Source organism: Lathyrus oleraceus, chromosome 4 (genome assembly GCF_024323335.1).
Source record: "Lathyrus oleraceus cultivar Zhongwan6 chromosome 4, CAAS_Psat_ZW6_1.0, whole genome shotgun sequence".
NCBI classification, from domain to species: domain Eukaryota; kingdom Viridiplantae; phylum Streptophyta; class Magnoliopsida; order Fabales; family Fabaceae; genus Lathyrus; species Lathyrus oleraceus.
Window position 1 is genome coordinate 452113058 of NC_066582.1, and position 72089 is coordinate 452185146.

At 36.1% G+C, this 72089-nt stretch overlaps 2 protein-coding genes and 1 long non-coding RNA gene across 3 annotated transcripts; all 3 read right to left on the reverse strand.

Moving 5' to 3' along the window:
• Positions 1–12485: 12485 nt before the first annotated feature.
• On the reverse strand, positions 12486–14304 carry LOC127135645 (uncharacterized). Its single transcript, XR_007808630.1, has 2 exons — positions 14147–14304; positions 12486–12888 (listed from the first exon to the last, which is right to left on the reverse strand). It is a non-coding gene; the product is annotated as an uncharacterized LOC127135645 (long non-coding RNA).
• Positions 14305–26502: 12198 nt separating this feature from the next.
• Positions 26503–30266, reverse strand: LOC127076064 (rhodanese-like domain-containing protein 4, chloroplastic). Its single transcript, XM_051017614.1, has 8 exons — positions 29393–30266; positions 28236–28338; positions 28046–28132; positions 27753–27824; positions 27580–27654; positions 27412–27492; positions 26913–27281; positions 26503–26809 (listed from the first exon to the last, which is right to left on the reverse strand). The coding sequence occupies exons 1-8, from the start codon at positions 30034–30036 to the stop codon at positions 26762–26764; spliced, it is 1479 nt and encodes a 492-aa protein (XP_050873571.1). The 5' UTR covers positions 30037–30266; the 3' UTR covers positions 26503–26761.
• A 40946-nt stretch (positions 30267–71212) lies between these two features.
• LOC127135646 (uncharacterized) lies at positions 71213–71725 on the reverse strand. The gene has a single exon (XM_051062304.1). It carries the CDS (start codon positions 71484–71486, stop codon positions 71277–71279), a length of 210 nt encoding a protein of 69 aa, XP_050918261.1. The 5' UTR covers positions 71487–71725; the 3' UTR covers positions 71213–71276.
• Positions 71726–72089: the final 364 nt, after the last annotated feature.

A 72089-nucleotide genomic window follows, 5' to 3' on the forward strand; every position in this document is an offset into this window, starting at 1 on the left:
TCTATTACTACCCAGTACATATCATCCCATAATACCCGTTAATCGATGATAAACCCCCCTTACCTGAGTTAATCCGGCAACCTCTGAGCTCCAAGCTTCTCCTTCCTTCAACCTTCGTTCTCTGGTTCTCTTTTCCCTTTTCACGTGAAAACCTTTTTCCAAAAATTGGGACTTTTTATTATTCCAACTTATATACTCCAATAATATTATTCCACTAAATAATTATCCCAATAATTATTATTCCAAAATAATAATAATAATTCAAATATTCTAATTAAATTAATAAACATATTATTAATTTAATTTAAATAAATACATATTATTATCGGGGTGTTACATGTTTGATTAGTGAGAAAAGTCTTTTATCAATTGTCTCATTCCAGACCGCATTAATATTGCTTACCCATGCTTGGAAATCAATTGTTCGTACGTATCTGTGTTTATTAATTTACAATAAATAGAAAGAATTTCAACAAATTTTTATTTATACAACTATATTGAGTTATTTTTTTAAAAAAACTTTCAAAAAAATGGATTGTTTGAGTTTTTGAATCTCTTGAATTTGACATTGGTTTGATTATTACAAAACATGACTCAAAGAAAAATTGTTTAAAAATTGATGATTTAAGGTTTACGGAGACTTATGAGAGTTTTTATAATTTTTATAGGAAAGCTATATCATACAACACAACACAATATCGAGGATAATAATACAAGAAATTACCGGCCCGAAAGTTATCAGGGGAAGAATTCCACCTTCTTTGTTCTGGCTCTTCCTTCTTTGACTCATCTCCTTGTTCTTCTTAGGTTGCAGGGATTGCCTCCCAGAATTTGGATTGCAGGGATGAATAAATCTTAGATTTAGGGTTGTATGAGAATTGCTCTCGGTGTGAAAACAATTCTCCCAGTGTTTGAGATTTTTTCGAATCTTCCGTCAAAGTTGTAGAACTTTGTGGAATTTGTTTTTATTGTCTTTTTCTTCCCCCTTTACTGCATAGCTTGTACCTCCTTTTATACTTTAGTTTTAAGGAAACATTATATTAAAGTCTTGATTTTTCTAGTTAATGAAACAATTCTTTTTCCATTTTTTGTGTGAAATAAATTCAATGAATTTGAAAGTTGGAAATATTGTATGAATGCTTATGAAAGTTTTGTCGGATTGTTGTCTGTTCTTTGTTTTGGAAAGAAATAATTTTTGTCATTGGCTTTGAATTACTGGTTGAAGAGAGATTTGAATCTTTTGGGACTTTGAAAATCTCTGATACTAGAGTGAGGAATAATACGTGAAAAATCTCTTAGATTCTTTTTTTTAAAATTTTTTTCCCTAAATAATAAGATTTTAATATTAAAGTGATTATAGTAAATTAATATTAATAAAAAGGAGCGATAAAAAATGATAAAAATAAACTCAAGAAAGTAATAACAAGAAAATATTTTGAATTTTTTTCTTTAATTTTATCTTGATTGAGTTTTTGAATCTCTTGAATTTGACATTGGTTTGATTATTACAAAACATGACTCAAAGAAAAATTGTTTAAAAGTTGATGATTTAAGGTTTACAGAGACTTATGAGAGTTTTTATAATTTTTATAGGAAAGCTATATCATACAACACAACACAATATCGAGGATAATAAGACAAAAAATTATCGGCCCGAAAGTTATCATGGGAAGAATTCTATCTTCTCTGTTCTGGCTCTTCCTTCTTTGACTCCTCTCCTTGTTCTTCTTAGGTCGCAGGGATTGCCTTCCAGAATTTGGATTGCAGGGATGAATAAATCTTAGATTTAGGGTTGTATGAGAATTGCCCTCGGTGTGAAAACAATTCTCCCCGTGTTTGAGATTTTTTCGAATCTTCCGTCAAAGTTGTAGAACTTTGTGGAATTTGTTTTTGTAGTCTTTTTCTCCCCCCTTTACTGCACAACTTGTACCTTCTTTTATACTGTAGTTTTAAGGAAACATTATATTAAAGTCTTGATTTTTCTAGTTAATGCATACAATTCTTTTTCCATTTTTGGTGTAAGACAAATTCAATGAATTTGAAAGTTGAAAATATTGTATGAATGCTTATGAAGATTTTGTCGATTGTTGTGTGTTCTTTGTTTTGGAAAGAAATAATTTTTGTCCTTTGGCTTTGAATCACCGGTTGAAGAGAGATTTGAATTTTTTGGGACTTTGAAAATCTCTGATACTGGAGTGAGGAATAATACGTGGAATATCTTTTGATTTTTTTTTAATTTTTCCCTAAATAATAAGATTTTAATATTAAAGTGATTACAGTAAATTAATATTAATAAAAAGGAGCGATAAAAAATAATAAAAATAAACTCAAGAAAGTAATAACAAGAAAAGAATTTGAATTTTTTTTCTTTAATTTTATTTTGATTGATTTTTATTTTTTAGATTAAAAATATATATTAAAATAAATAATATAATAATGATAAATTAAATAAAATTCGAAAAATTAAAATAACAAATAATAAAATTTTATTTTATTTAGAAAAAATATATTAAAAAGAAATAATTAAAAAAAAAAAAAGTTGATTTTAAGATGATAAGATTAAAGGTAAAACATTTCTTAAACATACTTCTCTACCAAATGGGACACTGTGTTCATTCAAAATATAATTGACTCCAAAGGATAATATGTTAATTAAACATGATTTTTATTTTTGACCCTACTTACAAATGATATTAATACCATATACCTTTTTACTTTCCCTTATTTTTTTCTCTTTTTATAAATGCATAAAATAGTATTTAATTTAATAATTTTAAAAAAATTAATTTTTTAAAAATGCAATTTATTTATTATTATTTTATAAAAAAAATGAGAATGTACTAAAACAAAACGAAACTTGGGACTCAAACTCGGAACCATATGATGGTTCTCCCTACCTATGCTCTCTTACCAATTGCGCCATTACAAAACGAAACAATCTTGGGATTTACACGTAATAAACAAAACAAAACGAAACTCGGGATTTGCAATGTGTAACGCCCCTACTTATAATTAGAGCATTTTATTTATTTATTCGTGTGATTATGGATTATATTGAATTTGGTTATTTTCGGAGCGTATGGGTAATTTGGTAATTTTTTAATTATCGGGGATCTGAGATTTGAGAGCAAATGAAATGATATTATTTGGATTATTATAGATAATTAGGCATATTGATTATTTGTAATAAAATAAAATAATAGAAAATAAAGAGTCACGATTAAATAATTATTGAAGTTGAATATTTATTTAATTTAAATATTTATTTAATTTAAATGATAAATTAATTGGAAAAAATAGGAGAATGGGTCATTTTGTGATTAGTGGAGAGTAACAGGTGAAAGGAGATAAATTTAGATTAAATTGGGCAAAAAGTGTGAATTTGAGAAGTTAGCCCATATAAATACTAAAAGGTAGTGGAAAACTAGGTTTTTGGAGAGTTTTCTAGCGTAAGTGAAAAGAGGGAGAGGGATCTGAGAGAATTCTGGAAAGAAGTGCAAGGTTTGAGAGCAAAAATCCAAGGAACTCCTTATGGCATCAACCTTACTGCAATTTAAGGTAAGAGGGGATTGTCTACTCTTGGGTGAATTTAGGCTTGCAGGATAGTGAATGTTTTTTACCCTCCTATCAGCTCCTTAGGGTTGATATGAGTTTTCTATTATTTTTCCCTATTTGTGATGAATGTTTTATGAGCTACATGATTTCTTTGCAGGATAGTGAAGGTTTTTTACCCTCCTATCAGCTCCAAGTTGATCGATTTTGCAATTTTCCCAAATTACTGAGAAACTTAATTTTCCGCTTATTTTACAAAAATCTTTTTTTAAAAAAAGGATTTTGGGAAAATTGGTAAAAATCGGTCGGGGGTTTCAGACGCACCACCGACGACTGAACCGTGTCGCGGTGGCGGGAGCGGTCGGGCCACACCGAAAAGGCGGTGGTCGGTGATCATCGCGATCGCAGACGCATGACGGTTGCCGCAACGGGGATATAGTAGGTCGCGCGACGTCGGGCCGTGCCAGACTGGTATCAGTGGGACGTTTTTGCGATGGTAATTTCGCGAGCGACGCATTTCCACGATTTCGAGTGGGCCACACAACACTCCAATGAGGGTGGCCGATTTCTGCATGATTCCCGATTTCGGGCAATTTCTACTTTTTAGACGATTTTGACTTTTTTTCGTCTTTTTGGACATTTTCGATATTTTTTGAGTTTTTGAGTATTTCCTAGGGTTTTTGGAGTTCAGGAGTCATTCGGTGGTATTTTTTAGCATCCTGTGACTTTAGAGTCTTTTTGGTAACCTTAGGGTCACTTTTGAGTAAATTGAGGAAATTGTTTGTCGTTTACCTTAGTATAGTTATCACTCGTGAACTTTTAAACATTTTTAAGGTTTTGAGAACTTTGAGAAAATATGAGTTTTTGAGAAATTATTAGTCTTTGAGACTTTTTGAGTTCTTTGAGCATTTTCATGAGTTGAGAATTTTTGGTTATAATATAATTTTACCTTTTGAGAAGAAATAATTAAAGTTGTTTTGAAAACGTATTTCTTAGTATAGTAATCTAGAGATGGATTACAATGATGACCTTGATTAGCGATTTGAGAATGTTTTGATACTTGTGTTTTGTTGTGATTTTGTAATGTTGATGATGTTACACGTTTGTGTTGTTTATAATCATGCATTCATTTATTTTAGAGATAGGTAGGACTTCGTCCAGTGATGGCCTGGTTCAGAGAGGCACTATGGCGGTCTCACGTCCAGAGAGGGACATAGTTAAGAGAGGAACCTGAGACATGGGAATATTAGTAACATACCTCTGATCCTAGTGATTTTGGTACCACATGCATTTGAGAAGAAGATGGTGGCATTACATTGCATTTGCATTATTATTTATGTGATTATGTTATGAGTGTGATTGAGAATACCTTATAATTGGTTATTACTATCCTATTTTTCTGAATTTCGCTGTTAACAATTGTTAGATATATTCTCACCTCCTATTTATTTTTGTGGCGTTTGTGCTCCTCGGGAGTACAAACAATCAGGTACAGGAGTAGTCGTGTGAGTAAGAGGATGACGTCAATGCCTCTTTAGCTTTTATCGTTAGGTCTTAGAGGAGTCACTCTGATATGTAGCATTGGGGATGTGATGTCATTATTTATCTGTGTTATGTTTTTTGCATGTAGGAGTTATTGGTTGTTGAGACCTATATGTTGAACTTTTGTTTTTCCGCTGCTTATTTTTGCATCACTACTTTGTGGTTGATATTTTATGTTATGATGAAGTATGAGTGACACTCTAATTATTGATTTTAATTTTAAATTATTTGATTAAATGTCGAGTCGGGGATTAGGGTGTTACATAGTGGTATTAGAGAAGATCGGACCGTCCGACCAGGTTTTATGACTTTATTTGTTTTCTAGTATGTGACATATGTGTGAAACACTACTAGTACTCGTCTATTTTTATAGAAGCTTTCCAGCAGGAGAAAAATTGAAACAAGTGAGGGAGAAGCTTATACGTATCTAAGATTCTTCTAGTGTGGAGGAATTGTTTAGCGGACTGCTGATTGTAAGAGTGCAAATGTTATTGAGGCTATGTTGTTTCTTGAACCAGAAGAGCATACATATTCGAGTTTCATTCTGTCGGACAAGTCGAGATGCCGTCAAGGGAAGAAAATTAGGTGATCGTAATGTTCTCTCCTTGAGAGTGGAATGCGATGTTGTGGCTAGTGATATGCATGTGGTGTGTGAATTCCTGGTGTGTTTCCTTAGTACATTTGTGACTTACCGTCAGAGTGACAAATTGAGATCGCCATAGATTTAGTACATGGTACTAAACCTATATCGATGGAACAATTCTAGATGTCTGCTTTAGAGTTGGTTAAGTTGAAGATATAGTTAGAAGATCTGCTTGAGAAAAAAAATTTAGACCTAACTTATCGCTTTGGGGAGCTCTAATGTTGTTAATGAAATAATTATGGCAGTATGAGATTATGTGTTAAGTATCATCGGATGAATGAGGTCACCTTCAAGAATAAGTATCCTCTTCCTAGGGTCAACGACCTTATGGATCAGTTAGTGGGTGACTATGTTCCAGTAAGAACGAATTGAGATTAGGTTATCATCACATTCGAGTGAAGGATAAAGACATCCTGGAGACTGCATTCAGGACACAATACATTCACTATGAGTACTCGGTGATACCGTTCGGTGTGTCTAATGCTCCTGGTATATTTATGGAGTATATGAATAGGATCTTTCATCCCTATTTGGATCAGTTCATAGTGGTTTTCATTGATAATATTTTTGTGTAATCTAAATCGGATTAAGACCATGTTGGACATCTTCGTACTGTATTACAGGTTTTGAAAGAGAATAAGTTATATGCCAAGTTATCAAAATGTGAGTTCTAGTTGCGAGAAGTGATTTTTCTCGGTCATGTGATTTTCAATGGTGGTATAGAAGTGGACCCTTCTAAGGTAGATGCGGTGTTACAGTGGGAGGCTCCAAAATCAGGTACCGAGATCAAAAGCTTCTTAGGGTTGGCTGGTTATTATAGAAGATTTATTGAAGGTTTTTCAAGTTAGCCCTACCTTTGACTCAGTTGACTCAAAAGGGTGAAGCCTTTGTGTGGGATATGCTGTGTGAGGAGAATTTTCGAGAATTGACAAAGAAGTTGACAATGACGCCAATGTTGATATTTCTAGATCTGAAGGAACCTTTTATGGTATACTGTGATGCATCCGTGATGGGATTAGGTGGTGTGCTTATGCAGAATGGGCAGGTTGTTGCTTATGTTTGGCGATAGCTGAAAGTTCGTGAGAGGAACTACCATACTCACGATCTAAAGTTGGTAGTTGTAGTTTTTGTACTAAAGTTATGGAGACATTACTTGTATGGTTCTAGATTTGAGGTATTCAATGACCATAAGAGTTTGAAGTATTTATTTGATCATAAGGAGCTGAATATGAGGCAGAGACGATGGTTGGAACTTTTGAAGGATTACGACTTTGGTTAGAAGTACCATTCCAATAAAGCCAACATTGTAGTAGATGCTTTGAGTCTGAAGTCCTTACACATGGTGACTTTGATTGTTAGAGAGTTGAACTTGATTGAACAATTCATACATTTGAGTTTGGTATGCAAGGTGATTGTGGATAGTGTGAAATTGGGTATGTTGAAGCTGACTAGTGGTTTCCTTGATGAGATGAGAATATAGAGAGTCAGAAGTTAGATGTGGCCTTGGTTGATCGTCTGTCATCAACTAATAAAGACGAATATTTTAGAGTCGATAAGAATGGGATCCTTAAGTTTCGGGATAGAGTTTATGTACCCGATGTGCCAGAACTTAAGAAGACTATTTTGGAGGAGAGTCACCAAAGCGATATTAGTATTCATCCTAGGGCTACCAAAATGTACCAAGACCTCAAGAAAATGTTTTGGTGGTCAGGAATGAAAAGGGACGTTGCACAGTTTGTATATTCATGTTTGACTTTTCAGAAGCCAGAGGTTGAGCACCAAATGTCGTATGGACTAATGCAACCATTGGATATTCCCGAATGGAAATATAGTATACTGATGAATTTTGTGACTGGGTTGTCGAATACTCTGAGGGGGTTTGATTCGATTTGGGTGATCGTGGATAAGCTGACTAAATCGACACACTTTATTCCTATTGTAATGATTGTGAAGCTTCATGATAATCCATCATGTATTGTGTCGAATATAGATCCGTGTTCACTTCCAGGTTTTGGGAGAGCTTACAAGAAGCTCTTGATACTAAGCTGAAGTTAAGTTCTGCTTATCATCCACAGACTGATGGTCAGACTAAGAGGACTATTTAGTCTTTATAAGACCTTTTGAGGGCTTGTGTCTTGGAGCAAGGAGGTGCTTGAGACAGTTTTTTTCCATTGATTGAATTTACGTATAATAACAGCTATCATTCGAGTATTGGGATGGAACCATTCGAAGCGTTGTATGAGATGAGGTGTATGACTCCTCTGTGTTGGTATGAGTCTGAAGAGAGTGTTGTTCTTGGACCAGAGATTTCCCAACAGACTACAGAGAAAGTGAAAATAATCCAAGAGAAGATGAAGGCATCTTAGAGTAGGCAGAAGAGTTATCACGATAAGCGGAGGAAGGCTCTTGAATTCCGCGAGGGCGGCCATGTGTTTCAGAGGGTTACACTTGCGATCGGTGTTGAGAGGGCTTTGAAGTCTAAGAAGTTGACTCCCCGTTTCATTTATCCCTATCAAATTTCTCAGATGATTGGATTTGTTGCTCATAGGTTGGCCTTGCCACCATCTCTTTCGAACCTGCATGACATGTTCCATGTGTCTCGGCTTCTGAAGTACATTCCCGATTCGTTGCATATTATCCAGATGGATGATATATATGTGAGAGATAACCTGACTGTGGAATCATTGCCCATAAGAATCGAGGATCGAGAAGCGAAGTAGCTTAGAGGAAAGGAGATTGCTTTAGTGAAGATGGTATGGGGAGGACCTGCAAGAAGATGTTTGACTTGGGAGCTGGAGGGTCGGATGAAGGAATCATATCCGAATTTGTTTTCGCCAAGTAATTTTCGAGTACGGAAATTATTTAAGTGAGGGAGAGTTTTAACGCCCCAACTTATAATTAGAGCATTTTATTTATTTATTCGTGTGATTATGGATTATATTGAATTTAGTTGTTTTTGGAGCGTATGAATAATTTGGTAATTTATTAATTATCAGGGATCTAAGATTTGAGAGAAATGAAATAATATTATTTGGATTATTATGGATAATTAGGCATATTGGTTATTTTGTAATAAAATAAAATAATAGAAAATAAAGAGTCATAATAAAATAACTATTTAAGTTGAATATTTATTTAATTTAAATAATAAAGTAATTGAAAAAAATAGGAGAATAAGTCATGTTGTGATTAGTGAAGAGTGAGAGGTGAAATGAGAGAGATTTAGATTTAATTGGACAAAAAGTGTGATTTAAGAAGTTAGCCCATATAAATACTAAAAGGTTGTGGGAAGCTAGGTTTTAAGAGAGCTTTCTAGCATAAGTGAAAAAAGGGAGAGGGATCTGAGAGAATTATAAGAAGAAGTGCAAGGCTTGAGAGCAAAAATCCAAAAAAACTCCTTAGAGCATCAACCTTACTGCAATCAGAGGTAGGGGGATTGTCTACTCTTGGATGAATTAAGGCTTGCAGGATATTGAGAGTTTCTTACCCTCCTATCAGCGCCTTCGGATTTATATGAGTTTTCCCTTATTTTTCCCTGTTTGTGATGAATGTTGTATGAGCAACGTGTTTTCTTGGTTGTTTTGATTTTTGTTGAATTGGAGTGTTGATACATGTTGCTCTGAGACCCTAATTGGGGGATTTGGGATAAAACTCTCAAGGTCTCTATCAGTGTCGAATATCTTGTAAGTTATGTGTTTTCTTTGTTGTTTTGATTTTTGTTGTGTTGGAATGTTGTCCCTGAGATTTGAACGACTATATTAGGATCATTTGAGTTCCCATTTGAGTATATTGAGACCTATGTTATTTTTTTCCAAACCTTTTCTGGATCGGTTGATTTGGCATTTTTCCAAATTATCGAGAAACTTAATTTTCAGCTTATTTCACGAAAAATTTCTTTTTGACAGAAACTTCAAATTTGGAAAACCTTTTTTTCCAAAAAAAATCATATTTTTGGGAAAATCGATTGGGGGTTTCGACCGCACCGAAAAGGCGTTAGTTGACGATCATCGAGATCGTAGTTGCGCAGCAGGCACCGTGATGCAGCATCAGGGGAGACGCGTCGTGCTCCGACAGTGGAGAAGGAGGAGGAGGTCGCGTCGGACTGACGATGGCCCCGTGATTTCGCGACGACGATTTTGCGAGTGGCGGGAAGGAGATGGTGGCATTGCATTCCAGAGAGGGACACAGTTCATAGAGGACCCAGAGACATGTGAATATCAATAACATACCTCTGATCCCAACGGTTTTGGTATCACATGCATTTGAGAAGGAGATGGTGGTATTGTATTGCATTTGCATTATTATCTACGTGATTGTGTTATGGGTGTGATTGAGAATACCTTATAATTAGTTATTACTATCATGCTTTGCTGAATTTCGCCATTAACGATTGTTAGATGTATTCTCACCCCTATTTATTTTTGTGGCGTTTGTGTTCCTCGGAAGTACAGACAATCAAGTACAAGAGTAGCCGTTTGAGTTTGAGGGTGATGTTGGTGCCTCTTTAGATTTTATCATTGGACTTAGAGAAGTCGCTTTGACATGTAGCATCGGGGATGGGATGTCATTATTTATTCGTGTTATGTTTTTCGCATGTTGGAGGTTTTGGTTGTTGAGACTTATATGTCAAACTTTTGTTTTTCTGCTGCTTTTTTTCGCATAACTATTTTGTGGATGATATTTTATGCTATGGTGAAGCATGAGTGATACTCTAATTATGGATTTTTATTTTAAATTATTTGATTAAATATCAATTCAGGGATTAGGGTGTTACACAATGCACCATCATCGTTCCAAGCTATACTATGAACGTCCTTTTTCAGCCTATCCTTAGGTGCTTCATCATTGTGTTCTTTAATGACATCCTTATCTACATCAGTGATGACTAAACTATGAGGTGTACTAATTCTGTCGAAGTAATAAAATAATTCGTCTCCACAAGGATAGTAAACTTAACAAGGTAATATATTTGAAATAAATAACAACAAAAATATTTCAATAATGATTCGATTACAAAAATAAGATGAGAATTTTTTTTTGGAGTAAAATCGATGATGAAAAGCGATTAGATCTTAATTTGAAACCCCTAACTAAACATGTTGATGAAATGTGTATTACATGAAGAATAATTATGCTCTAATATCACAGTGAATTAACAAGACCACTGTATCCAGTTCCTTGGTGTATAACTCACTAATTTACACAATAATTCTCTAGTTCTTTAGGCCAATTTAGAGTCAAATCATGTGTTTCTAAGTTCGTTAATTCAAAAGGCACAACTTATAATTACATATTCCTAGTTAATTACTAACGGTGCGTTTGATTTGTAAAATAAGAAGTACTAGATAGAACAATACTAAACAGTACAGAACAATACAAGATAACTTTTTATATTGTATTGTGTTTGATGGTTAATGCACTGGACAATTTTTTTCTTAATTTTGATTGATATGTCTATGCATTAGACAAAATAATATAATTTTTACTATAATATTATTTATTGATATATAAAATATTAATATTTATTAATTAAAATATTAAATAAGAAGAAGGAGGAAAAAAGATGAAGAGACATATTTTTTTACTCTACTTTGTTTGATATGTTTATGTAGCTGACAAAATAATATAATTTTTACTATAATATTATTTACTGATATATAAAATATTGATATTTATGAATCAAAATATTAAATAATGAGAAAAGAAGAAAAATGATAAATAGAGATTTTTTCCCCACTTTGTTTGATATGTCGATGAATTGAATAAAAATAATATAATTTTATTATAATATCTTTTATTGATATATAAATATAAATATTATATTTATGAATTAAAATATTAAATAATGAGAAATAGAGAGTAAAAATAGTATTTTAATATTATTTTTTTGATAATTTGTGTTTGGGACAAAAAGTTGTCTCATGATTTTGTGGGGACAAGAATTCATTTGTGTTCAATCTCTTGCTATAAAGTTTATCCAGTACCATGATTAGTTTCTACATCAAACATAGTAGAAATAACATTTTAATGTCAAGTACCTCATTTTTTTAGCAAATCAAATACACTTTAAGTTGAATAATTGTCCTAGTTCAGATATGTAGACTTAGGATCAATAATCGCTACTCATTTAATATCAATTCACGCGTTCATCAACACACAAAAATCAATGAACACAAGAACAACTAAATAGAAACTATAATATAAAGACCTTAAAATAATCACATATGATCCAACATAGTACAATTAGATTAATCTCAAAATATCTAATCTCAAATAACTTAGTTACTCATTGTCATACCCCAATTTTTTTTTTCATTTCATCTAGCCCATGGCTCATTGCATCTGCATATTCACATGCTTTAATAATCCATTATAAGACATTCATTTACAATTGAATTTTTTTAAAAATAAACATAATTGATTCAAAGGTCTTGTCATTGAATTATGGATAAGTCATGAACTAGGGTTTCATCAAGCCTATGGTTTATTATGCATCTTTGAATGTTGGTTATGGGCTCAATGTTTTTGGTTGGTCATTTCTTTTGGGCCTAAGGCTTTGAAATCCCAGATCTTGGTCTTTGATCTTTGACCATATCGATTACATCATGGCATTCTCAAGTTTGCTTTTGGTAAACAAAAGTCAACTTTGAGGTTGATTTTTTGTTGACCATTTTCTATTGAGTTCTTACTTAATGTTTATCATGGGCTTTGATTCCATTTGATTTAAGACATGATAGTTCACACAAAATTCAAGTACAAGATTATTCAATTTCATTTTCAACTTTTGGAGAGAGTTTATTTTACTTGAAGCACAAGTTATACAATCCATTTCTCATTATAAATCATCAAAGTTGTCATTATAAATATCCATTTGATTACACAAAAGCCAATTCACAAATTACACAAAATTTACATGTTTTTGACCTAGGGTTGACTCTTGGTCAAGTGTTGACTTTTTGATAAAACAGATGACCAAAGTCAACTAATCCTCTTAAACCACATTCTACTTGTGTTTCATCCACAAGACATATCTCAAAAGCCTCCAAGGTCATAAATCCAGTTGTTGCCCAAAGCTTCCAAATGTCATGTCAAACCCTCTATGAACCTTGCCATGCCAAGCCTAGTCCCTTCTTACCATATGCATACCAACCCTGCAAAAATACACTAACATAATTCAACACATAACCTAGCTCAAACCTCATGATAATGTAGCATTACAAAACATTGCAACAATATTCAATAACATGCCCACATTCATCCTAGCGCACTGGCATAATAGTTCTAATTCAACTAACCTTCCAAATCTAACTTGATTAACCTATTTCACAATAATGCCTAACATCAAATTGATATAATTCTCATGTAACAATTAGCTCATCCAAGCATAGTTCTTCACACAACATCTAACTAGCTCATTTTTCAGTTTTTAGCAACAACCCGTATATTTTTCTATTAACAACTAACATAACATTCACTAACTTTATAATATCAATTTAATCTACTTCACTAACTTTATGATCAACAATTCAGTTTCTTAATTCATCACATTGCAACAATTTTTCACCTTAACAGTCAGCTACACACCAATTACTAACTACTAATTAACAATTAGCTTCAATTAACATTTTCAAACTAATGCATCATAACATACTCACAATTTCATCTAACCTACCATTCACTAAACATCCTAACAATCAAACAATTCAATGACATTCTATTTTCACTAATTATTTTCATGGCAGTTTTTGGTTTGATCCAAACTAACCAACTCTCACCGGTTTCAAATGACTTCACTTTAACATAATGATTGCTAACTAAATTCTAATTCAATTGACATTTCCCCATTCAAATTTAACTCATCCTATTTTCACTAACTTCAAACTCATTCATTAGCACTCAACACCAATTTCTAAACTGACTAACTATTTTCATTCTTTAACTAACATTTCCCCTCCAAATAACTAACTAAACCTTCAAATTACCTAGCAAATCTTAATTGTAATACATCATAGCTAAAATCCTAATTGATAAGGTCTTCATTCACTAACTCAATAGAAGGTTTCAATAGCCTAACTACATCATAATTAAGCTAATTGTTTTCATTCTTCAATCTAACTCCTAATTTCAATTCAATTCTAACTTAAAAATTCTTCACTAACACTAACCTAACTGAAACAGACTAACAATTCATTTCAATTCACTAACTGAAATTACAACTAACTTTAACAGAATTCCTAACTTTGTTAACTCTCTAACAACTCCCCTTTTGGTTTCCTCTAACAGTCACGTCTGCCCTAACCCCTAACGATCATTGCCCAAACTCTGACCAATTTTTTTACATGAATCCCCCCTATATAATCTGCATTTTCCTTCAATCTTAACCACCAATCATATTCCACAAAAGTTCACCTCTAAATCTCTCTGTTTTCACTCTCTGTATCAACTGTATTCACTCTCAATCTCTCTACATTTTCCTCTCTACTTCATCACTCTCCTCTCACGTGTATGCAACAACAGCAACATAGAACAACAACCAATTGACCTACAAACTAAGAGAAGAACCTTTTGTTGAGTCTATCTACTCACTTTGCTCTGCTCGCTGGGCCTCCTAACCAAACCATAGGCCTATAGCTTTTCTATATGCATCCTACTTTCCCTTTCACACCTCCTTCTAAACTAACACACTAGCAACAATTTGTGGGCCTCATTTTGTTAGGCCCAACACCTAGTTTCCAAGCCACACACACCCTTTATGGCCAATACACCCCCATGCAGTAGTTAGTTCTTCTTAATCTTTGTTTTGCTTATTATATTTACTTCTTGTGCTTAGTTCTTTTTCCATATTTTTTATCCATATTAGTCCATATTTTAATACATAAATTTTGTTATTAAAGCACTTTAAGAAATACATTATTAGAGTTAGATGTAATTAGGATATAATTAGAATTTAACTTTAGATTAATTTCTTATTTTTCAAATAATTTCATTAGAACATGATAATTCCATTTTTATTCTTTTAAGCTTTAAATAAATTTCCATGTGTTTATCACACCTTTAGCATTATCATCACCTTTTGATTGGTTGATCAAAGTCATTTTTGATCAATTAATCACTTGTCTATATCATTAGTTGTTTCCCATATCCAATTAAGTGATTATAAGTCACTTGATCACTTGATTGGGTTAGGCCTCTAAAATTGCACTGCACTGGATCTCAAGACTCTGAAGATTTTGGATATCAAGGCTTTGATTACTGTTGAGTTTTCTTTAAGCATAACAAAAATATTCCTCTTTTAACACTTGTCAGTTATGATGCGAATTGCACGCCACGAGCCTTAAGTAGTGGAGAAGGAATGATATAGAGTATTCCTATCCTTATTCTGAATATCTTTGGATACAGAACGCCTGACCAAGTTGTTCAAAGTATTCACCTCCATTCATAGACTTTAGTTCAATTTAGATCAAATAACTATCAAGTCTTATTCCTCATACAACACTTTCCTCATTTCACAATTCCTTTCCCAATTAAAGCGAATTTCTTTTGTAATTCAAACAACTCTTTCTTTTTCTTTTTTCTTTCAAACCTTTTCAAAATAAACAACTATTATTTTCATAAAGGGACTGTTATAATCTGTTCTTTAGCAGTCAAACTAAAAACTTATAGTATCTGAATAAGGATCAGAATCAACTAATGTCTACACACTTCTAGGATACGATTATAACTATTCCCTAAAATCAACCAACAAATTTGTATTTTCTACCATAAATTACGAAGCTCTGATTTTCTCATTGCACTATAAGAATATGTAGGCAGGAGGGTTCGTATCCTTGGCAAGCACATTAAGTAATAAACTTATTTCCTCCCTTTTACCATTTGCAAGTAATCTTTAGATAATAACACCCATCCGTGCAAAGAGAAATCAAAATGGTTCTCATTGAGTACAACGAATGTGAGAGGTGTTGATACCTTCTCCTTACATAACCAACTCCCAGTTTCTCTTTCTCTGAGTTTTATCGATATTTTTCATTTCCTTCCTAGAATAAATAAAGTTCAGTGGCGACTCTGTTGTATCTTCGAGTGTGCAATGCACTCAGGTATTTTTTGCGGCATGACACTAATAGTGAAATTAACTATTACCATGATTTGATAAGAAGTATTCATCAAAATTTATGGAAAATAAGTTCTCAGATGACTCAATGCTCTCCAAAATCATGCTCCACAAGCTCTTAGCTGTCACTTAGTATCTCAAATTCAGAACCCTTAAAAAATAGCAAAAAGTCATCTTTATAGAAGCTGGGGCGTGCAGAAACGTGTGTCATCGCAACCACGTTACACAACATCGTGAATGAGATGTGATGTCATCACACCCACGATGAGCACCGCAAGCGTGAGAAAACCAGTGGCAAAAATCCTATTTTTCATCAAATTTTCACTAAGTCTCAATTTTCTTCCTCTTGGTTATTTTTTCTCACTTCTTCCACACGTTGGCTTCACTTTTGCTACTTACATCGATTTTTCTAATTTTTACTCGTAAATATTACGTAATGACCTAGTACATCACAACTATAAACTTACTCAGTTGTTTGTCCTCAAGTAACCTATTTGCGCACTGGATATCAAAATTAAAATGCCTACCTTTATCAATGAACGTCACCTTTCTTATTGTTTTATGATCAACACTTATATTCCCTAGTTCAATCCAGTTAACTCAAAAAAGTTCTTCTAAACATACAAGTACTCAACCAGTCTCTCATCTCACTTTTATTCACTCAATTTGATAAGGTAATCACACAATCAACATACATAAAATTTAACAACGAGTTTGTAAAATATTTAACAAAGTCAATCAAAGTCATGTTTAAACACATACTTTTGAGGTCTTTTAAAGGTTGTAACATGACTTATGTCAGAGTAGGATATTTTTGGGATAATAGTCTTAAACCTTTGGAGTTAGGTACCTAGTTTTTCTTATGTTACCAGATTCCTTTCACATTACTCTTTGTTTGGTCACTTTATACTAAATAATCCATTTTGTTGATCCTTTTCATCTTTCTTTTCTTTTTTTTAAAAACATTTTTTTAAAGAAGTCATTTTTTAACTTCTTGTTTTTCTATTTTTTTTTCTTTCTTTTTAACAAATTTCTCTAGTATCTCAACCCTAAACTTAAACGTTGCTAACTTTCAAGAGAAACCCAAAACTTATACATTCCCATGAGACAAGAAAAATAATTATTTCTACCTAACTCCAAAGAATATGGAAATATTTAATCTTTCAAGTCAAATAGCTATATAACATGCTACATCACCAAAAGAATGGCTATGGATCAAGTGATTAGCTAGGGATATAATAAATTTAATATAAGTTGGCTTAAAAGGCCCAGAGTTTCACAAATAACTGCATAAATGTGTATTTATCAGACCAATATACTAAGTAGAAACAATGCAAATTCCAGAAAATAACTAATGTGTGGATACTCTCATAAGAGAAAAAAATTGAACAATGGAAATATTTTGCTCAAATCATACTAGCTGAGGTATCTGAGGAATGAGTATAAGTATCCAGCTTCCCCTTTTCTTCATCAAATGTCAATCTACAGGGGAACTTCAATGTTGATCACTTTTGTTCATTCTTTTTCTGGTGACTTTTTTTTTCTTTTTCATAATGACACTCATAAGATAGTAAATCAAAATTGAAAGAAACAACAGGAACAAACATATTCATTAATTCAAAACAAAGAAAAGTACAAAAGGGGGGAGCATTTTTGAGATCCAATTATTACTCTTTCTTGGATCATATTACAAAAAGGGAAATAAAATGAAATAAAAACCAAATCTGAAAAACTCCTAAATCACATATTGTCGGAGTTGAAGAATTTGTTCAGATCATTCATACAATCTTCTAAGCTTTGGTTCTATCTTGCCCAGGTATCCCTAATCTCATATCTCATGTGAGCTAAGGCTTGATTTTGCTTTGTGAAGTATGCCTTCATGTATGTAGTAGTGGTAAAACACTTATGTAAGCTTTGAACCGGCCAACATATGAACTTTGTGCTAATTATAGAAAGTGTTTTAACTCAGTTAAAATCTTGGGGGTTCAACATAAATTTGGGTGAGATATTATGTGCCTAACTTGTCATGTTAAATACATACTCTTCAAGCCTTTGCAAGCGATCATGTGCTTGTTATTGTTGTTACGGAACTCCTTATGGTTGATTTATCTCAGGATGGTAAAACAAATCTTATCTTCTTGTTCTGCTTCTTGGCCACCTTCATTTGTTAGATGCATGAGCATTCTTCTCATAGAACTTTTGTTGACCAGAAGCATAGTACTCACCATCACATCATCAGGGTGAATTGGAACTCCAGCCAACCTGCATAATTCTCTAATAACACAAAAATGCCCACAAAAGCTCTTTCTGGTGCGTCAGCCATGTTCTTTATATTATCAGTAATTAACAACCTAACATTAATAGGCTCGTGATTTAGAATTGCCATCAGAGCATGACACTACTTCATAATGAACTCAGACTGGCTGTAAGCGGATTCTAAGGTTTGCACAGTAAAAGATGCCCACGCCTTTGGTATAGGGCATATCTACCTAGTCATAAGCCTCAATTGTTTTCCATTTACAATCACCCACCCAACCCTAGGTTGGCAAAATTATTCTATCATTCTCTCACACATTCTCTTTGTCATGTTAACACTCCTTCTATTTTGAATACTACACCTAGGAGGAGGTTGGAGATGAAGAAGAGCATTAATTTTAGAAGGGATATAATCAACACTTTTACCTCGCACATAAGAAGTGTATCTTTGAACGAACTCAAGGTAGTGTTCGCATAGAACTCGAGCCCAATGGATTGGTTAATGTCTTTGATCATGATGATCAATTCTTCATAATTTTATCCTGTGATTTTCGACACTGCACTAACCCTGGTTTAGAAGAGTCTCAGTAACAGATCCACAAGATTAGAATTACTCTCTTTTCAAAATGTGTCAAAAAGGTTTGCACAAATCAACATTTCGACTTGGAAATGTCAAGGTCAACGCGTTCATCAGATGTTAGGGACTTAGTGTATTTTTTTCAAAAGGTCAGTTGAACTAAGGATGCTTTGACAACATTATAGGAGTCAATTGGAGATTCTCGGCAGAGACAATTATTAGCATAGGTGACAGTTTGAAGCAGTTTAATTGTGAAGTAATGAATATGTTTTCGAGAACGTGTTCAGTGCTGAGAAAGTAATTGTTGTCGACATTTATTTCTCACTTGTATATAAGTTAAATTTCTATATTGTAACTAGGATCGCAAATTTCATTAAGTTCTCTATAGAATCCAATATCTAAGTCACAGTGATTTAGAGATCCAGTGAGAAATATATAATTATGCGTACCATTTTATGTTAATGCAAACATTTTACTTTTAGTTTGTTTCATTAATTAATTTACTTTAATTGCAGTCTTATTGCTTTTCGCTCTAAGTCTTCATAGTTTTCTGCACATTTACATTTTCTTCATGATATTCTTGAGTTTTCACAAACTCAAACAAAACCATATTTTTTAAATACGCTGACTTTTTCTCAAAACATCCATGCACAAATCTGTCCTCGAGATTTTTTGAGTTTAATATCTTAAGTGAATCAAACTCGTGATTGTTTACTAAAAATCCCAGTAAACAAATTGGCACACCTGGTGGGTCCCTTTTGTGCATTTTAATTCAATTTTATTTTTTCTAGAAAAGTTGTATGTATTTTTGTTATTTGTTTTTGTTCTTCATATGAATGTTTGAATGTGTACGCGTTTGAGAAGTGGTGAAGTTAAAAGGAAAATGGCAAAAAAAAGTCAAAGAATACTTCCCTTCCATAGAATGACGCTCCAAACATAGAAGAATAGCCAATTAAAATGGCAGCTGGTAGTGAACTTTTCCATCCTTTCTAGAAATTGATCTGGCAAAGTTTCAGTATCTTCTATGAAGTGTGTCGTCCATTCTGGTAAAGTCTTTGGTATAAGACATCCCAATTGAAAATAAACGTTAACAAATGTTGTTTTTTTATAGCCAACCAGTACACATAATGTTTTCGAGAGACCATATCGTGTTAAATCAATACACACCCTATCATAAGCAATTGCTATAAGGCATCTCATTTCTAGGAAGCACATCCATTTTTCAAATGGAGTCAGACTAGTAAGACAAGGAACTAAAACATTGATAATTGCATCGTAATTTTCTTTGTTCCCTTATAGCTTTATGTATGATTCCATATGCGTTTTCATCTCTTGTATAAGATGACGACGAACAAGTTAGTAGTCGTCCTTTCCCTTACCGAGCAAACCCGAAACAACTCGAAAATCACAGTTGTCGTCACCTTTAACATTTACAATTTGCTCAATGTATTTGTGCATAAAATGACATCTCTTAAATGTGTTTGATTTTTGGTAATGATGATAGAGGATATTATTTGCTAATGCGAGCTCCCTTGATTTTTTTTTTGGGATTTTGGAGTCAGAGAATCCGGAAAATTTGAGTCAACATGTTCAAAGTATGAATGAGATCGTCTCGCAGAGTTGTCACTTTGTGTCAGTTTGACCTTTTTAGGGGCACCCTTTGTTTTAATCGGTTCTGACAGTGGTTTCAAGTTTGTTGTTTCTGGATAGGAAATATTCCTCAGTTTCTCTTTGATGTGAAATTTCATTATATCACCAGCTTTCATGAATCTCTCTTGGATTGCTTCCCACTCGATCACGATAGATATGTTTGATTTATCATCCTTCATTACACAATCATCATCAAAACATGAGCCTTTTCCAATGATTTCAAACTTTATCCATACATATTAGTTTTTAAAGCTTCATCTTCTTTGAAATTAAACAAGCACATGAAAGATTAGTCTTCCTGAGTGTACACCCACACTTTGAGCTATGAACCTGTTCTATTTGCTCGTTTGGCTTCGCGAAAAATAAAATTCAATGTCGCCTGAGATACGTTGCCAACCAACTATGAATAAAGACAATTGTCTTTGAATCGATGTACTAACACAATAATGCTCCAATTAAGATATGTACGTATATAATTATGTTGGTTTCAAAGCATTTGATTAACGATGTCTTAACCTCGAAAAAAACCACCTTTACTATTTCCCAACCAATTCTTCAATCTTGCATGTGCAGATTTAACTCTGTTACTTGTTGTATTGACAAAGTGTCAAACCTGATTGGTTCATGCACAGACAATTTTCTATTTAACTAGATCCAAAATAGTGACCTCAACATATTTCAGTAAATCTGGATATATCGCACACACACTCTTGAAATGTAGAACATATTCAACATATAATTCTTAAGTGGAGGAATTTATTATAATATTCCATGCATCCATTATATTTTCCACCACCACACCAGGTTTGACCATTTTTTCACCTTCACCTATGACGTATTTTGTGCCAACCGCAAGTATTACTCAACTTCTCACATTTTTGGTTATGTGATACTTACAAAGTAATGTGAACGATGAAGGAAACATCGTTTCAACTGAATTCATCAGTGTTGTGTCGCGATTGGTGTTTATGACTTTTGGTATGTTTTCTTGGTCCTTCTACATAGTATTGCATATTTCCAAAGCCCGTGTAATATTGTTCTCTTTTTCGGATTCCAAAAAAGAAAAATTGACTGAAAAAGTGATCTCCGTAGAAGTAACACAAAATAATTCCAAAGAGTGGAAGTCTATACTTGTTTGTTTTATATGTTGAATTAATTATGAGCATGGTGGGAATGTATTGAACAACTAGATGGATTCAGGATGTCTCCAAAATATATCTCGAACAATGACTTTATCCTCACAAACTATATACCTAGAAACATAGTCGTCATCTTCCAAAAGCTTCAACAGTTGTTGCATCTCTGATCTTGGCCCTCTTACCGCCTTGTTGTCTCGAGCATGCATGTTGTATATTTGCTTGATATTTGAAACATTTAGAGGTCTTTTCCATTTCAAATAAGTGGGTATGTTTTTGGCACCACCATGTTTAATGTCATGTCTGAAACAAGTTCCCTCTCCTCCAAACAAGGAGATATACAATGAGATGATTGTCTAGCTTGTCAGTCAAGGCATGATTATGTATACCACAAATCACATTAAATTTCCATGTCCCATCTGTCATACGGTATCCATGCAAGTTAAGCAGACACTCATATTTCCTCTATAGAGTGTCATCTCATTTCAATTTCCTAATTTGTGGTTGGTATGTGTCGCTTATTTCGCATCTCATTGTTACAAATGTTTGTCTTCTATCCAAACCATTATCAGATCTTTCTATTACAATGCAAAACTCCGATTTCCCGACCTCCATACGAACTCATTATAGCATATGTTCATGAACAATAAAATCTTCTATATTTGTAAATTATGCAGGAACATCTACCGCGACAACAATCGACCGAGCATCCGATTTAACATTATTATTAACTCCATTCGGCTTAGAATCATCATTCACTTCGTCTAGTTTAACATCATGATTCACTTTGACCAGTCTAACATCCGCACTCACAATAACTTTGGGAAACATATATGGGTGCACCATATCTAATACCATCAAGAACAGAAAAACAAAAACAATGTTGAAACTCAAACTATTAGGACAATTTAGATATGCACATATTGACCACATTAAACTTTGTCCAGAGATGCATATCCGGATTCAACGTTCATTTTTCTGCTCAAAGACAAGATTAATGCAAGGAATAAGGGATGAAATGAATGAGCTTTACCTACAATTCCAACTTGTTTTTCTCTCCATCACTGAGTTGTTTATTAAATTAGCTTAGTGAAATAAAACACCATAAATAAATTCAAGGGACATTTTAGAGATACTTTTGCAAATACACCTAAATAATGTACGAAGATGCATATCCAAACCATATTTTGTTCCAAATTGGGTGAATCTCAGATAACGCATTTTGGTGTGATTTGGATGCGTCTGAAGATGTATCTCCGGATACGTAAAAGACATTTTCGAATTTTCAAAGGTGTGAAATGTACACATAAGGGTATAAAGAGAAATCTCCTTCGAATTAATAGGTCAAAGAGCATAAAAATAGTGGTATAAATCAATCCACCAAAAAGAGTGTTTCAATTCATGCAAGGCAATTTTTTAATGCACCCCATATGATTCTTATGCACCACACTAAATTCCAAAAATGTCCACAGTTTCTGAAGATGCATCCCCGAACGCACCAAAAGATCAGTTAAAGTTAAAATATTATGGAGATGCATCTCTGGAACATTTTTGAGGTTAAGCTGCGCCAAACTCTTCTCCTTCCTCATTTCACACTACTCAAACTCAACTCAACTTTGACCTCCCTCAAATTTATTCTCTACACCAAGTCAAGTTTCATTCAACAAGGCTCAAGGGAACTCAAGCGAACATCTATCTTCATCTATAACATCATCCATCTTCATCAAAAACATCAAGTTCTTATAAGTTTTTTGAATTTTCAATAAATGTCTGAGTTTTGGTATAAATGAGTAGAAATCAATGATTAGGGTTAGAAATGAGTAGAAATCACATTTAAGATAGTTTAGCCATAGTGTATTAGTTGTTTGTTGGCTGAAATTGATGATCAAAACAATTTTTTAAGTTTATGCGTGGTACATTACACCATTGACGCGACTTCTGAGTTGGAGAAAATTTCGGAGATGCATCTCTGAAATTTTTCAACGGTTTAGTTTCCCAGTAACCGGAGATGCATCTCCAAAAATTTCTAGCAGTTTAGTTTCCTAGTAACCGGAGAGGCATCTCCAGAAATTTCTCAATCTTTTTTATTTTTATTTTCTTGTTTGTGTTGTTTGTCTACACCAATGGTTTGTCTTACTTTAACTTACATGCATAATGGCTGATAGACATGATAGATTGAGGCATGACAGGGTTGCTTAACATGCATCCATTCGGCGGGAGAAGAGTCAGTAGGTTCTAGAGGCTCCTGGTCCCTCTGGTCAGGCAGAGCCGTCTACTTCTAGGGCTTATGCTTCTCCTTATGCCACTCCATCTTCTTCTTCCCGTAGGAGACATGATTTACCATCTAACGCATCACTCTCCCATACTTCCGCAGGCGTCAGGTTTCACCAGTATCACCTCCTATCAATGATGTTGTTGATCCAGTCACACCTCCAGTCCCACTTCCTACTGATGATGTTGTTAGTCCAGTGCCACCTCCAGAGGGTGAGGGTGATGCGGATGCTAAGCCAGAGGATTTTGGAGATGGTCTTGTTGATTTGTCCTTACTGCCTCTGTATCCATACCATATTGCCAGACATATATGGGACAAAGAGGTAACATTAGTTTGATTCTTTATTTATTTTTATGTTAATTTTAATTTCTGGCATTGATTATTTTTTACAAATTTCAAGAGCATGATCCACAGAAGTTTCTTAACCACGGGAGGCAGATTGTTGCATTGCCTTAGTCGAATGAGGAATGATTTCAGTCAATTTTGTCCTTATCTAGCCTGAAGGACTTGTGCATGACCAATTATACTACGATCAACCACAAGATGCTTAATGCATTCATGGAGAGATGGCACTCGGAGACCTCGTCGTTTCATCTCCTGCATGGTGATATGTATATCGCACTCGAAGATGTCTCGTGTTTACTACATCTTCCGATCTGGGGGAGATTCCTAGATCATAGGAGGATTACCAAAGACAAGGCACTCGAGATGATGGTAGAGTATCTAGGGGCTGATCTAGGGGAGGCAATGGATGAGTTGGATAGGACCAGGGGTGCTCATGCTAAATCTGTATACCTAAAGAAGGTATATGAGGATGCGCTCCTGAGTGCACAGCGGGATGATGGTGATAATGAGTATGTGGCGCTCCACAAATCGCATGCATTGAGAGCATACTTGCTTTATTTGGTTAACACTGCAATTTTTATGGACAAGAGTGCCACCTATACAGATGTCGTATACCTACATTACTTCGTGGATTTCGAGCGGATGCATGAGTATAACTGGGGGCGGCTTATTTGGTCTACCTGTATTCGAAGTTGAGAGAGGGTTGTATGTGGAAGGCGAATCAGTTCACAGGTAGCGCCGCACTACTGACGGTAATAATTATTGGTCTTTGAATGTTTCTTTGTCATTCTCATTTCATCTTTACAAAGCCATTACTAATTATTCATGTGTTCCAAATTTTTCATTTAGGGTTGGATCCTCCAGCATTTCCCGCACATCTCTGGTTGGGAGAGTGTACCTGATTACACTAAGGATATGTCGCGTGCTACTGCTTTTACCCCGCTCAGAGGGAACCATGCGACCGAGCCTTACATAGTATATTTTGACCATTTGGTTGCTGAGGACATGCACTTCAACATTTATGTTGATCACCGTGAGACGCGGTCATTTGACGAGATAGTGATATACTCTGGTTGGTTGGCATGCAAATCACGTTTGATTACTCCTCATCATCCCGAGTGCGTCATATGGAAGTTTGGCTACACTCAGACCATTCTTAGACACACTGTTGTATATGCTTCTCCTGCCTTGACACATATACAGATAAATGACATGTTTGATGATTATGAGATTCATCTGATACCGGAGGAGGCGCTGGCTACCATAACTGAGAGCGACTGGAGCTACGTCGAAGGGTAAATTAGATGGCTCTTTAGGGTATCACATTCGTACATGGTGTAAGCTGCTCTAGGAGACCCGATGAGACTAGCTCATCAGAAGATACTAAAGAAGGAGCAAGCACCACTAGATCATGCTGAAGATGTCTTACCTAGGCGTCATCGCATAGTGGAGATTGTGCAGACAAACATTGACAAAGGTATCTTTTCCGACGGGTCTGATGTGAGACATGTCCTAGATGTCGTCATGAAGGAGGCACGAGGGGCATTGGTGTACTGGAGACAGCGCCGAAGACAGGTGAGATTGATTGTCGAGGAGGCAGAGTTGGTAGATGAGAGGTAGTCAGACATACACAGTAGTTTCTTCGTATATAGTAACAATACTATGATCTGTCTTTTATTTTGACAATCTTGCTACTTTATTGGTCTTGATTGTATGACATTTTGACATTTATTGGTATTTTATTTATGTATGATATTTTTTGACTATCTGGAATTATGTACGTAGATTTCTGTTTTTCGATCATATGATATGGTTTAAATCTTCATTTGAATATAGATAAACAAAATATAACATGAAAGACTAAGTTCTCAGATGTTACAAATATTTATATCTGGAATATGCACAGAGATACATCTCGGATACAATTCAAATGCAAATGATTTCTAAGTAAAATGTATTGAATGTTTTAAATTGTCTCAGAGATACATCTCCGGAATATTTCAACGTTTATTCAGAAACTAATGCGTCCGGAGATGCATCTTCAAAAACTTATGGATTGAGAAACTCTCTTTACACAAAGAATATTACTTGGTTTGATTTGTGAGCGTTAACTTAGTCAACATGTTCTTTTATGCATGAAAACAGGTTTTTCAAAACAAGTTTTTCTTACTTATTCATTTTTATATTGATGAAAGTTAGATCGTCAAAAAAGCTAATGAGAAGGATAAAACATCATTAAATTTATGCTGTTTTTGAAAAACTTTAAATAATTAATATTCATCCAATCAAAGAATAAATTGATGTCTTATAGTTTTCCTTGCTTAATTTCTTCATTCTCTTGTTGATTGCAAATCATATTCAGTCAATCCTAAATCCTCAAGCAAGCCTAACACAAACTCTATACTCTATACTCAACTCACATAACACAACCAAAAGTTCAATGCTTTACTAATTCCAAACTTCATGAATCATTACAAAGGCACATTTGAAACCTTATTTGCTTATTCAAAACTGAATGATGTAATATGATACTAAATCACAACATAACAACTAATAGTACAACTACCTCCACAACACAGAGATCAATAACAGAAACAAGACTACTGAGTAGCACAAATAACAAGAATACATGCTGAATATTTTGGATAACTATTTTGCCTGCTATAGGATTCTCTTCACTCTAGGGCTGTGTAGGAGATGGAGATGTTGGAGGTTTGAGATCTGGATACTGCATGTCACAAAAAAGAAGCAAAGTTTGAATATAAAACAAAGAAAAGTTGCAAGAAAATTGGCGGTGAAAAATTCGAAAGAGCGACGGAATAAGACATTACATATGGGTACGGTGAGAGCGGTTTAGGTTGCACCGGAATTGATTCTGCCACGGTTTCAGTTTTTGGGACTGAGTTTATTTCCGGAGCAGGTTCTGCTGCTGCTTGCACCGGAATTGATTCTGCCACAGTTTCAGTTTTTGGGACTGAGTTTATTTCCGGAGCAGGTTCTGCTGCTGCTTCTACTTTGGTCTCGGAGATAACGTCGGGAGGAGTAGCTTCTGCTTTCTGTACGGTCTCGACAATTTCGGGGGTAACTTCTGCTTTCTGTTTGGTGGCACTAGCTGTAGCGAGCTCTGGAACAGTTTCTGTTGGTGCAGGAAGAGCCTTACCGCTGTTGGTGGAGGTTGGTAGAAGAGCCTTTCCGATGTCCTGTTCGCGGCCATTCCATTCAAAGAGAACAATGTTAAAAAGGAAGGGAAAAATAAGAAGAGTCACACGACGTAATCTAAAATTCATCGCATCATAGTTACACATGTAGGTCATGAAAAGTTTCGAGCACCTTTATTTCATCAACAAGCTCCTGAGGAGCAACTTTGGTGTTCAAGAACTCGTCAACTTGTTTTAGTGTTTTTTTCCGGTCCTGTCATCAAATCAACATTTCAATTGTTTGACAGAATTTATGATAATAAACGACATAAATTCTTCTAGCATAGAAAAACAAACTTACCTCGGCAAAAAGAAGCTTCTTGCTTGCAAACTGAACAATTGCAGCAGATCCTACCAGTTGGAGAATTGTTTCTACCTACAAATAGAGTAACGACGCGGAAAATATGTGAGTAGAGGCATACGATAGTGTATTAATGCATATTGCGAAAAAGGCAATAACTCATTTATATCAACCTCAGAAAAAGCTAATGCACCCAATCCAGTAGCTGCAGCAATCCCAAGAGTAACAACCAAGCCATTAGATTCCTGCAATAAGCAACTATTAATCAGAAACAATGAGAAAACTAAAACTTCTTCCTCTTCGACAAAAAACTTCTTTCTCTCCGACGTAATTTGAACACATTCACCATATTCTTTAAAATAACAGAATGATTTTTCCAACAACTTTGCAATCTAAAAGCTAATGGTAGTACTTTGCATCAACATTGAATATTACAACCGCAAATAGATAAACTCAAGATACATACTCCGATTGCATCATTGATAGTATCTGTGAGACTTCCAAAATCAAAGCTCAATGCTTTCTTCGGTTCAATCCAAGGAAGATCGCTATTCTGCAGAGTTCCAGACAATGTGAGCGAGTGTATTGACGAACATCGAAAAACTTAGGATTATGATAAATATGAAAAACAAAAATAGCAAAAGCAAAATAATTACCACCCATCCTCGTGGTCCTTCTGCGCCATCCTTAATTGCATAAGCAGACTTAAATCCATTAAGGGTGACTAGTTCTGCAACCAGTTCAGAGTTCCCGTCAAATCTGGCTTCCATCACAAGTTCACTCAATCAGCCTCAAGTATATTCTTTTGCAAAGTGCAAGAAGAATCAACAAATTTATGTAATTAATTTTCATCACATGTTAAACCAGAAACAACAAATTCGTGTTCACGATTTCGCAAATTTCCCCCCCTACACTCATTTTGAAGCTATACCATGAAACTTCATGATTCTCGCAAGGGATATTATTCAGTCTGTAACACATGGTTGAAGACAACATAGAAATCATTCACAAGCACAGAAAAATAACTTAAAATTGAAGCTTTAAAGGTAATTTATGTTTTTTTCCTTATATGTTCCTTAGTGGATGGAAATACCTATATACCAGATTAATTCAAGAGAAATGGCCATTTGAATGCCACAAACAATGACACAAAAGTCTTTGATGGCGATTGCAATAAACACTAGAAATTCACACGCACAACTGCTAGGTCCCGGATTCGAACCCAAGAAAGGTGTCCAGCCTAACAATATCGGCACTCGTCAATTGAGCTAGGCTTGAATATTCAATTTCAACTCTTACAGCTTTTGCTTTCATGTTTTTGAAAATACATTCTTCCTAACATGTATTACATTTGTTAAATGAGTTTGAATCTAAGTGTTAAGAAATGTAAATGAGCCTCAACCCTACAAAACCGGCTGGTAGAGTGAGTATTGTCTCCTTATAAGGACATGTTGAGGCCATATAGTGTCTGATGTGAGACTCTTAACATCTAGAGCGTGGAAATAAATAGTGGGTGATCTGATATCGTCTCAAAAGATTACTCGTAGTGCCCAAACACATATATACATTACACGGCCCCGAACCTTAGCAATGTGAGACTCTAATATAACTTCAAGACCTTCTTCTCTCTATCACAATTATTTACTACATGAATCTTCCATCTCCTTCTTAGTAATTTAAAATGAACAAAGATATGAAATTGAAAAATGTTTTTAGAAAGTAAACAGACACTAATATACCACAACATTAGCATGAATCACAATTGACAAAATACCAAAATTCTTCAAATAAAATTGATCTTTGTTATACTTACTTGTCAAGAATGAACAATGTAGTATTCTCTGGTTCCTTAAATTTCAAAGAAAGCTTCTTCAAAAACCCTGGCTTATCATCACCTTTATAAGCTATGGACACCGATTTCTTCTTCAAACCCCCCACATTTGGGCCACCAATTTGCCTAATCTCAGACAAACCTCTTATATCAAGCAACTGAGCATTCCCATCAGCACCCAATTTAGCATAAGCATTTTTAGCTGATTCAACTCCCCAAGGCTTAGGTTTCTTCAAAATCTGAGACAAAACCAATGGAACTGCCAAAATAGCAACTCCACCAGCTAGAATTGCAGGGTTCTCAGTTGCAAAGCCTACCACACTCTCTACAAAACCATTAACATCAATGTCACCACCATAGTTTGAAGCACTTGGAGATAGTCCTAATGCTTCTTCATATGTTAAAGCTTTGGCAAATTCACCATGATTAACATTAACATTCACAACTGAAGTTGCTGCAAGGATTAGACCCTTTTGTAAACCCTTTGATAAAAACTCTTTTAGGTTGTGTTTTCTGGTGATTGAAGTGGAAAAGCTTGAAACTTTGCATGAAATTTTTGTGGGGTTTTTTGTTCTATCAGAAAGCACAGAAAGGGGGGTGAAAACAGCAGAATTGAGGGCCTCCATAGCATAATTTGAATTTCACAGAGAATTTTGTGAGGCTCTCAAAGTTTAGAACTTTTATTGAACTATCATATGAGAGTTTAGAAGGTGAATGAAAGGGTTAATATCTTGATGATGATGATTTTGTTTCTTTATGGAATGAGTGGCAAAATGGAGAAGATAGAAAGAGAGGTGTAAAAAGGTAAGAATGTGTTGTTTTGGTGTGATGCAGTGTGTGATACTGAGGTGGTGACGTGTCAAGGGATATATGAGGAAGACTAATGGTTGGTTGACACGTGGAGAATGAAGATGAGATGTGGCTGATGAGGATTGTGGTGAGGTTTTATGGTTTGAAATTGTGTGGCTATGAAAAATGTTTTGTTTGAAGAAGAGAAGTGGTAGTACTATTCTCTATAGAGTGTAGTACGATGTACAAACATCTTCATGAGAACATGGATCTTGATTCCAATTACTTCAAAATTTTTGATGTATGTTTAGGTCAATAGATGGAAGAAATATTTTATAACAGGAGAGAAGAAAATATTTTAGAATATTTAGTGTTTTGTTAAAAAAAATGAAAATAGGCGATGAAGTGATGAAATGGAGTTTATAAGCGATGGTTAGAATTATGATATATTGATCGAACATTCGATGCGTTGGGTTGAATATTTAAAATAACGTAAATTGGTTTTTATATAATATAGGCGATTAAAATTGTTCGTGTGTGATTCGGCATTCCTGTGTGGGTTGGTGTTCGATTAGATCCAACGGTGAAAGATGTGATGGAGAGTGTGATCGTGTGTCCTCGGCAAGGGCAGCGATCCACCTGTTTCGTGCGCCTTCTTCTTCGACACTCGTTACTAGGCCTTCTATGTGGGCCTTGCGGGTGACCCATAATAGTTTCCCCCAAACTCTTTTAATCTTTTTTGTTTCATACTTTGGTGAACTTTCTCATCATATACCAACTATTGTGGGGGCGCAAAGTTTGTCTTTATATTGACCATGTACTTATACATACGGTATTTTATTTTATGTGTTTGTAACCTCTTTTGATATGAACAACACTCAACTCAGAGTTCAAAAGGAAATAGGAGACAACTCTGTCTTGTGGGTGGATCAAGAGACGATGAATATCATTTCTTCCTTCATCGGTGACGGCAATCATGATCATGCCTTTACTGCAATGGGTTCCTCCTTAGATTGAGGAATGCTCCCTCCCTAAAGGGATAAAAGTATATGCAACAAGTATGATGAGTGTGTCATCCCTCTCCCAGAGTGCTTATTTTCTTCAATAGGTTTATGACTCCCCTTTAACGACTTTAAGGTGGGTGTTTTAAATCATCTAGTAATTTCTCCTTCACAACTGAACCCGTTGAGTTAACCTTATATCAAAGTTTTCTAGTACTCGTTTCAATACGAGAAAGGTGTTCCATCTTTGACACTCTTCTTCATCCTTTCTAAAGCCCAACGATGTTTTTCTGATTCTACCTGGCGTCAAGGTCTGATCTCTCTTAGACAGAGTACCAAGATGTTTGAGGTTTATTCGGAGTGTGTGAAGAACTGCAAGAGCTAGTGCTACCTGGTTAGCCCCCTTACTGAGTTGGCTCATGCTAACATATGCAACATAGACTTTGAGCCGCCTTATCAATGTTTTGATAAATTCTCCATGTTATGGCGCTAAAGTCTTTTTTTTTATGAATGTCGGGTCTTATGTCTATAAATTGGACTACTTGTCCTAAGAAGAAACTTATATGAAGAGGGAATTGGTAGCATTCTTTGAAAATTCGGGCTTTGTGGATGGTGTTTCTCCTTTGGAGGAGGAACCAAGGAAACAAAAGAAGCGCTTCTTAGAGACGCATTTACTAGTGGAAGATGGTACAAAAAGAGAGGATAGGCAAGTCATATTTGGTGAGTAATGTGGGAGACTTCCTCTTTTCTTTCGGGGCTACTTAGATCACTACTATTGCCTAATTTTAATTAATCCTTGGTTTATATATAGGATGAAATTTTATAACATAATGTTATAGATGAAGACAACACATATGGTTTCCCCTGCCTACAATTATTGTTGTTGTGTTGGCTATAGAAAGAATTCTGAGTACAAAGTCCCTTGTTAGTCTTACCGAGCCTAACCTTCCTGTACCGGCCCAGACGGAAGTCCAAAAATCTTTGGAGTGAGTCGTGGTGGAAAATTTTCTATGTTCATCCCCGTTTGTAATCGAATGGAGTAGTGTGACAAATAAAAACTTATGAAGGCCTAGTCGTGGTGTATGTTAAACATCGACCACATTCACTTATGGCTTGTTCTAGTCTGCAGATGGCTAGGTGTCGCATTACGCGAAAAACCGGCGGGAAAAGAAAGAACAACAGAGCCGCCACCGTGCGTTATTTATCCCAAAAGAGGGAAAGGAAACGCTCGAAGTAAACCTAGGAAAGAAAATGGTCTCGCGACCAAAGGGGATGGGTTCGGGAGTCGGTTATGCGAAGGGAAGGTGTTAGGCACCCTACGCATCCGTAGTACTCTACGGGATCCACGCACAAAAGGAAGGAATATTGGTTGCTAAACACTGCTCAAACTCACACACACACTGGCTGAGAGAGACACAAGAAACAGACTGAAACTGACTTGGCAGGATGTCGTATCCTGGGCCTACTTAGTCTATCAGGCATAGACATCAGAGTCGAAGTAGTTCGGACTGGGGAGACGACACATGCTCGCTAGGATGTCGCATCCTATGCATACGTATCTTCTCGGACGAGAGAAGAATCAGAGCATTCGTAGCTCGGCTGACACGCACACAAACAAAATAAAGCAAAGGCAAACATGGAGCCCGACTGCCAATCACTGGACTTATGTCAGCATCCGAACCTAAACACACGCACACTGGAACCCAAATGCCAATCGATGGACTTACATCGGCTTCCAAGCACACAACAACACAACAGGTTGATAGGGAGTCGGGGACTCGAGCCTATAACTGTCAAGCACACACACAAAAGGAAAAAGGCGCCCGGAGAGATCAGCTCAATCTCCTGCCTACATACTTCATCTGGTGTGAAGATCAGGGCGATGTAGTTCCCCTACGCAGGGACAAGGATCTAGCCTAACCAGATAACAGAGGGAGACACAACACTAGGGAGACTACGACTCGAGCCTAGATGTTGTCATGCAAAGTCAACCCTAAGTTAAGGTTTCTAGCTAGATGGCACAAGGGCCAACCTATCTTAACAGACACAGGAAAAAGCAAAGTCTCGATTGCAACTAGGGAAAGAGAAAGGGGAGGTCTCGATCGCAACGAGTGCGAGAGAAAAGAATTAGTGTTAGTGGTTAGTCAAACTCGGCAAGACATCGCGTCTCGTGCCTACGTATCTCATCTGAACATGAGAATCAGAGTTGCCGTAGTTCGGCCAAACAACTCTAAACGTGGCTCACACAAGGGTTAAGCCACACAGACTTGACTTGCACAGGAAGCAAGTCAAGCACAACCTACCTTGCACAAGGGCAAGTCTAAGCTAAACCTAAGGAGGCAAAGCAAGCAAATCAATCACAGGAAGCACACTCTATATACATACAAGAGGCTCAAGCAAAAGGTTAGGCACTAAGGCCAACTGGAATAGGGTAAGTGTTGCTCTTAACCTTGCCATTGAGGGGCTAAGGTGAAGCAGATGAAAGGATGAAGTGAGGATGAGACCTCACAGCTCTTATCCCTGGCCAGGGAGAGCTAATAGACAAATGAGCATGGGTCCAGAAAGTGGGAACCCTTCTATACTCGAAGACTCTGACACTGTACACTTTGTACAAGATCTTGGGTTTGTATCCCAATGCATCAACATACAGCAGTGTGAGCAGAGGGATGACACAACAAGAGTAGTGGGGGATAGATTGCATATCCCTACCTTCCACCAATTGCCTTTTTGAAGGACTTTCAATATGTACAGGGACAAGATTTAAACATACACAAACATGGCCTCTTAAGGAGGACTTCAGACAGTTTGCCCGGTCAAATAACAGACCGGGTCTCCAGACTACATGAAGTAAAAGAGATTATACCTCAAGCAAGTTGCTAAAAGCAAAGCAAAGCAAGTTCAGAGAACTTAAGCAACTAAAGTACCTGAAAAAGTCAAAACAATCAGCAAACAGTTCAAAAGTTTAAATCAAAAGGAATTGGTAAACAGTCAACACAGATGGTCAACTGTGCAAGGCATAAGACTCAAACACATGAGTCAAACCTACAAAACAAAGGTTAGCATATGATAAAACAATCAAGTCCAAACAAGTTTGAATGATCTTTGAGGCATTGGTGCTTAACCTGAAACAGGAACTCAATTGTAAGCTCAAAAGACCACTAGGACTAGCCTAGGGTCAAGGATGAAAGAAAAAAGTTAAAACAGCAAAGAAAAGTCAACCAAAGTCAAAGTCAAACATTTAAGAAGCTATCACAATTGGGCCCACATTCACATCATGCATTATCATCATTTCATGAACATTTGAAGTCAAAGTAAGGCAAATGAAAGCACAAAAAAGTCAACAGAATGACTTGCATCAAAAGTCAACCCAAACAATCTCAAAAATCATCAAATAAATCACATTCAATCCTAACATCTAGAATTGCAAGCATGTTAAATTTCATTGCATTTGGATGAGAGGAAGGCAGTCAATGAAAATCAAGAAGTCAACATGATTTCAAGTAAGCACAATGAAAGTCAACAAACATGGGTCAACTTCAAAAAATCATATCAAATTGAAAACAGATGAGAAATGAATGAGATTAACACCAATGCAAAGCTCAGAATGTCTAGTTATTACATATGAAATTTCATGATCAAACAATATGGTATGAGAATTTCCCAAATGATATGGCAATGTGTATCACAAAAAGTCAACATTTGACTAGGCAGGGAAGAAAATTCTCAAATAAATGGAAAACAGCACAATCAATTCCAAGAAAATTCACACATGAATTAGACATGTAAGGGAGGGATCATGCAAAATTTGGGGTCATTTGGATGTAAGGAAGCATGCCATTGAAAATCAAGAAAATGCATATCATTAGTGTGACACTAAATGCAAACCCTAACTTCAAAAAATCAAAGCTCTCAATCCACATATGATAAATGCACAAACTTTATATGGAAACAAAGGTAAATGAGTCTAGTTCCTCCACAAAAAATTTCAAGACCAAAGGATGCAACATGAGTATTTCACAAAAAGATTGGCAATATGTATCATTTTTGGTCACATAACATAAACCCTAAGGCCAATTAATATCCAATGATCAGAAAAAATATTAAAAATCAAGGTAAAAAACTAGACATTTTCATGAGTTTGATGCAAAAAATCCCATAATTTTTGGAGTTAAAATGAATTAAATATGAATTATGGAAGTTGAGTGAATAAATGAGATAACATGAACAAAAAGGATGAATCAAATGGTCAAAGTAGTTGACTGCATGGCAATTTTGTAAATACCCCAACTACTAATCAAAACGCAGAGTTTCACATGGCCAAACGAAATATTCTAATTGGCTATCCCTCAATGGAACAGTACACGCAGGGAAAACAACAACATCAACCAATCGAAGCTCATTCTTCTGGGCAGATTTTCATGTTCATGCAACCTAGGGTTTGGTTAAACATCATGCAATTCATCATCTTCAACAAACAAAATTCGAACCAAGCATCACTCAAAAGCATGGCATGGGAATGGTTCATGCAACATCAGATGACAACAAGACAAGCAAGATCATGTGAATTTTCTGGGCAGAACAAGAGGGATTTTGGAACAGCAGGGCATCATGCAGCCAACACCAACAGACCAACATTCAAACAAGCATCAGACAATAGCATGGTATTGACTTTCATACAACTAAAGCAATAGTAAACCAACACATTCATGTAAATTTCTGGAAAACTATCTAGGGTTTATCATGGCAGTATGATCTTCATCATCAACATCTAATCATAAAAACAATATGCCCAGAAATCAAAGATAGGTACACCAATCAAGTCATGTACATCAACATTTCAGTAATAGATTTCATGAAATCAGCTTAAACAAACCAAATCGAGCTAAAACACATTTGAGCATAAACAATGAAATTCGATTTTCTCACAGCATGGTGGATCATTTAGCACGATACAAGTTTCATAATGCTCAGCAATATAGGAACTACACAAAGCATAGCATGGATTTGGAAAATGAAAGAGTCGAAAACCAACCAATATGAAGAGCAGAAGAGGATGCAGCAACTTTCTGGCTTGTATGAGCTTGAACAGATGTGTATTATGCTCCTATATGATGGATGCTTGAAAGCTTGGAACTTAACTATGTCAATTTCAGCTTGAAACCACATCTGCCATTGTTGAGCTTTGGAGAAAAAACAGAACGTGGGGGGCTTTACAGTAGGGGAATGGTGGTTCAAAGAGTCTACAAATGATGGTCAGAACTTGGAGGAAGCAAGAGCATTCGAGGGCCTTTGGAGCTTTTGGTCAGAAATGGCCTTCGAGCAAAAATGCAAGAAGAAAGAAAATGAGAGTATTCTGTTGGCTGCTGTGTTTCTCTAGGTTTAGAAAATGCAGAAAAAGTCCTTATATGTGACTGTTTAGCAAGGCTTAATCAAGTCCTAAGTTGGATTAGCCTAAATGAACCAAAGTGCAAATTGCTAAGTTTGTGCAAGTGGATAGTGGAGGGTGCATGGCTGCACGATTATGGGCCTCAAACAGGCTGTACATGACCAAAATATTTGCTGTTTCACATTGCTTAATGAATTGCTAACCTTGCTTTTACTTATGAAACCAATTTGCAAAATTTACTTATTTTGACCAAGTTGGCAAGGAGGTGCATGGTCTGGCCAAGTTAGGGCTCTAGACAAGTTGCAAATGACATATAAAACCATTTCCCAATAGCCAAATATGTTGAAAAGTCTTAATTCAAAAAGTCAATGGTTGGTCAAACTTGATTTTTAAATGAAATAGGTCAAAAAATGCCATTTTGATTGGCAAGGTTTTGGTATATGATGTTTATATTTTTGGAAAGAGGAGGAAAAATGTGGTTTGTAGGAAAAAACCCCACCAAATTTGGCCTTATGGTTCAAGAGATATGGCTTGTTGAAGTTCACAAATTTCTGAAAATGATTTGATCATATCTTGACAACCATGCATGGGATTTGAGAGTTCTTGGACTTTTTGAAAATGGGAGAACAAGATCTTCAACTTTCATGTTGGGCAAAAATTCATTTGAAGCTTGTATCATGATGCAAGTTGAGGATCAAGAAGTTTCCATTTTTGGCAGTTAAAATTACAGGTCCACTTTCTATTTTGGGAAATTTTCTGATTGGCTTCAAATTCTTCAATGAGGTTGATTGCCATGACACATGAGGTCTATTAGGACATGAATAAGCTCTCTCAAACCATTTCCATCCATCAAAACCAAAGAATCAAACACAGTTGACCAACTTTGACTTTTCTAGGGTTTTGGACTGACTGTGCACTGACTGATGAATTCCAAACCCTAATTCCTTGAGACCTTGACTTCAAATGATGTCCCAAGTTGTATGAACTCTTGATTATTGATCATGGTGCCCAAATTCCACAAGAATGGCCACCATCCACTGCTTTGACTGACTGTTGACTTTCTAGGGTTTTTGCCTGGCTATGCATTGACTGATGACCTTTGAGCCTTCAACCCTTGACTTGAACACTTCAGATGGACCTCCAAGTCATGTGAACTTGTTGGACAAACCCTAGGGCCTTGATTCCTTGAGAAACACCCTTGCTTGATTGGTTGACTGATCTCCTGATCAGTTTGACCTAATTCTTGCTTGCTTGCTCTTGAGGCAACTGGGGACAATGCAAATGCTATGCAATGGATCATGATATGCTATGACTTAATATGAAATGGTATGTACAAAGATAGGTGCAAATTTGAGGTGCTACACTAGGAAGTTTCGATCTTCTATTTTTGATGAGGATTACAAATATTTTTCGGGCAAGGTTGAGGTCGTTCGTCAAGAGGACTTAGCGGAACTAGCGCACTAAACTCATCATTTGTCATATATTTTGGCCTTAAGTGCCTCTAAAAGGATATATGTTTTCATTTCTGGCCGTCTTTCGAAGTAAGAAGAAGTGTTTCATGAACGTGTTATTGCTCTTACCATTAAGCGGAACTGATACATGTGAGAGCTTAATAAGGAGATCGCCTTGCTATTGGAAGTAGGGTCGGTAAACAAACTTTCGCGTACCCTGACTTTCTGGCCGAAAAGGTGCAATCACTTGTGCAATAGATGAAGATGGAGGATGAAACTCTAACCTCTACTCATACGGCTTTATCTAAGACCGATGTTGCACTTGCTAAAGAAAACCATGCATTGAATTCGTCTCGTAATATGGTGTAGGAGTTGGATTTGTCTCTTAGCAATGCTCGAGAAGATTGGAAGAAAGGTGAAGATGACCTTCACGAGATGCATCTTAAAAACCTTACCTTATCTAAAGAGTATGTGAATTCGATTGAAGACAATTTCTCCATCCTACAAATATATAATACAAGAAATTTTGATGTTCTAAAAAAGTCTACAATATCCTTGTATGATTATCTGCCACCACATCAAAATGGGGGCAAATTGTGTCCAAAATTTTCATATTGTAACTTGATGACTCACCAAGTTACAATTTTAGCATTAAGTTTGTTCTTTTAAAATTGTTACTCTTGCTTTCATTTTCCTGGTTAACATTCAACCAAATGTATAACTTGTGAAGACAAGCTTCCTACAAGATTTTGATGAAGACAACATATCAAGCTCTCCATAACAAAAGAATGGAAAAAGAAGATCACTTCAACATTGCTCAAGTTTTCATGGATCTAATATAGGTATATGAAATTCTTGACAATATACTCCTAGTGCTAAAAAGTTTTATCTTGCATTAAAATAATCATTCTAAACCTTTTCTATCATGATTATTTATTTTAAAATATTGTTTAAAAAATTGCATGTTCAAAAGTTTTTTTAACTTAGAATTTTTTTCAATATTTTGGACATGTCAATCGATTGATGCCTTGAAACAATCGATTGATCAAACTTTCTGTTTTAACATTTTTCGTTTTTCAAACTGAACCAATCAATTGATGTTGTATGTCAATCGATTGATCTTAGTATATTTTTTCATTTTTTAAGTTGTGTCAATCGATTGGTTATGTGGGTCAATCGATTGATGCTCGAAATTTTTTGAAAAATCTGAAAAATTATTTCACCATTCTTTACACCATTTCATCATAACTTTTCATGGTAAAAGCTTGCATCTTTTCATGATCAATTATCTGATTTCATTTCTAAACATTTCCATGTTATGATTGAAGGGATGCATTCATACTATAAATAATTCTTATATTTTTATTACAAATTTCACCTCTTTCAAATAAATTTGCAAAATCTATACATTCATTTTTCATCTATTTCTCATATTAAGATACTTTTGAAAAATAATTTTCATATCATTTTCTTCAAAAGTACTCTTGAGCACTTAGAGATTATTTTGTTTTTGAAATTTCATATTGAAAGAGAAGAAGATTCTAATCAATTGATTAAAGTCTTATACAATACAATTACTCATATATTCATTCAATTACTTTGTAAAATCCTAAGTACCAAGGATTGTTTGGTTTTAGGTGTATTACTTATAATCCAGGATTATTGGATATAAGTGTCAAGAAAAGGAATGATTATTTTCTTTTCTTGTGAGTTAATTTTTCAAGATGATTGTTCTTGATTACTTAGTTAGAGGCTTGTTCTAGGAATCTAACATTATAGTGAATTCTCTTTCGTGTTGAAAGGGGAACGGAGTACTCTCGATCTGTGAGGGGAACCACTATACATCTTGGTGTTGTTTACTTTCCGCACTTTACCGCTTTTCATCACATAAGCATCTCAAGAAAGTCAAAATCAATAAACCGGAAAAAAACCGGAAAATCATCTAAGTGCCTCATTCACCCCCCCCCCCCCCCCTTCCCCTCTAAGGCACTCCTTAAACTTACATTTGATATCAGAGCAGGTTATAGGTAACCTATTCCTAAAAGATCTGCATGGCTTTCGCAAGCACGAATCCGGTTTTCAAAGACGGTGGAAGTAGTAACAAACCACGACTTTTCTCTGGAGAATACTTTGATTTTTGGAAGATCCACATGAAGGCACATTTAGAAGCCCAAGGAGAAGGCATATGGGAAGCCGTTGAAGATGGTCCGCATAATCCTATGAGTGTGGTCAATGGCATTGGTACTCCAAAGATAAAGAGTTCGTATGATGAAGATGATAAGAAAAAAAAATCTTAAATGAAAAGAAAGCAATAAACATTCTTCAAAGTGCTTTAAGCATGGACGAGTTCTTCCGCATATCTCAATGCAAATCAGCGAAACAAATACGGGACACCTTAGTGGAGACACATGAAGGCACTGCCTAAGTAAAGAGATCAAGGTTGAATACATTAAGTCAAGAATATGAGATGTTTAGAATGCTGCCCGGAGAATCCATCGTGGCGCTACAAAAGAGATTTGTTCACTTGACTAACCACTTGATTGCTCTCGGAAAAACATTTACAAATGACGATCTCAATCTTAAAGTACTAAGATCATTGACTCGAGAATGGCAACCGAAGGTGACGGCTATCTCCGAAAAGAAAAGTCTTTCAACAATGACGTGCGCATCACTCTTTGGCAAACTTCAAGAACGTGAGTTAGAACTTGGTAGGCTTGAGAAACATGAAAGTCAAGAAAAGAAATATAAAGGAAGTGCCTTGAAGGTAGACTCAAAAGAAGATAAAGATGATGACGCATTGGAGGAAGATGAAAATTTCATGCTCCTTATTAAAAGGCTTGGTAAGTTCTTTAACAAAAATGATAAATCCTTTAACGCTAAAAAGAATAGACATTTTAGGAAAAAGGATACCACCACATCTACGCAAGATATAACATGCTACGAATGTGGAAAGCAAGGCCACATAAAGCCGGAATATCCTAAACTTTCAAAAAAAGGCGGATTCAAGAGCAAAAAGGATTTCAAGAACAAAAAGGCATATGTTGCATGGGAGGACAATGAAATTAGTTCTTCATCCGGATCGGATAGCGAGGAATGTGAAAACTTGGCGCTCATCATTCCGATGATGAATAAGAGGTTAGTAATGATTTTTCTCTTTTTGATGATGATGCACAAGGTGCAATTAATGAATTGTTAAATGAATGCAAAATTATTTATAAAACTATATCATCTCAAAATAAACAAATTTCTTCCTTGGAAGAAAATATTGAAAGTTTTGAAAAAAAAAATTGAAAATGAAAAACAAAAAATGATTAGTGAAAAGAAGAATTTTGTATGTCTAAAGTGTGAGTCTCTCTCTTTCCAAATTGTTCAACTTAAAAGAGTCCTTGAAAGGTATGAAAAAGGACAAATTGGTTTGGAAGGGGTTCTTAGCCAACAAAGGTACTCAAATGACAAAAGTGGACTATTGGTTACTCCAAATTTTCTAAACCAAGTTCAAATAAAACTATTTTTGTTAGGCATAAGGATCAATCTCCAAAAGAAAGAGTCAACACACCAAAATTTGTGCATCAACGTCCTAAAAAGAAAAGGTTTACAAAGAAAAAGTCTTATGTTCCTAGATATAAAAGATATTTTGAACCAACTTGTTTTTATTGTGGTATTATTGGCCATACACCTAATGCTTGCTATGTTAGAAACTTTAGAGTAGCAAAGGGGCATTATGTATGGGTTGAGAAAGGTACTAATTACGAAGGACCCAAAGCAATTTGGGTACCTAACAAAACTTAATTTTGTTTTGTAGGTATGCTTGAAGGCCACATCAAACCTTTGGTATTTGGATAGTGGGTGCTCCAAGCATATGACTGATGATGTGCACAAATTTTCAGATCTAATGCTTAAGGCCAAGGGTTATGTTACTTATGGAGATAACAACAAAGGAAAAATTCTTGGCATAGGAAAATTAGGTGCACTAAATTTCATATCCATCGAAGATGTGCTATATGTCGAAGGACTAAAGCACAACCTCTTAAGCATAAGCCAACTTTGTGACGAAGGATTCAAAATAAGGTTCACAAAAGATGAATGTTTAATTGAAGACGAAGTCACACAAGAGATAATGCTTATAGGTAAGCGAATTAATAATATTTTCATGATTTCCCTTGATGATGTTTCTTTGAAGGTTAAGTGTCTTGTGGCAAATAACAACGACTCATGGTTATGGTATAAGAGATATGTTCACATTCACATGGAGCACTTGAATAAGTTAGTAAAACATGACCCTGTCATTGGATTGCCAAAGATAAAATTCATCAAAGATAGACTTTGCGATGCTTGTCAAAAGGGGAAGCAAACCAAATCATCTTTCACATCCAAGAATGTGGTGTCCACTTCTAGGCCACTACAATTGTTACATATGGACTTATTTGGTCCATTAAGAACAAGAAGCTTCGTAGGTAACTTATATGCTTTAGTTATTGTTGATGATTATTCTAGATATACTTGGACATTCTTTTTAGTGCAGAAAAGTGATGCATTCAAAGCGTTCAAGAAGTATGTGTCGCATCTCAAAAAATACGATCCCTCGCGATGGTCGCGGAAAAATTTAGTGTTCGAACAGAGTCGCCACCAAACTTTATTTATCCTAATGAAGGAATAGGAAAATATCGATAAAACCTTTAGAAAATGGAATAATGGTCGTCGCAACCATATTCGGGTTCGAGAGTGGATTACGCAAGAGGAAGGTATTAGCACCTCTTGCGTCCGTTGTACTAAACGGGAACCTTTTAGTACTAATTTGTGTTTCGAGTGTTAATTTATGTTTTTTTGTCTTATTCGAGTTATAAATATATTGAAAATAGAAATGGATGAGAACCTCAGAAAGGAGAAAGGGGAGGTTCTTTATTAGTGTACTCGCGAAGATACAACAATCTCTTGCCTACGTATCCTTATGGTATAATAAGGAAATCAGAGCATTCGTAGTTCGGGGAACTACGGTTGGTTGGTGTCTTTTAGTGAAAAACTGTTTAGATCGCGTTCTAAAGATCAAACGTTGGCTTGTCTACTCTTGGCGGAGGCTTAAGTTTGTAGTGCGCATTAGAAGAGATTAAACAGTGTTCTTTCTGAAAAGAGTTTTGATCACACGAGGGTGACAAGTTGGATTAATATGTTTGATGTTTTGTTTGATTGGTTTTAATCGCACGGGGGCGAGAAAAGATAGATTTGATGTGTCGAGATATTTTTGGTTGGATGACAATTACTCAGATAGTCGAGTAAGACAACTCGTATCCTAATAATCGGGAAAGGGAATAGAAGACTCTAGACCACTTTCTTTTTCCTCCTTAATTGTAAAAAGATTTTAATAATGATTAGTGTGTTTTGACTGGATGAAGAATACTCGGATAATCGAGTAAGACAACTCGTATCCTCATAATCAAGAAAGGGAATAAAAGACTCTAGACCGCTTTATTTTTCATCTGAGTGATTATGAAAATAAGTTTGCGTATGGTTGATGTATTTTAGAATAAGTGACAAGTGCTCGAATGGTTGAGTAAGACAACTCATATCCAAGCATTTGAGGAAAGGAATCGAAGGCTTAAGACCATCTCCCTTTTCGTATAATTTATTATGAAAATGATTTGATTAGGTTATATGTTTGTGGAAAAATAACAATTGTTCGACTGACCGAGTAAGAGAACTCGTATTCAAACAATTGGGGAGAGAAGTTGAAAACTCAAAGTCATCTCCCTTTTCATTTAGCTTAATATGAAAATAATTTGATTTCATCGGGGTTTGGAAGTTTGTAGAGGAACGACAATTATTTGACTAACCAAGTAAGAGAACTTGTATTCAAATAGTCGTGGAGAAAAAATTGAAGACTCAAAGTTATCTCCATTTTGGTTTCTTGTTATAAAAGGATTTGATTTGTTTGTGCTTAAATGGATTAGAAATGACGACTATTTGACTAACCGAGTAAGAAAACTCGTATTCAAATAATCGAGGAGAGGAGTTGAAAACTCAAAACCATCCCCCTTTTCATTTTTAAATGAAGTGTTATTTAACTGTGATTAAGTATTTTAATTTAACTTTTATAAAGAATATTCGATGTCGGATCGAGGTTTTAAAATTTGCATTTTTGTGAATGAATTGAATTTATTTAGTGAATAATCCATCTAATCGATTAATTAAAACCGAATAGGTCTCATTGTAAGAAGGCCCAAGAGTAAGCCATGTGACGTTGATGGCGATGCTTTTACAAGCGATCGACTTACAAAGGTGTTTTGAAAATGGGCTCGACTTTGAATCGAGAAATATGTGATTTATTTTTGAAATTGGTTCAAATGATTTTAAATCGGTGAAAATGACATAATCTTGTCACAATTGTAACACACCATACATATGCATTCAAGACTTGGTGCAAATAAGTAGGTACCAAATAATAATGCACACACATTCCACAAAATATGCATTCAAGACTTGGTGCAAATAAGTAGGTACCAAATAATAATGCACACACATCCCACAAAAATGAGCTATTATTTAAATTATAAATGATAGTAACAATAATATTATTAATTAATTAATTAATTAATGGATTATTTGGTTAAATAATATAAGTGATTAAATAGTGATGATATAAATAAATAATTAAATAACTATCATTAGGGATTAATAACAACAATATATATATATATATATATATATATATATATATATATATATATAATTTTGAAAGAAAGTAAATGAAATAAATGAAATGAAAGTAAATAAAATATTTAAATATTGTAAAATAATTAAGTAATTATCATTAGGAATTAATAACTATCTAATATATATATTTTATAAGTATGTATGAAAAATATAATAAAAAAGGAAAGAACAAGTCAAAAAATAAAGAAAATGGGCTGGTATAAAGTGAGGCCCAAATTTGGGCGCTACTGAATAACAAATGGGGGTTTTATTGGCAAAAAAAGTCTTTGGGCCCAATTTGGGTTGGCCCAAAACAAAATCAGTAAGGCCCTTAAGGCCTGGTCAACTGTTGACCTCCATGGAGGCTCTTGACCGTCATATTTGGAGACTTGACCCAGTCAGCAGATCAAATGGATGGATTGAGAGGGTGCACCACCATACAGTGGGGGGGATCCACACGGGATCCCCTGGTTGACTCAGTGTAGCGGTGTATTCGTTACTATATGATCTATTGATTAAATCACAAGCAATGTATACAATGAATATAGAGTCGCCACCGCACTTTTATTTATCCTAAGGACTGGTTAAAAAGCGAACAAAAACCTAAGAAGTTTTACACGTAGAAAACTAATGAAAAAGATCAGAGAGTCTGGATAAGGGGTAAATTACGCAATGGGAAGGTGTTAGGCACCCATCACGTCCTAGGTACTCCTAGGGAGCCCTTTTCACACTTGTTGTATAAGAAAATATTTATTTGTTTTGACATATTGTGCAAACATGAATGGGATGATGAGAAAAGAATATACAAGTTAGTTATTTTTGTGTTCGAACGGATGAACCCGTTGCCTACGTACCTTCCATCAAAGGTAAGGATCAAAACGCCGTAGTTCGGCTAAAAGATTTCCAAAAATTAGTGGATTCAATTTTAAAACACAAGCTCAAAGGTCTTACGTTACCCACGGGAGAAAACTCAACCTTAAGAAACAACAAGTCCACCATGTGAGAAAAGCTTCAACTTGCTAGAGAGGGGTTAACCCTATAATAAGCAAGGAAGACTTACAATTCAATCAACTAAGGACAAATAGGTGAGATTAATATTAACCAACTAGGGTAAATCAGACCTATAGCTAATGTATGAAAACTTAACAAACATGGACAAAGCCACAAAATCATTTGAATGGGTGAAGTTATTTGGATTATTTACAAAAAGGTCAAAGTATGATTAAAGTCAATTCAAAATGAAGTATTTACAAAAATGAAGTTTGGAAAATCATGGACTTAAGGTCCAAGTTTCTAATTTGGAAAGAGGTGAGAACGTTTGCACAACACTTATTTCAAGTTTTTAAAAGTATGTGTGAAAAGTTTAGGACACAATGGGATGAATGGAATGGTGGAGTGAATGTAAAACTTCTTAGGAGGGTCCACCTCTTGAAATCATATAGAAGATGATTCAAGTGGGTCCTTAGGAATAGGCTACAAATGAGCAATGAACATGGTAACAGATGAAAGTAAATAAAAGCGGATACTGGATGCCACTCAATGGTCTTATACCTGTCTCCTAAAACAAGTAAGGATATCAGAAGCCACTCTATGGACTTACACTAATCTCCATCAGAATAAAACAAAAAAACAAAACAGGGAAGTCAACTGCCAATCTATCTGGACTTATGTTAACCTCCACAGTATGATCCTAGGAATACAAATGCCACATCACAGGGACTTACAATGAATCCTCACATACAACAACAATGCTCAAACAAAGAGCAAAGAAGATATGAGTGACCAATGAGGTCTTACACTCTATCTCTTCCATGTCACAGGAACAAAAGCCAATCAATATGGACTTACAATTGTCCTCAATGGGAAAACATCAATGTCACAAGGACAAAAGAACTGATCATGCACTGATGGCAAACAAAGATGATAAATGCACAACGGCAATCAATGACAGTAAATGCACAATGGCAATCAAGTAATCATGTATAAATGAATCAAGTAATCAATCACATAAATTCAAGTAGCACACACTATAACCATTCAATGAGGCTCAAGCAAAAGGGTTTGACTATGAAAGTCCACTGTAAGAGGTAAGTGTCGCTCTTAACCTTGCCATTGAGGGGCTAAGGTGAAGCAGATGAAAGGGTATGAGGGGTGTGCCTCATTGCTTCTATCTCAAGTCCGAGAGAGCATGTAAATATAAGAATGTGGGGGAGTTCAGAAAGATGGAACTCTTTCCCCAATTGAAGACTCTATAGATCTTGGGTTTGGATCTCAATGCTACAACCATGTAATGGGAGCAAGGAGAAGACTCACAGAATAGTGGGAGATAGGCTACATATCTCTTATATCCACCAATTGCCTCAAATGAGGACTTTTCCTGCTTGGGACAAATATAAACAATCACAAACAATGCCTCTTAAGGAGGACTTCAGACAGTTTGCCCGGCCAAATAACGGGCCAGGTCTCCAGACTACATGAAGAAGAAGGTTCTATACCTCAAATGCCAATTGCTTATAAGCAAAGCAATGCAAGTTCTTAAGAGAACTGAGCAACTAAGGGTACCTGGAAAAGTCAAACAGAATCAGCATCCCAACATAAACAAAACAATAACATAAGAACCAATCAACAATCAAACAACAATGTGCAACATGTGCATAGCACAAGGACCAAGTGAACCAAGCCCTACAAAACAAACAATTGGTCAAATGATTTCAACTCAATTATGCATCAACCTCCTTAAGGCATTAGCTTTTTAACCTTCTTGAGGAGCAGTACGCGATTCGTGCGTTTTTTGGCCGTTATTCAATGAAACAGGTGGAGCATATCCGTTAGGAAGATGATCGGTGAAGAGATTTCAGCTCACAAGTGCACGATCATGGAGAAACTTCCGATTGCCATTGAAGAATGAAGCTTGGACAGTTGGAGATTCTACACGTTTCTTGATCCAATACCTGAAAACAGAACTTCAAAAGCAACTACAGATGATGAATTCACCAAGAACTAGCACGAATCTTGAAGGATTGTTGATGAAAGATTGGAAAATGTCAATATGCTATGTGTAAAAAGTGAGAAAAAATGGAAGAATTTCTTGAGATTTTTCTGTTGAATCTGTGAATTATGATTACTGTCTTGAGAAAACAGTTATAGTTAACTATATATACTACCACTTAATCAAACAATTAATCCTAATTAGTGAAAAAAAGTGATTAGCAAAAAATGAGTTTATGTGTATTTTGGCCCTTATGCCCTTGGATGCTTAGAAGCAATGCAATAGTAATTTATCCTTTTGAACAAGTCACAAATCTCATTTGGAAGCTGATGGAATTAGTCTCATGTCCAAATTCTTCATACTTCTCAATTTCACTATGTGATGTTACTTTGTCCATTTTTTCAAGTTCATTTCAAAAGCTAATTTCCAAACCATGAAGCCTTGGCATGTTATGAGTATTCCAACAAGTTTCAAATGCCATTTGTGAGGTGTTGCAAAAATCCCCATCCAAAAATTCCAATTATTTCACAAGTTGGACAATTTTGCCCCTGGTTCATTTAACAGTCCAGTTGAAATTTGACCTTTTGCATTGACCTTTTTTGAAGAAATCCAATTATGCACCATGAAAGTAAATGTCAAATGGAGTTTGTGCATATAAAGAACATTCAATTTGGACAATCCATGTGGAAGTTATGCCCTCCTGATTATGGGTCTTTTCTGAAATTCACTGGACCATAACTTGACAACCATACATGGGATTTTCAAGTTCTTGGACTTTTTGGAATTGTGAGAACAAGATCTTCAACTTTCATGTTGGACAAAATTTTATTTGAAGCTTGTATCATGAAGTTATCTTGAGGGGGAAAACTTTCCATTTTGGGCAGCTGAAATTACAGGTCACCTGCCATTTTTGGAAACTTTCTGTCTGACTTCAAATCCTTCAACCTTGATCTTTGAAATTCCAAATGGAGCTTATATGGACATGAATGAGGTCTTTCTAACCATCTCACACCTTCCAATCCCTGATTAAATGCACAGTTGACCACAGTTGACTTTTGTTGACTTTTCTATGGTTTTGGATGACTGGGCCATGTTCTGATGAATTCCAAGCCTCTTTTTCTTGAGATCTTGCTTCCAAATGATATCACAAGTTATATGAACTCTTTATGAATGATCATGGTGTCCAAATTCTTCAAGAATGGTCACCATCTATTGCTCAAGGCCTGATTTGACTGTATTGACCTGGCTAGCTTCAGCTGCAAGACACAAGGTTAAATGACAATATTTTTGTACATTTGGTTAGTAAACATATGAAAAGCAATGACATACAAATGCAATACATGCTTGGTGATCAAGAACCACACTCACAAGGTATCCCACCCACTAGGAGGGCAGCTAGGGTATGCAATGATCCTTGAGGCCATGATATGAGATGATATGGTCCATGAGGGATCTTAGGGCCAAAATTGGGGTCTTACAGATGCCCCTATTTAAGGTCATTCTAGCCGGAGAAGTGAAGTTTAGAAATCTTCATTTCGACGCGGTGGAATGGGCTTAAATAATAGTAATGAGACGAATTTTGGTCCCTAAGAGACCTCATGCTGCAGATGTATGCATGCAAAAGACACAAATTCTGTGGGGAATATGGTTCACACAGAAGAAAAGACGACCCATCGGAGTAGTACACTCACCAGGAACAGAGAATCTAATAACAAGACTCTTATTGGGACTCTATTAGGGGATAATAAGAAAAAGAATGCGTGAGCAGGACACGACTTTGATTCGGGATACAAAACTGACATAGCGTGAACAAGACACGACTCCGAGTGGGGATAATAGACATCGGACTGGAGAACTTGCTGGGGAAGCAAAGGACTCACACCGGGGAATAAATAATTCCAGAGGAAAATAAATCCATTGGAAAGACATAAGCTGACTCAAGTTATCCATCAAGGATACTTCGGATAAAAATCCGGACTCGGATCAGGAAAAGATTCACATAGAATCTCCCTGCCGGGGAAATGCATATATTAGGGGAACGGCCATATAGCAAAAGGTAAAAATCACCAAAGGAAACTCCACAGGGGAATGTCTACCAAAGAGACTCTCCTGGGAAAGCAACAAGAAGTGAGGTGTTACCGGTATAAGGGTAACAAACTCGGGAAGAATGAATATCTAAGACCGGCATAAAGGTGAGAGATATCAATCAACCAGCATCTGAGAAAGACCAACAAAGGGGTACATAAACTCAGGAAAATCTGACTCCACAAGGGACTAAGGTCATAATAGGGAGTAGAAAGGAAGGAACACCAGGGATACCGAGGTATATAATAGGTGACCGACATAACGTGAATTGGTATATATGCCAAGACACTCATCATCCGAAAGGAGGGCTTGAAAAAGCAAAATCGACTTAAAGGATGGACATTCGAATCCATAATGGGAAAACGAATCTTACTCAGCTAGGGGCACAAACCCAAAGAGTGCATGAAATATAATATCCATTACCGGCATACCGTGGATAAGATACTCGCATGAGACATATTATCTATTACCGTCAGAACGTAGATAATAAACTCGCATGGTAAGAAACACCAGAGATACCGAAGTATATAATAGGTGATCTACCGAAAACGTGAATTGGTATATATGCCAAAACACACATCCGAAACACAAACAGGTTAAAGGATGAATATTCGATTCTACAAAGAATACGAATCTCGCTTAGCTGGGGAAAATCAACAAAGGACTCCAACCAAAGAGCGCATGAGACATATTATTCATTACCGGCAGACCGTGAATAATATACTCGAAAGGAAAAGACACCAGAGATACCGAAGTATATAATAGGTGACTAACCAAAAAGAGAGACAATCGTTACCAAGCATCCGGGTAAACGAGAGACAACTTAAAGGATAAATTGCAAGCATCCGGCAATTATCCGATAACAAAGAAAAATATTCGACTCCGCAAAAGGGAAATAACGAATCTTACTCGACCAGGGAAACACAAAAGGCTTCAACTGAAGAGTGCATGAGATATATTATCCATTACCGTCAGAACGTGGATAGTATACTCGCATGGAAGATTATCCACAACCGGTATAAGGGTTAATAAAGGATAAATCGTCCGAAACGAAAGGCATCGGGATACCAACCAGGCATATAATGATGACCAATCAAAGGGAGTAACAACATTACCAACAAAAGGGTAAATGAAAGACTCACTGGGGATTAATTGCAAGCATCCGGCAATTATCCGCAAAAGCTGGGGATACATTGATAGACAATCAAGGATCCGGGGAACAAATCACTAGCAACCGGTGAAAAGACCCATTGGCGACTTCAAAAAGGATAACATTGCAAGCATCCGGCAATGATCCAGAAGACTGCTGGGCGTACAAGTGCTTACTCAAGAGCAAATACCCAAAAGCAGGGAGGAATATCAACATCGAATATTGAATGAAGATAACCACAAAGAGATTAGGGTTTACATCTACCGAATACGGGGCAGAAGACCAAAAATCTAGCTGAGGAAATAAGGGGTTTAACAATACCGACTACTGGGTAAGAAACCAAAGACTCAGCTGAGGATAAAATTGCTAGCAACCGGCAATTATCCATATGCATCATCAGATACGAATCCGCTGGAGAGAAAAAATCACAGCGACATAGGATTTACAACTACCGAATACGGGGTAGAAAACCACAAACTCCACTGGGGATACCAATCACCACAGGGAACAGAACTCTGTTAGGGATAAAACCACAACAACAGGAAATCCACCAATCAACCAGATCGAACCACAGAGGTTCCCACTGCTAGGGGAAAAGAGATAGGACTTACGACTACCGGTATGAGGTAGAAGCCATACTCTGGTGGGAATAACCACAAATTAGGGTTTACATCTACCGAATACGGGGTAGAAAACCAAAAACTCTGCGTGGGGATAGAATAAATCACGAATCCGCACGGAAAATCAAAATGAGGTTTATAACAGACCGCAAACTCTGTTGGAGAGTAAGGAATTAGGATTTACGACTACCGACTATCAGGTAGAAAACCAACAACTCTGGCTGGGGACTAAAAGGTATATAACCACAAGTTCTGCCAAGAAAGCCAGGAGAATAGGACTTACAACTACCGGTATAAGGGTAGGGGCCAAAATCGACTCTTGCGGAGGAATGAAAGGTATATAACCACAAATTCCGCCAAGAGGACAAGGAACAATAGGACTTACGACTACCGGTATAAGGGTAGAGGCCCGAAACTCCGCTGGGGATAAAAATCACCACAGGGAAGCACAATGAACAGACGACAAATGTCAATTCAGGAAAGATCCGAAAAGACAGACTGAATCAAGACACGTCCTAATGAGGATATAACTCACATAGGAACCTCCATCCCAATATATGTGTTGGGAGGAAACGGAAGAAACCGTCATCCACGAGGGTATATCTCAGTGGGGAACTGCAGAAGGAAAGACAGACATTTTCTGCTTATGGGCTGACTCTATATGGAGAGATTTAACACCCGACATCTGCTTAGGAAGATCTATAAAGATCTATATCACCCTAGCAGGGAACAACAAACAAGGGATATATGGCAAAAATGCAACATGAATATCTGAATGTTTCATGAATATGCATGAATATGCGTGATTTATGTTTGATGAATGCTGACAAAACAGACATTTCTAACACAACAGGTCCAGGAATCAAACGTCCGGTATTACACTTCCAGGGGAAAACCAAATGGAAAGCCAATTCTGCTGGAGATCTCCATGCTATAAAGCAAAGATCTGCGGGTACTGCTGGGAAGCAGAAGCAAAAGAATCAGGGATATCTGGAGAATACCAAATCTCTGAGCAATGGGTCAGCGATCGTCCCAACTGGGGCACAGAAAGTCACAACAGGCAAAGAGCCACAAAGACAAATCTGTCGGGGAACAAGAGAAAATCTCAGAGTCCTGCAGGGGATCCTAGCAAACACTGCCGTGGGAGCGGATCCAACATAACTCCATTGGGGAACAACCCACTGAGGGAGCAAAGGTCACCCGGATAGAGTTTGGCTGCACAAGCAACTCTACTGGGGATATCATCAATTACTCTCTTGGGGAACAACCCACCGAGGAAGGAAAGCACCAAACAAGTAGATTCTGCAACAAACCACTCTACTCGGGGCGAACATACATCTGATGGACCACATTGGCAGATTCTGCAATAAAAGCCGCTCTACTGAGGATCGAAAAGTGACCAGGAAATCAATACAATCTCTGGATGACGGAGCTATCAACCGACCATACCGGGGATTGAAAGAGGTTCAACAGGCAATACTGCCACAACAACCGCTCTGCAGACAAATGCTGGGGAGAGATGGATGAAAATACGGGGATATCAACCCAATCAACCACGGAGTAGGAAAATAAATCCTGCTCTGCTGAGAATAACAACCATTCTGATAGAGCGAAAGCAACAAATCCACTGACGACTTTGCCGGGGAAAAGGTAAAGTACCGGGTATCAAACCACTGACTTACCGAGTCTTCCAAAAGGAAAGCGACCGTGCTAAGAAAACAGACAAATCCGCTGGCAACTGCGCTGGGGAGAGTGACAACAACTCTGCTCGCGACTTCGATAGGGATATCAATAACTGCTCTACTCGTGACTGTGCCGAGGAGACAAATAAAGTCTGGGGATAGCGATCCACTGGAGAAAGTGGCGAGGCACCAAGGTGACAAACCATCAACCGCCGAATCCTCCACAAGGAAATCACCCATGCTAGGGAAAACTGCTGCTGGAGAAAACTGAGTCTTCAACAACACTCTGCTTAGGGACCAACCCCACCAACAACTCGACTTGCAATTATGCTGGCAACCCACTTGGGGAGAAATACGGGATACGGGGATATCAACCCACCAACCGCAAATATTCTGAACGACTGAGCAATCAAGCCGGAGAGAGACTACTGCTGGAGAACAGACTGAGCCTTCAATACACAAATCTGCTTCGGGGAGTCAAAATCCATAGAAGCTCTGCTTAGGGAACAACCCCAACAACCAAATCTCTGCTTGGGGAACAACCCCAACAACCAAATCTGGAGAAGAAGGATACAAACCAAACCAGGAGTATGAACAAATGTCTTACCTGTTGGAAACCATGCCACCCTTGGGAGAGCATTGAGAAATTCTTTGAGTATCCTTTTATCATTGTGAATGTTCACTTTGTTTAAAACAATAGATTTTGAAAAAAATTGTTTTTAAAACAATGATATTTTTATCAATTAAGACATGCAAAACATTTGTTGAATTGAAACAAATAAGAGTGCAAATAATTGGATAAAAGCTCAAATTTATTTGATGGAATGGTAGTCTGCAAATGGCAAGACTCCATAGATCTGTACAAATTTGAAATCAGTGATATATATTGGAAGAGGGCTACATTGAACATAATGATCCTTTCTCTACCAATTTGAATCTCGATGTATTCGAAGCTTCAGTTGACGACGAATCGAGAATCCTCTGACGAAAAGACGGCTGGTGAAACAGAAAGTCTTGTCAGGATGCAGTTACTTGCCTGATCCCTAATTTTTGCCTAGATTGCCCCAGGGTGAGGTACTCAATCTAGCGGGATGCAAATATGCTTTCTTTTTTATCAAGTCTCTAACTTTTGCCTGGATTACCCTTGCGGGTTCTCCACCGAGACGCTCATTTTTGCCTAAGCCGCCCTTTCGGGTTTTCAACTTAGCGAGCAATTCTTGTTTTTCATTTGCATATACTTTTTTTTTTTAGGCAAAGTATCTCTTGACTGCATCTGAATTCACAGGACGAGTGAAATCCTCCCCATCCATTGTTGTAAGCATCAAAGCACCGCCTGAAAAGGCTCTCTTAACAACATATGGACCCTCGTAGTTTGGAGTCCACTTGCCCCTGGAATCGGGCGCGAAAGACAAAACTTTCTTGAGCACTAGGTCTCCCTCTCTGAACACACGAGGCTTGACCTTCTTATCGAATGCTTTCTTCATTCTCTGCTGATACAACTGACCATGACACATGGCAGTCAATCGCTTCTCTTCGATCAAATTCAGCTGGTCATAACGACTCTGAATCCATTCAACATCAGTCAACTAGGGACTTTGAGGGTATCAGGCTTCTTTTATTCTTTTTTCTATTTGAAATTTTTTTCCTGATTTTTGCTTTTACTTTGATTTTTCACCCTCTTCTCTTTTTTTTTATTTATTACATTTGTAATGCCCCAGTTTGACTGTTTTGCTGGGTTCTTGAGACGCAGCTGAATGATTTGCTTTTCATTGCTCAAGTGTTCGGGTAATCTCATCAGGAATCCTTCAACATCATCTTCCTCTGCTTCAAATACAAAGAATTCAAGATTGGGAGATGGCGTTGGATCATTATGTTCAATGGGTTTAAAAATCCCTGCATAATGATTTTGGTTAATGAAAAACCTTAGAATTTAAACAAGCAAACCATTATGCAGATGAAAAGCTATTTTCTTGTTTTTCAGGTTTTTTGTGATCACTGATTTCATGCAAAAGCAAAAAGTGAAAACAAATGGAAAAACAAATGTTTAACAATGCATTAATTGAATGAAAACATCATTGTATTAAATGCTGCCATTAATGTCATCACTTCTCCTTTTGGCATGGGAGAAGGGTTTTAAACAAAGTGAGCATATTTACTCTGATCTATGGATAACTGTAGGAACATCCACAGCGACCCAATTGTGGCAGACACCACCAGGAATAACAAAGTTGCTCATATCCTTTGCATCTTCTTCAATGATAGCAGCAGCTTCCTCTTCAGGCTGATCATCATGGATGAATCCTCCACTTGTGAACAAACCTTGCACATTATATGCCCCAGAACAGTAGCCAATGCCAGCCCGAGATCGGTTAACCAGGAATAAATCCATCAACAGTACTTGGTCTGGCAAAATCTTCCTCGAGTTCACAATCCTCTTGCTCAGGATGATCCATCAATCTGGCAGAGATGGCTCTGGTATAATACCGGCGAGGCGCGTCTTCAAAATAAATGAAGATCGCAGGGTCAGACCACAGGACGGGAGACCGGAACAAAACACCCGCTTATGCAAATGATGCATGAAGTGTTTGTGCATATGCTTGTTTTTATTTCAAAGGAACTCGAGGGTTCTATTTGCAAACTTTGAAATTTTAACATTTTGATCATATATGAGAATATCTCATCAGATATATCAGGTGAAAAAAATTTCCCGGTTTTTTCATGTTTGAAAACTTTTGCAAATAAACTCCTTTGAGTTCCTTGAAAATTTTCTTTTTATCTGATGATATGGATGCGGATGAATGTATGAATGTATGAATGCAACAATCACACTCAAGGATCAAGCAAGTCACACCAAACAAAGGTCGTGGGAAAGCTCATCGTATCCCTAATATCAATCATCCATTTTGGTGGATTTAGGTTTTCACCTTATCGACACCCAAGTTCCATTGATATTAACGGTACATGAACCGGCTCAATCATGAATCACGGGTTTGCTGAGAGTCACGCGCATGGAGTCTTGGTTAAGAACCACCCAAAGGGAGTGTACTAGGGTTTAAACCTGCCAGACATGTTCTACCAGAGGTTCCCATAATCATCGTCCCATCTCTCGGATATTATCGGAGGAACGAATACTCGTATTCCAAAAATATTCTCAAGAGAGACTCTTATGAGTGTAGTATCGCGTAACAATCGCATCAGAACTTACATCTGAACGACCTCCGCACTACGTCCTAAAAATAGGCCAAGATGGGTTTGGTAAACTAAGGTCCTTGGCTTCTAAGGCACATGATTGAGAGAATAATGCCTAACCACAAATAACTTGTGTGACATTATCAATCCAACATGACCTCCACCAAGTGAATGGACTCGCAAGTCAACTGGCTAAGGACTACTCCACACCAGTCAACAAGACTATGCCATTCTCCTATCCTAGAGTGCACTCGAGTTCGGGTATAGAACTCATCTCACAGAGATCACCAAAGCAAACAACAATTGTATATCAAGCAATTCAAACATTACAATCAATACAGTTATCCCAAATTGTACAAAAATATGTCAAATAACAGATAACAATATAGCACAACGAGGGTGAAAAGTAGGCAATACCACCAAGGATCGAGCTCTCCCCAGTGGAGTCGCCACTTTTCTGTAGCGGTGTATTCGTTACTATATGATCTATTGATTAAATCACAAGCAATGTATACAATGAATATAGAGTCGCCACCGCACTTTTATTTATCCTAAGGACTGGTTAAAAAGCGAACAAAAACCTAAGAAGTTTTACACGTAGAAAACTAATGAAAAAGATCAGAGAGTCTGGATAAGGGGTAAATTACGCAATGGGAAGGTGTTAGGCACCCATCACGTCCTAGGTACTCCTAGGGAGCCCTTTTCACACTTGTTGTATAAGAAAATATTTATTTGTTTTGACATATTGTGCAACATGAATGGGATGATGAGAAAAGAATATACAAGTTAGTTATTTTTGTGTTCGAACGGATGAACCCGTTGCCTACGTACCTTCCATCAAAGGTAAGGATCAAAACGCCGTAGTTCGGCTAAAAGATTTCCAAAAATTAGTGGATTCAATTTTAAAACACAAGCTCAAAGGTCTTACGTTACCCACGGGAGAAAACTCAACCTTAAGAAACAACAAGTCCACCATGTGAGAAAAGCTTCAACTTGCTAGAGAGGGGTTAACCCTATAATAAGCAAGGAAGACTTACAATTCAATCAACTAAGGACAAATAGGTGAGATTAATATTAACCAACTAGGGTAAATCAGACCTATAGCTAATGTATGAAAACTTAACAAACATGGACAAAGCCACAAAATCATTTGAATGGGTGAAGTTATTTGGATTATTTACAAAAAGGTCAAAGTATGATTAAAGTCAATTCAAAATGAAGTATTTACAAAAATGAAGTTTGGAAAATCATGGACTTAAGGTCCAAGTTTCTAATTTGGAAAGAGGTGAGAACGTTTGCACAACACTTATTTCAAGTTTTTAAAAGTATGTGTGAAAAGTTTAGGACACAATGGGATGAATGGAATGGTGGAGTGAATGTAAAACTTCTTAGGAGGGTCCACCTCTTGAAATCATATAGAAGATGATTCAAGTGGGTCCTTAGGAATAGGCAATGAACATGGTAACAGATGAAAGTAAATAAAAGCGGATACTGGATGCCACTCAATGGTCTTATACCTGTCTCCTAAAACAAGTAAGGATATCAGAAGCCACTCTATGGACTTACACTAATCTCCATCAGAATAAAACAAAAAAACAAAACAGGGAAGTCAACTGCCAATCTATCTGGACTTATGTTAACCTCCACAGTATGATCCTAGGAATACAAATGCCACATCACAGGGACTTACAATGAATCCTCACATACAACAACAATGCTCAAACAAAGAGCAAAGAAGATATGAGTGACCAATGAGGTCTTACACTCTATCTCTTCCATGTCACAGGAACAAAAGCCAATCAATATGGACTTACAATTGTCCTCAATGGGAAAACATCAATGTCACAAGGACAAAAGAACTGATCATGCACTGATGGCAAACAAAGATGATAAATGCACAACGGCAATCAATGACAGTAAATGCACAATGGCAATCAAGTAATCATGTATAAATGAATCAAGTAATCAATCACATAAATTCAAGTAGCACACACTATAACCATTCAATGAGGCTCAAGCAAAAGGGTTTGACTATGAAAGTCCACTGTAAGAGGTAAGTGTCGCTCTTAACCTTGCCATTGAGGGGCTAAGGTGAAGCAGATGAAAGGGTATGAGGGGTGTGCCTCATTGCTTCTATCTCAAGTCCGAGAGAGCATGTAAATATAAGAATGTGGGGGAGTTCAGAAAGATGGAACTCTTTCCCCAATTGAAGACTCTATAGATCTTGGGTTTGGATCTCAATGCTACAACCATGTAATGGGAGCAAGGAGAAGACTCACAGAATAGTGGGAGATAGGCTACATATCTCTTATATCCACCAATTGCCTCAAATGAGGACTTTTCCTGCTTGGGACAAATATAAACAATCACAAACAATGCCTCTTAAGGAGGACTTCAGACAGTTTGCCCGGCCAAATAACGGGCCAGGTCTCCAGACTACATGAAGAAGAAGGTTCTATACCTCAAATGCCAATTGCTTATAAGCAAAGCAATGCAAGTTCTTAAGAGAACTGAGCAACTAAGGGTACCTGGAAAAGTCAAACAGAATCAGCATCCCAACATAAACAAAACAATAACATAAGAACCAATCAACAATCAAACAACAATGTGCAACATGTGCATAGCACAAGGACCAAGTGAACCAAGCCCTACAAAACAAACAATTGGTCAAATGATTTCAACTCAATTATGCATCAACCTCCTTAAGGCATTAGCTTTTTAACCTTCTTGAGGAGCAGTACGCGATTCGTGCGTTTTTTGGCCGTTATTCAATGAAACAGGTGGAGCATATCCGTTAGGAAGATGATCGGTGAAGAGATTTCAGCTCACAAGTGCACGATCATGGAGAAACTTCCGATTGCCATTGAAGAATGAAGCTTGGACAGTTGGAGATTCTACACGTTTCTTGATCCAATACCTGAAAACAGAACTTCAAAAGCAACTACAGATGATGAATTCACCAAGAACTAGCACGAATCTTGAAGGATTGTTGATGAAAGATTGGAAAATGTCAATATGCTATGTGTAAAAAGTGAGAAAAAATGGAAGAATTTCTTGAGATTTTTCTGTTGAATCTGTGAATTATGATTACTGTCTTGAGAAAACAGTTATAGTTAACTATATATACTACCACTTAATCAAACAATTAATCCTAATTAGTGAAAAAAAGTGATTAGCAAAAAATGAGTTTATGTGTATTTTGGCCCTTATGCCCTTGGATGCTTAGAAGCAATGCAATAGTAATTTATCCTTTTGAACAAGTCACAAATCTCATTTGGAAGCTGATGGAATTAGTCTCATGTCCAAATTCTTCATACTTCTCAATTTCACTATGTGATGTTACTTTGTCCATTTTTTCAAGTTCATTTCAAAAGCTAATTTCCAAACCATGAAGCCTTGGCATGTTATGAGTATTCCAACAAGTTTCAAATGCCATTTGTGAGGTGTTGCAAAAATCCCCATCCAAAAATTCCAATTATTTCACAAGTTGGACAATTTTGCCCCTGGTTCATTTAACAGTCCAGTTGAAATTTGACCTTTTGCATTGACCTTTTTTGAAGAAATCCAATTATGCACCATGAAAGTACATGTCAAATGGAGTTTGTGCATATAAAGAACATTCAATTTGGACAATCCATGTGGAAGTTATGCCCTCCTGATTATGGGTCTTTTCTGAAATTCACTGGACCATAACTTGACAACCATACATGGGATTTTCAAGTTCTTGGACTTTTTGGAATTGTGAGAACAAGATCTTAAACTTTCATGTTGGACAAAATTTTATTTGAAGCTTGTATCATGAAGTTATCTTGAGGGGGAAAACTTTCCATTTTGGGCAGCTGAAATTACAGGTCACCTGCCATTTTTGGAAACTTTCTGTCTGACTTCAAATCCTTCAACCTTGATCTTTGAAATGCCAAATGTAGATTATATGGACATGAATGAGGTCTTTCTAACCATCTCACACCTTCCAATCCCTGATTAAATGCACAGTTGACCACAGTTGACTTTTGTTGACTTTTCTATGGTTTTGGATGACTGGGCCATGTTCTGATGAATTCCAAGCCTCTTTTTCTTGAGATCTTGCTTCCAAATGATATCACAAGTTATATGAACTCTTTATGAATGATCATGGTGTCCAAATTCTTCAAGAATGGTCACCATCTATTGCTCAAGGCCTGATTTGACTGTATTGACCTGGCTAGCTTCAGCTGCAAGACACAAGGTTAAATGACAATATTTTTGTACATTTGGTTAGTAAACATATGAAAAGCAATGACATACAAATGCAATACATGCTTGGTGATCAAGAACCACACTCACAAGGTATCCCACCCACTAGGAGGGCAGCTAGGGTATGCAATGATCCTTGAGGCCATGATATGAGATGATATGGTCCATGAGGGATCTTAGGGCCAAAATTGGGGTCTTACACTCAGTAGTCAACTACGCGTGGCGCCTTCTGGAGAGGCCATTTGGCCTCCACGCGTCCACTCCCTCCACCACATAAAAAACCAACTTTGAGAGAGAGAGAGAGAGCATTCATTTTCTCTCTTCGTTCTCTCTCCTCAAATGAAACCCAGAGTTGCTCTGTAACTCTCTTTTCTCTCTTTCGTCGTCTCAGGCCAAACCTGCCGAAGAAGACGGTGGCGGCCGGCCAACCGCGGCGGCGCCGCCTTCTTCTTCGACGATCCACTTCTCAAACCAAAAAACTTCCAACGCTAACCCCACCTATTTTTGGCCTCTGAATCCGAATCCGACCTCGTTTCTCCCAAAACCTCTCTCAAATGGCCGGATCGACACTCCAAAAAAAACACAAACCTAAAACCCTAATCTAAACTCTCTCTCTCTCTCTCTCTCGCTCTCTCTCTCTCTCGGCCAACGAAACCTAATTCGTTCTAACAACGAATAAGAACCTAAATATCAACCACTATCTGTTGAAACCCTAACCCTAAGTTTTGAGATTTAACCTTCTATAGTCATGATTTTGAGAAATTAATAAAGGGGTTTTGTTTAATTTGCAGTGACGAACAAAAGGCATATGGATTTCAAGCGAGGAAAGGAAATAAGAGAACTACTTGGCCTGAGTTGCGTCTGGCGACGTGAGCTTTTCGTCGCTATTTAGATAAGTTCTTCTTCCCCTCTAAATCTCTCTCCGTCTCTTTCTGTTCTTTCTTCTTCCTTTGGAATGTTCTTCTATTGGATGTTGTTTTTGTTTCTTTGAGTGTTATGTGTTTAATGTTTAAAAATTATTTTTTGATTTCTTCTCTTTGGATTCAACTGTGCTTGTTACTGTTAACCTGTTCTGGATATATATCATCTTCATCATGAATTTTTAGGTTTTAAAAATTATTTTGTCAGTCTTGCTTTTCCTTCCAGATTTTATGGGATTGTTGTTCTGTGGATTTAAAGTTGTTTTAATTGGTGTTCGTTATGGCCTCTTGTGCAAAGCTTTAATCTGAGCATTTTATTAGTTATCTTTTAGTTTTCTTTAAGAGCTTATTTGATAAGTCCTTTTAATATTTGAATTGGTTTTTTGCAGGTTTACAAAAGGTGAAGAGACCTTGATTTGAAAGGAAGCTTGCACCTGTTTTGGAGATTGGATTTTGCGGATGCCGTTTTCCAACTGTTGGTTTTGGAAATGGCTTCTTGAGAGCTTTATCTTCAAACTGCTGGATTTGCAGCTTATTTCCATTTTTTAAAATTTATTCTGATGTAACATAGAACTTTTGGATAATGTGTATTTGGATTATGTATTGGCTTTTGGATTAATTATGTAAATTTTTTGGAATTATTATGTGAACTTTTGGATTATTGTGTGAACTTTTGGATTATTTGTAATATTTTGGATTAGGAATCTAATTATGCAATTAATCATTTTTAACATTTCAATCCTTATCTCCATATTTTATTTATGTTAATCAGTTAAAATGTTTAAACTATATCTCAATCTGAAAATGGATTGGGCCATAATGCAATTAAACTGGACTTTCAACTTGGTCACCTTTAGCACATTGCTATTAATCAAAATAAAATGTGACAAAAGGTCCAAAATAAAACATGCCACAAATATTGCAATTTCAACCTTAATCACAGAAACCAACACATACACATACATATGGTGACTTGATCTAAACCAACACACGCATACTTAAAAAAATGCAAATTTAGTTTAAGGATTTATGAATGGTTTAGAAATTTGGCACATATATTTGAGATGTGAAAATGAGCTTAATAACAAGTGATCATAAAAAATAATCATGTCTCTTAATACTTATTGATAATCAAATGGACTTTGGATCAATTATGTAAAAAGATTTGAACCACACTTTGTAATATTAATTATGGACATGTTTATGTGAATGACCCTTCTTAAAACCAAGAGATCTCATGGATAAACCAAAATGGACCGTGTTAACAAAAAAGTCCCAAAATGCACATACCATCCCATGCTTCAGTAATAGCAATAAGAGACAAATGTAACAGATGTCTTCTTAAGGATCTCAACAGATGAAAATGTCACTGAAGATTTGATGTCACTAAGGGCTGAGAAACCCTAAGATAGAACTTATGTCTTAAGATAAATTTCATGCCTTATAACATCTGGTAGTGAATGCTGGTGAAAGTTTTTTCCTTACCCGGACAAAATTGGGGTATGACCGTATGCAAAGCAAATTCAAAATGAGAAATCATTAATAATTGCTTCCATAAGAAGCGATCATGATGGAGAATTCCATAATACTTCTTTTGAAGACTTTTGTGAAGATCAAGGAATATTTCACAACTTCTCGGCTCCAAGGACTCCTCAACAAAATGGAGTAGTTGAAAGAAAGAATAGGTCATTGGTGGAACTTGCAAGAACAATTCTTAGCGACTCAAATCTTCCTAAGTATTTTTGGGAGGATGCGGTTAGCACGACATGTTTTGTAAGTAATAGAGTTAACATAAGACATATCCTAAAGAAGACTCCATATGAACTCTTCAAAGGAAGGAAACCCAACATTGCTTTCTTTCATATCTTTGGATGCAAGTGCTTTGTCCTTAACAATGACAAAGACAACCTTGGTAAGTTCGACGAAAAATCGGATGAAGGTATTTTTCTTGGTTATTATCTTACAAGTAAAGCATATAGAATTTATAATAAAAGAACTTTAAATATAGCATAATCCATGCATGTTAAGTTTGACGAATCTAACTCCTCGAAAGAGGAAATTGTTGTTTGTGATGATGATGATTTTGTAGAAATTCCTAAAGAAGATACTTCAAACAAGAATCAAGAAGAACCGATTCAACAAGAGTCAAATGAAAATGATCTACCTAAGGAATGAAGGACTCATAAAGATCATCCTATTCACAAAGTAATTGGTGACATTAGTCAAGGTGTTGCTACAAGATTGAATCTCAAGGATGCATGCTTAAACATGGCGCTCGTTTCGCAAATAGAACCCTCTAAAATTGATGAAGCTCTAGGAGATGATCAATGGATTGTTGCTATGCAAGAAGAATTAAACCAATTCGAGAGAAATCAAGTTTGGGAACTTGTTTCTAGACCAAGTGGTAAGCACATCATTGGAACAAGATGGGTGTTTAAGAACAAACTTGATGAGAATGGAATAATTGTTCGAAACAAAGCAAGATTGGTCGCTCAAGGGTATAATCAAGAAAAAGGAATTGACTTTGAAGAAACTTTCGCTCCGGTTGCAAGGTTAGAAGCTATTCGTTTATTACTTGCTTACGCGTGTCCAATGAATTTTCAGTTATTTCAAATGGACGTCAAAAGCTCCTTCTTGAACGGCTACATCAACGAAGAAGTCTATGTCAAACAACCCCCGGGCTTTGAAGACTTCAAGCATCCTTCACATGTATACAAATTGAAGAAAGTGCTCTATGGATTAAAACAAGCACCAAGAGCATGGTATGATCGTCTAAGTAATTTTCTATGTGAAAGAGGTTTTGAAAAAGGCAAAATAGACAAGACTTTATTTATCAAGAAGATAAAAGGGAACACCTTACTTGTTCAATTCTACGTAGACGACATAATATTCGGTTCAACCAACAAAGAACTATGTGAAGAATTTGCGTTGATAATGCAAGGTGAATTTGAAATGTCTATGATGGGAAAGATGAACTACTTCCTTGGATTGCAAATCAAGCAACTAAAAGACGGAATCTTTATCAACCAATCAAAGTATTGCAAAGAGTTGTTAAAGAGATTTGAAATGGATGGTTGTAAAGCAATGTCAACACCAATGGGCTCCGGAACCTATGTTGATCAAGACAAATCAGGTATGTCAATTGATATTACGAAGTATCGAGGTATGATTGGTTCTTTATTATATTTGACGGCAAGTCGTCCTGACATAATGTTTAGCGTGTGTTTATGTGCTCCCTTCCAAGCAAATCCAAAGGAGTCACATCTCACCGCTGTTAAGAGAATCATGAAATATCTCAAGGGAACAACAAATGTAGGCCTATGGTATCCTAATGGTAGTATTTGCAAATTGGTTGGTTATTCTGACGCTGACTATGCAGGATGTAAAACTGATCGAAAAAGTACTAGTGGTACATGCCACATCCTTGGAAATGCTTTAGTTTCGTGGGCTTGCAAGAAACAAGCATGTGTTGCTCTAAGCACTGCCGAAGCAGAATACATCGCCGCAGGTAGCTGTTGTGCTTAAATACTTTGGCTTAAGCAACAACTTTGTGACTACGGACTCGATCTTGGATGCATTCCTCTTCTTTGTGACAACCCCAGTGCGATAAACATTACAAAGAATCCGGTCATGCACTCAAGAACCAAACATATTGATATTCGACATCACTTTCTTCGTGATCATGTGCTTCAAGGAGATGTCGAAGTCACATTTGTGGATACTCATAATCAACTTGCCGACATCTTCACAAAACCTTTGGCGTGAGAACCTTTCTACAAAATTCGAAGGGAACTTGGGATTCTAGATGAGTGTGATATATAACTCATCAAAATAACACCAAAATTTAAAAAAGGAAAAGGCAAAGGCAAAGCTTCTTCCTCAAGAGGCTCTCTAGATTTATCAAGGTTGTTCACTATAAAACATCAACAAGAAAGGTTTGTGTAACCTAATTAGTTGCCATTTAGATTTTTACCCTGAACTAGTTAAGGTTTTCTACTCCAATATGGTAAGGAAGAAAGGGAAATTAACATCTGTAGTGAAAGGAGTCCCAATCTCTTTAACTACATCTGATATTTGTGTTATTTTTGAAATCCCTCATGGTGGTCATAAATTTGTTGGGACAATTGCTCCATGGGAAAACTATAGCAAACATGCTTTTTACTATAGCTTAAGTAGGTTGTCAGAACATCAATTTTATAACAAGAGAAAGAAGAGTTTTGGAGGAGATAACCCGGAACGAGTCTACTGGTCCCCGGCAAAATTTTCTATTGATGACAGGATGTTACACTATTTTCTGGTATATGTTGTTGTGCCAAGATTTTCCAATCACTGCACTATCACCGACCCAGAAATGATGCTTCTCTATTCCATCAAAACTCACTTCCATGTCGATTAGGGTCATTCAATCCTATCTCATATGATGTCTCATGATGAGCATGCCTAAGGTCTACCATATGCTCACCTATTGACCAAGATTTTCCGACACTTCAACGTTAATTTGGAAAATGAGTTGTGTTTTTCAATGGAAAAACCTTCCTTTATGATTAGCATCAAACAAATCAATCGGAAGATGGGAGTCATCTTTAATCCTCGGACTCTTGAGATAAAGTATCTGGATAATGAAGATGAAGAACCTCAACAAGAAGCCAACAATGATGATGAGTTTAACCCTCCTACAGACGTTCAACCAGATCAACCCTCGAATCAAATGATTATGGACTATCTACAAGGTTCTCGCACAGATGTTATGACCGAGATTGGTCATTTATCGTCGAGAATGGATCGGTGGGAGTTATCTCAAGCTGGTTTTCAAGGTAGTAGCTATCAAGGTGGCGGTTTTCAGGGTGGTGGCTATCCCGGTGGTGGATCTAATGATCGAAACAACAATCAGTAGTTGGCTATCTTATGGTGTTTATGACTTTGTTATATTTTTCATTCTGCTGTTTTCTCATCCCTAGTTTATAATCTGCATGACTTATCTAGTTACTTATGGTGTAATAATTAAACACCGTTTGTGTGTGGTCTTATGCTTAAATTTTCTCTTAACAATTATTTTGTCTCTTTTCCTTTCTTTTTGATTATGACAAAGGGGGAGAAGATGTCTGTATATGTGTTGTGCTTGAATTGTTTAATGCAGGGGGAGTTTTGTATGTGATCATTTCTAAGACGATAGGGGGAGTATGAGTTCAAACTACTAATTGGTTGTTATCATCAAAAAGGGGGAGAATGTGAAGACAAGCTTCCTACAAGATTTTGATGAAGACAACATATCAAGCTCTCCATAATAAAAGAATGGAAAAAGAAGATCACTTCAACATTGCTCAAGTTTTCAGGGATCTAATATAGGTATATGAAATTCTTGACAATATACTCCTAGTGCTCAAAAGTTTTATCTTGCATTAAAATAATCATTCTAAACCTTTTCTATCATGATTATTTATTTTAAAATATTGTTTAAAAAATTGCATGTTCAAAAGTTTTTTTAACTTAGAATTTTTTCAATATTTTGGACATGTCAATCGATTGATGCCTTGAAACAATCGATTGATCAAACTTTCTGTTTTAACATTTTTCGTTTTTCAAACTGAACCAATCAATTGATGTTGTATGTCAATCGGTTGATCTTAGTATATTTTTTCATTTTTTAAGTTGTGTCAATCGATTGGTTATGTGGGTCAATCGATTGATGCTTGAAATTTTTTGAAAAATCTGAAAAATTATTTCACCATTCTTTACACCATTTCATCATAACTTTTCATGGTAAAAGCTTGCATCTTTTCATGATCAATTATCTGATTTCATTTCTAAACATTTCTATGTTATGATTGAAGGGATGCATTCATACTATAAATAATTCTTATATTTTTATTATAAATTTCACCTCTTTCAAATAAATTTGCAAAATCTCTATACATTCATTTTTCATCTATTTCTCATATTAAGATACTTTTGAAAAAGAATTTTCATATCATTTTCTTCAAAAGTACTCTTGAGCACTTAGAGATTATTTTGTTTTTGAAATTTCATATTGAAAGAGAAGAAGATTCTAATCAATTGATTAAAGTCTTATACAATACAATTACTCATATATTCATTCAATTACTTTGTAAAATTCTAAGTACCAAGGATTGTTTGGTTTTAGGTGTATTACTTATAATCTAGGATTATTGGATATAAGTGTCAAGAAAAGGAATGATTATTTTCTTTTCTTGTGAGTTAATTTTTCAAGAGGATTGTTCTTGATTACTTAGTTAGAGGCTTGTTCTAGGAATCTAACATTATAGTGAATTCTCTTTCGTGTTGAAAGGGGAACAGAGTACTCTCGATCTGTGAGGGGAACCACTATACATCGTGGTGTTGTTTACTTTCCTCACTTTACCGCTTTTCATCACATAAGCATCTCAAGAAAGTCAAAATCAATAAACCGTAAAAAAACCGGAAAATCATCTAAGTGCCTCATTCACCCCCCCTAAGGCACTCCTTAAACTTACATAACTAATAAAGCTTAAAATTATGATAAATGTCAGTTTCAACTTGGGGAAAAATATGTCCAACTTTTTAAAATAAACTCTAATACCAACTATAACACCACACACACACATGCACACGCACGCTCGCACGCACGCACGCACGCACACACACGCACACACATACACACACACAGACACACACACACACACACACATGCGCGCGCGCGCACGCACGCACGCACACACACACACACAGATATATATATATATATATATAATATATATATATATATATATATATATATATATATATATATATATATATATATATATATATATATATATATTATATATATATATATATATAATATATATATATATATATATATATATATATATATATATAGTATTATATGTGGCGTTAATATGGTACTAAAATCAAAACATAAGTGTATATATGATATCATAATTCATGTACGATACAAGACATAAGTACGAATACATGACAAATATAACTGTTATCCAAAAATAGAGCGGAAAAGAAAACAACTAAAACATCTTTAACACCCTGCTCATGCCATCTTACCCTTGTCGTTATCTTGCCTCGAAAGACCTAAAATAACAACATGAGTGAGGTGAGATAATAATATCAATGATTTATAGACTACACCATTGAGTCCACTCAGATCTACATAGTGTACTATCTCCACTGATGTGAAACCTATTATACTTTGTATACCACATGATCATACAAGTAATACTTAAAAGATCTAAACGATCCCTTCTCAAGCGTAATTTCCGCCTACCAGCATTCTACGCATCAGTCACCTCGAGAGTCTCATAGCATGATGTATGTATTTCCCCAGCCAATAACTCATCACTCGAGTTGGGATTCAGGTCACAAAGTATTCACGGATCGAGGTTAAATCTTTCCCCATTCAATAACTCATCACTTGAGTTGAGATTCATGTAACGGATTTCCCTCACGAAGTGAAACGTCATTCCTCGGCCAATAACTAATTACTCGAGTTGGGATTTGGGTCACAAACTCACTTCACGAAGTATAATATCTTTCCTCGATAAATAACTCATCATTCGATTTGAGATTCGGGTCACAAACATCACTTCACGATGTTTAATGTCTTTACCCAACCAATAACTCATCACTCGAGTTGGGATTCGGGTCATGAACATCACTTCATCCCACTTGAATATATTTCCCTGGCCAATAACTCATCACTCAAGTTGGGATTCGGGTCACAGAAGTTCACTAGCTATAAACCGTCCTTCCCTGGTCACAATTATTCATAGCTTGAACTTGGGTCACAGATAACTATTTGACTCTCCCGATTACAACAATAAATCCTAGCCTTTGGCATGGATATTCCCTACACTAGTTCAACTCGGTTTCCTTCGAAACCTAACGTTCGTCAGATATACCAACTAGGTATATCTTGTGTCCGAACATCATATACTTGTCAACCATTCGCTATATCTACCAATTAGAGTATCGTTTCATGTCCGAATGCCACGTCTCTAGGTGAACTCTCTCAACCTAGAGTTTAATTTCATTATTCATTACTCTTAGTTAACTTGGAACCTTGCATCTACGAGAAACCATCCCGATCATTTAACTAATTCCCGATGAATCTCATGCTACCTCTAAAACTAGCCTAAGAGTATCATATTCTACTATGGTCACCAATACTTTTCAAGCGATCCATCAAATGCTTTTAAGCGATTTAGCTACACTTAAAATCCATGATACAATAATAGAAATGGCATCACAACTTGGACAAACTTGGGCTCCAAGGAAGCACAAGGATGTGCTAGGCCACACCCTCCATTTTACGTACAATTAGGAATTCTAATGGTTGGCATACATTAATTCAATTATGTGGGTGCAGAAACACCCTACTTCGATCCATTGGAACAAGATAAAATGACCCCTGCAGTCCTGATAAAACGAATCAAGAGCATCTCCCAAAATAGAAGTTAACACATGAAAATTATGATATGTAACATGATTCGTGTCAGGCCCCAATGAAGGAGCATATCATGGATTTTATCATACTTCTCACTTAAGAATTATTATCCCAATCAAGGAGCATGCATCATCATATCATTTGGGACACTTATAACAAATATGCAAGTATCATAAAAACAACATGATCAACCAAAACTCATGAAGGAATATCAAGCAAGAATTTCACACAATAAAACTATCTAATTCCCACCTTTCATTCATTACTAAGTCTGGTACTAATCCTAAATCAAAAACCTATAGAACCCACCTTTTATCTTGATGAAATTTTGACTTGGAGTTGAATGAAAGAGTTGAATGATGCTCAAACACTTGCTTTGAATCTCCTTCCCTAGGAAATTCAAAAACTTCATACATGCACTTGAAAAATTGATGGAGCTTGATCACAATCTTTCTCTCCTCCCTCCAAGAATCGCCTAGCTCCTCTCCTCTCTCAACCTCACTTAAATTTTGAGTTCAAAGAGAGAGAAACATAGTGTAAAAATGAGGAATTTGAACTCCATTGAAGCTTATATAAAATTCTTGGAGAAATGACACTTTTATCATTGGACTTGCGATGACCTTTGACTCTTCAATGTGATTCATTCTTGTCTATTTTTTTCACGATTTGTTTTCTATTTTATTTATATGCATGCTGTTATGATATCGTTCTCACCTTTATCTTTATAAATATAAATCTTATTCTCCTATATAAGTGTGTGAGTGCTTGCCATCATCATTCATGAACAAAACTTGCATTTACCTATTCCTTTTTGCACAAAAAAGTTGCAATCATTTATCAACAAATAACCAATATTCATTGAGTACCAATTAAGGAATCAAAAGTATGACACCAAAGATGTTGCCTAACGAAGTGAATTAAAACGTTAAAAAGGTATTAAAAAGAAAGTTTAGAGATTGATTCCTGGCGCTAGTGAATTTATGCCTCCTAACAAATTAACCACTAACATTAAGATTACTATTACATTTAATCTTATCATCTTTAATAAAACAATTCTATACTTTTATTTCTTCACTTAACCAAGAAATATAGACTTGTGATCAAAGACTACTAGTGGTAAACAAAAACAAAACCCCCCACACAATTTAAGGTTCAAAACAAAAGATACCAAACAATGAAAATCATCTCTGTATACATAAATTAAACATGCAGTGGGATATATATAATTATTATCCCATGTACATATGGATTCTAATAGCTAACAAGAAAATACAAACTAAAGCAAAGTAGATAACAGAATGAATGAGTATGGATAATCCACTAGTTTGAAAGCTTCCAAACTCCACCATCTTGCCTTTACCAGGTATCTGAATAAGCAAGCCAGGAGTCAAGAGAATGAAGAGCACCACTGACACAAAAACTGGCCCCCAATCTGACATCTTCACTCACTCTTTCTGTTTCTTGATTATCTATTTCAATTGCTCTATAGTTTGTGGTTTTTGCAAATATATGAATGCAAATTGAATAGAAAGGTTTTAAGGTCGGTTACTTTGGTAGAAGAGACAAGAAATTGATGACTGGAAAGTGGGGGAAAAGTTAAGGATACAAAATGAAGTGATTCTGATTCATTATTTTCATGTTTTTTACAACTCATGCCAACACACACGCCACCAACCGTGCAAACTTAGCAACTAATTAATGTTTATAATAACATACTAACAAATAATTAAAGACCAATGTTCTTTTTTATTTAATTTTTTATGGTTAAATTTTTATATGTATTTTTTTTTATCAAGCATACATGGAAAAATGAAATGTTGATAATTGTGTAACGGTCTTGCTAAAGTGGAAGTCAGGATCTTTTATGAGGCGGCTCTTTGATTATATATAAGTCTTTTTAGATTCTCAATATCAAGTGATCAAGATATCGAGAGAAAATATCTATCAATTCTCGGCCAATAGCATTGAAAAGTATATGCAATTAGCTTATTCAACATACATCAAGGTCATTCTGAATCATTGCAAGAGTATTCGACAAGGTT

Coding starts and splice junctions, on each gene's coding strand:
- LOC127076064 (XM_051017614.1), bottom strand. CDS start 30,036: ATGGAGGCCCTCAATTCTGCTGTTTTCACCCCCCTTTCTGTGCTTTCT. Junction 27,825..28,045: donor CTATCAATGATGCAATCGGA/GTATGTATCTTG, acceptor TGCTTATTGCAG/GAATCTAATGGCTTGGTTGT. Junction 27,493..27,579: donor AGAAGCTTCTTTTTGCCGAG/GTAAGTTTGTTT, acceptor ATTTGATGACAG/GACCGGAAAAAAACACTAAA.
- LOC127135646 (XM_051062304.1), bottom strand. CDS start 71,486: ATGTCAGATTGGGGGCCAGTTTTTGTGTCAGTGGTGCTCTTCATTCTC.